Here is a 72,089-nt window from a genome sequence, read left to right on the forward strand (position 1 = left end):
GCAAAATATACTCATTATCTAATAAAATACTCTCAAGAACAAGCCCTAGTTTCATCAAGCTCAAGTCCAAGTTCCAATATATCCTCGACAATTTCCACAAAATCAAAAATCAAGGTAGGTGTTTATCCTTGGGTTTCCTTCCACCCTTGGATTTCAAGAACCCTTTTTAAAACAACAAGTTGTCATACTCATTAGTTATATGTGCAAATTGGGTTGTATTCATGTTTGTGTTCTTGTATGGGTTTCAATTCAAGATTTAAATCTAAGTTTCATGAACATAAGATAGCATGTATGATGATTGATGTAATTCCCTTGTTAAAACCATTGAAATTGGAAGTTTAAGTTGTAGTCATGACGCTTATGTGTTGTTCATTACCATATGCATTAATTATGCACCCAAGTGTTTGATAGAATATTCATGTGAATTGAAAAGTGTAAACATAATATTTTATCAAGTGTTCTCATTCATGTACAAGTTTGTGACCTCCAACTGTTTGACAAAATGTCTCAGTGAATGAATTGTGAATAATTGACTATTGTTATGCTTTCAAGATTTGTTATGTTTTATTATTGATGTTGTTGAGTTCTGGGGTCATTTATTACCCAAAATATAGCTATTTACTTAGTTGCAATAGTTATAGAATCATCCCAGTAAAGCTCAAGAATCGTAGTACTCAGTCAGTTAATAGAACTCAGTAAATTTAGTCCAGTTCAATCAATCAACACGATCAGTGTCAGTTCAGTCAATCCTAGTATCGTCTAGTGATCAGCTCAGTGTCAATTTAGTTGGGAGTAGGATTCAGCACCCAGCGAACCCAGTAGTGGGGGCACTCCTGCCAACAGAGGGTTTGACCCCTAGTAACAATCTCTGCATTATAGAACTATGTAGCCACCATAAGGTAAGTCATCTTTCTTCCAGATTAGGATTGATGCAATCATATATATATATTTTATGATTCTTTCTGCCAGTTTAGTGTTGACACAGCATTGTTAGTATCCTTTGGAAAGGTGCTAACACCTTTCCAATTGGGGTCACAGTTTGGACACTAACTCAGTCTATAACCTGGGTATGTCAGTTAGATGAACACTCCCACAGTTACAATTACAGTTTCAGTCTTAGTATTTAGTAAAGAACTCAGACAGTTCTACAGAACCATGGCTATCAGTTATCAGTTACTTTGCCATCAGAATTCAATACTTCAGTTCCAGCCTAAACTTTCAGTTATCATTATTCAGTTATCAGAATCCAGTACTTCAATTTCAATCTAATTCAGATAGACATACATGCGTAGTATTGCATATTCTACATCTTCAGTAGTTACAGCTTTGCATGTACTCTCATCCAGTTACTTCATGATGTTCATTCAGTCAGATATCTTCTCATGTATATGAACCCATGTATATGAGCCTACCTCACTTAACAAACTAGTATATTCAAAGTACTAACATATACTCTTTCTTTGAGTTATGATATCTCATATCATATGTTCAGGCACACGTGTTCCTAATCATACTTAGTAGCTTAGGATATCAACATCAGATTCAGTAATGAGTCCTCATCCATCGAGGATATCATTTTATTTCAACATTTTAGTATTTCAGTTAGTTCGGTAGTCATTTCAGTCGAAGTTAGTTGGGGGTTTGTCCCATCAACTCCATACTCAGACAGTTAGAGATTTTCAGACTAGCACAGTTAGTTTTAAGTTTTCAAATGTTATTATCAGTTACACTCAGTTATTATTTTAGTATTTTGAGAACCTTATTGCATTACAGTTTTAGTTCATCATATGTTTTTCAGTATTATTATCCAATGCTCACAGCAGGTTCTAACCATGGGTTAGCTTGTAATCCTTCATGGTCATAAGCATCGTGCGACATACAGGGTATAGACTTGGGGCGTAACACAACACCACCACCTACCTAAGATGCCTCCTCCTGCGCCATAGCAATGACACCGACCATCTACCGGAAATGAGTCAGCTTATCCTCAATACCAATTTTCTTTGTCATTACTTTCTGCATCTCATCCATGTGATAGTCAATATCGATAGTATTGGCTGACAGATGGAACTCCGACCGTTGTAGAACTCTAGAAATGGTCTAAGTAGAGATGTTCACCCAAACACCTCTGATCATAACATCTATCAATGAGTCATTACCTTTCCACAATCTCTCCTATTGATATAACCACTTTAGATCCATCTGATATAGAACATAAAACTCCCATACCAATGTTTCCATGTATTAGCTTAAAGTGCCAGTGATCTACTCAAAGTGGTACTGGTTGAATCTCACCCCAAATTACAAGATTTCATACATGCTGGTAGTACTCAACTTGGGATCTAAATAAATCCCTCTCTTTAGTTTTCCAGTGAAAGGGTTGAGGGAACTTTCTTGCTTATATAAGTCCTATATCTTGAGGTACCCCTACCAGTTGACAACGGGCACCGAGGTAGTCTCTGTCTGAAGTTGTGCAGTAGGTGGAGGAGGAGGTGGTATTCCACTGGGGTATCACTCAACTCTCTCTCTTCCTCCTTCTCCTCATTTTCATCCTCGGACCCCTCATTTTTAGATTCTCCATTTCATACCCATTATTTCCTTATTTATTTTAATTTTTGGGGATAGACACATCTTTTGACTCACCATCTTCTATAGTAGGACTATGAGTGGGGTGGTTATTTGCTAGGATTTTTCATCCTTGGCTTGTCCCATGGTAGTGTGTCATCCCCTGAAGTAGTTATAGAACCCCAAGGTAACTTCTTCCTTGGATCAGGTGCCTCCTCTAATGAGTATCCCTCCACTGATCCACTCGACTCTTCATTGTTAATAGGCTCATTTCTCAGATGATGAGTGGAGGGGTGAGGGTTTTTGTTGGAGGTTTCTTCTTAGTGGAGTCATTTTTGAGCTACTGGTACTTGTAAGAAGCTCATACATTAGTAAATCTTAGGAAAGGAAAAGAAAAACAATAAAAAATAGCACAAGTTTTGCAGGGATTGGGTACCCTACGACTCAAGGCATGACTCGTTACCACTAGTAAAGAGTTGTTATGAGACTCATTGGGAGGGAAGGTAAATCAAGATGTTCCACTGGTTAGGTGATGAGTCCTCATGATGAGTCATTCTACCATATAAAAACTCATCACCAACATTCGTTGCCTAACCAAAAACTATTTCTTGGAGCATTACTCTTCCCAGTCATCACAAGTCCTCACTATGAGTCGTTTAGTGTGACAACAACCCATAAGGTGAGTCGTTGTGTAACCAGTAGCCAACTTCTTTTTAGTACTTATTTTTCCAGTGGCTATGAGTCACATAATGACTCATAAATGACCCTACGAGTCGTTATAAGTCCTGTCACCTCTGGTTCATTGGTTCTTAGACTGTTGATTTTCAATTCCCATATTCCAACTCATCCCTACTTGTTTTACTAAGTGCAACAACTCTCAATTTATCTTCATACACACTATTTATCACAAAATACAATTTATTCCCATTGTTGTTTATACCCATTATGATTCTCAATAACAAGAGGGTTTTGACTTAGTGAACATGACTATTAACAAGGAACCCGTGCAATTTCTACCATATCTAGGCACCAACCTAATAAATAAAAAGTTAAAGCATACTAGTTACTTGAATTCTTGTTGTGGATTCCTTGAAAATTTATGGATTGCCGCCCTAGTTCTTGAGAATTCAACTTTGGGAAAATTTGCGATTTGATTGTGATAATAGGGGATAAATTTGGAATGTATTTAAGGTGTAGTTGGTCAGTTTTGGGAATGGAGAGAGTCTCAAACATTTCAAAAGGAAAGCAGATCAATAATTGGAATTAATTACCTATTTAAATCATCTATTTTTGGTCGGGTTGACCCGTTGGGCCTGCGATGTTGAGCCTAACAATGAGTCAATGTAACAGATCATTGTCATCGAAAATGAATCATGCACTCCCTCCATAGTAATTGGAACCTGACCTGAGTCTTCAGTCAGAACAATTCAGTGTGATGAGTTAATATCATGGACAATTACTCATTTTGAGAGTCTTTATAACTCTAGAGACTACTTACTAGAGGATGGCCTGGGCACTAGCTCCCTACAACTTTGGTAATGATTCGTTTGGAGTACATTGTCCAAACAGGTAAAACAATCATCAAAGGAATCCGCAACGACCAAAAAGCCATCCACGAATACCTCTATAGTGTCTTCTACCATGTTAGAAAATATAGACATCATACATCTCTAAAACATGGTGCGAGCATTGCATAATTCGAATGGCATCCTTTTGAATGCATGGGCAAGTAAAAGTCATCTTTTCCAGGCCCTCAAGAGCAATAAAAATCTAATTGTAACCTGAGTAACCATCAAGAAAATAATACCAACCCCTACCTGCTAGTTTATCAAGCATCTGACCCATAAATGGCATAGGGAAATGGTCTTTTTGGGTGGTATTCAACTTTTTATAATCCATGCATACTCACTATCCAGTAACCGGTCTCATAGGCACCAATTCATTCTTCTCGTTAGTGATCCCACCCTTCTCTGTACATATTAAATTGAGCTGACCTACTTGCTTTCTGCAATAGGGTAAAACACTCCAGCATTTAACCACTTGATGATTTCTTTCTTCACAACCTCCTGCATAGGAGGATTCAACCTATGTTGGTGGTCGATACTAGGTATACACTCATGTTCAAGTTGTATCTTCTGAGTGAAAATACTCGGTGGAATCCCCATAATGTCTGCAATAGTCCAACCTATGACCCTCTTAAACCTCTACAATACTAAAAGTAATGCCTCAACTTGTGACTCTACCAAATCATCCGTAAAAATGACCGGCAGGGTATTGTCGGCCCCCAAAAAATACATAGCGCAAGTGAGATGGGAGGACCTTCAATTCCATGACTGGTGACTCCTCAATGGATAGTCAAGCTGGAGGAGTGGTTCTATTCTTAAGATCAAGATCAAGGTTTTTCAAACCATAATTGTAAGAGCCTCTATTATACAATGCACCTACCATCTTATCATACTCATTAATGTCTTCGCTATCAAAATTCATGATGACTGCTGCTAGTGCCTCAACCCTGGGTCTCTTTTCAATGGGAACTATCACTTCATCATCATTAATAGTCTAAATCACGGACACCACTCTCATATCCTTCAGTTGTCGCATATATTGACAAACATTAAAAGTAAATTGATCATCATTGAGTCTGAACTTCATCTACCCTATCTCTATATCAACCAAAGTCCTTCCCGTAGCTAGGAAAGACCTTTCCAAAATAATAAGCACTCTGAATTCCACCTTGTAGTCTAAGATTACAAAGTCAGCTAAAAATATGAAGCATGCAACCTTCACCAATACATCACATAAAATACCAACTAGTTTCTTGACAGTCCGGTCAGCCATCAACAGCCTCATGGATGTAGGTTTAGGTACCCCCAACCCCAACTACTTGTATACCACCAATTGATGATATCTCCCAAATTATATAATGTGCGAGAGAAGTTATAGGACCCAATAGTACATGGAATAGTAAATTCTCCAGGGTTCTTTTTTACTGGCACTAACGATCGAATAGACACAGCACTACAATGGTGCATATTATCTACAAGATCAAATCTCACTGCTAGCTTCTTAGTGATTGAGTCCTTATAAACTTTGCATATCCAGGAATCCGCTTCAAAGCTTCTACAAAATGAATGTTAACGGATAGTTTTTTCAGCATCGACAAGAACTTCTGATGCTTTTCTTCCTTATTATCAAGGGAAAAATAAAGGTAATTCATGGAATGGTCTTCAATACAAGCTCCACTACCTTTTCCTTACCTTTATCCTTCTCTATACATTTACCACCATCTATTAATTTCTCTATCTCTGCATCAGGTGTTTTATCAATATCAACACTATCATTCTATGTCTTATTAACTGCAGGCATACGGGGTTCAATAATTGTATTTCCACTTCTAATAGTGATAGAAAGACAGTGACTGCCATTCTTATGATTCAGAACTATATTGCTTGTAAGGGTGCCTGGTTTCTATTGATTTAAAGTTATCAATATTTGGAAAAAATTTTGCTCCAACTATTTGATTGCGGTGGTATGCGATTCCATTTTTTGGGTCAAAACTGAGATGTCATGGAGCACAACCGCATCGCATAACCATGATCTCAATCAAACCAGCGCGATCGAGGCTCAATGAGATTATTCCCAGGGTCAGATTCACAAAATTACATAAATGAATTCCAAACCATATATAGGCAAAAACCCTTTCTAGATTGCTTACCTTACAAAATATCTTTGAATTCTAGACTTGAAACCCTAATTGGGCAAGTATGTAATTAACTTTGGAGGCTAAATTTCTCAGGAATTTTGTGAAGAATGAATACTTTAGATAATCTTTATGGTATATCTCTCTTTACTTTCTTCATGAGTAGCTAAGCAATTTAGTCTTGGATTATGTTAAACTAGAGTGTAATTTATGTGTAGGTATTGTTGTATTTGTATGATAATTAGTTGTTGAGTAAGTATTTCACCATTGTTTGATCTTATGAGACAAAATTTGATAGGTAAAAGCCCCAAATCTCCAAATGGGTTTGATAGGTGAAAACTCCAAAATCTAGGAACCCTTTATCATCCTCAAAAAAGGGATGAAGGTGAATATGAGGTAACCCATAACATTCTTGAAAGAGGTCTATATAGGGATAAGGAAATGGTGGACAATTAAGTCTATGGTTTGCCCCCTTTTCCATTCTTAGGAGTACAAATCATGTCAAGAGCATCATCATAGAAATAGTAATACTTGATTGAGGTTTTGGGTGATTACGAATTTCATACTTGTTAGGTGCTCGAAAGAGCTAACGGATGAAATCATTGTGGTTTTATTGAAAGATTGGCTAAAATGACCTTAGACCTAGCCTATCCTTTAGTTAACAACTAAATTTCATGCTAAACCATAATTAACCCACATGTTCTTACCTTGAGGTAGACATAATCCTAATATTTGCCCCAACATTGTTGCTTAAAACGAAAGTGTTATCTCTTGATAATTTGCTAAAGATCATACAAAAAGTTTCCAAGAAAATCCCCCATTTTATTTTGGATGTCATTTTTGTTAGCATTCTAGGTAATCTCATAGTAGTTTGAGTACCCATAGTGTTTGAAGTCTATAATTTGCTCCTTAAGATTCGACCCCAATTCAAATTGGGTTACTTGACAATGACCGCCTCACCCCTCAATTATGGGACTAAGTTGAGCGTTATAAAAATGGCACTGTTGCCAGGGAGTGAAATATAGATTTTGCTTGTGTGGTGTTATTCTTACTTTGGATTATCCAGAGTGTCGTACTTTATTTTCTTTGTTTTTTTTGGATCTTTTGCAGGTAATCTTACCATAAACAAAACTATGAGTGAAGGCACCAATCCTGTGGAGTCATTTAATATACCCACTCATGTAGAAAGATACTTAAATAGTAGGAGTCATGCGAGTGAAAATCGTATCCCACCTCACCATGGGAATGGGACATTTCATTTGTCTAGTGTCATGCTTCATGTGTTTCAAGTAAAGGGTCTAAACAGAGGCCAACCCCATGAGGATCCATATGTTCACTTAAAGAATTTTTTGGAAGTTTGTACTCTCTTCAACATTTCTCATATTACTCAACATTCCTTTCGGCTTCGGCTATTTCCATTATCACTAATGGGTGAAGCATTGTTATGGTTCTGCACACTCCCTACGGCTTCACTCACTTCATGGAATGAGCTCACAAAGGAGTTTTTATATCAATTCTCTTCTCCATCCAAGGTGTGTCATCCGAGAAATGAAATCATGATCTTTAGACAAATGAACGGGGAGCCACTTCATGAAGTATGGGAGAGATTTCATAGGAAGTTAGCCAAATTCCCAAACCACGAGATTCCGAGGAAGGTGCTTCTCTAAATATTCTATCGAGCACTAGATCCTTTGAACCAAATGGTGGTAAATAATGCGGCTAAAGGTTATCTCTTAAACTTGTACTTCCATGTGGCTACAAAATTGTTAAGAGAGGTAACTAAACACAATTGGGAATGTCATACTCGAGACATCAACATTTCAAATAGCCCTTCATCTAGGCCCATGGTTAGTAGAGAACAAAGAAAGTGGGATGAGGATCAAGAGAAAACCATGGCAAAGATCTTGACCCAACTTGAGCTCCTAAAAAAGTATGTCATGGGTGAACCCATGAAAAAGGCAAACCCCATGACACAAAGATCCCATTACGAAGATGAAGAAGCTAGGAGAATGGAGGAAGAAATTTGGTACCTAGCTAACCACTCGGGGGGTTCTCATCCGGCCTATTATAGGAAAGGTGGGAATCAAGGTTGGATAAATCACAGTGGTGGTCGCTTTTGGAGAGATCGGGTACATGAGTATTGCCATTTTGTTACTCACCAAGATTGGGATTCCAACAAAGAGTCAATCTCCATTAACACCGACAGAGGTAGAATGAAGGATCTCCTTGCAAGAATTTTGAACAAAGTTAAAGGAGCGGACAAAATGGTTCGTAAATTAAAAGAGGCCTTTATTTAACTCTCTAAAATGGTGTTCTCCCATTAGACATCTATCAAATAATTGGAGAATCAAATGGGACTAATCTTCGCACATCTAGATGCTAAACCTAAGGGAGACTCTACTAGTGTCATAATCGCCTCCAAAATGATGATAAAATGTTGGCGATATATGCAGAGGGTAAAAAAACAAAGAAAGAGAACTTGACAAAGGATTTGGGAAGAAAAATGCACAATGCCCAATCAAAAGAGAGGTTGTGCCAAAGACTAATCGACAAAGACAAGAAAGAGGTAAAAGCATTGTTGGAAGGTTAATTGATGAAGAGGAGTTTGATAAGTGGGGTCCTATGGACCCTTCTTGAAAAATTAATACATTCCAACATCATGCCATGACGATAAATAAGGCGCTGGTGGGAGACAACCCATAAATGCCATGAGGATGGCTCATATCCTTTTTATCATATTTATATAGTATTGATTTTAGTTTTTTCATATGAATAACTCATACATATGTCATACTATGGACTGTTTTGCATAAGCTTAGAAAGGAAAAAGTGAACAATTAGAGGTGAAAACCAATCAAAGGATTAATAAGCACCAAGTGAGCAAAAAAGCTGGATAGGAAAAAAATAGGGGAGCAGACATGCCCTCAGTTATCATGACCGTGGTCCCTATGCGCAATCATGGTTACCAGCTTATCTAAGATTGAGGTCAGTTGGCCGTGATTGTGGACACATAAGCTAGTTGACTCATCAACTACCTCCTTAATTTCCTCACACTCTCGCAAAAGTTCTTGCATGTAGTAATGGTCTAATCTTAAGAAAAATGGTGATGGTGAAAAGTCTGAAAAGGATAGTGGTCTTTGATGGAGTTTCAGGAAGCACTCTTATCTCTTTGTTAGTTTTGTTTATTCATGCAGTAGGGACATTGCTACCTTTTTAGTTGGGGTTCTTACCTTATTCATTTCATTTGGGCTTGTATTATTGATATTGTTGCATATTTTCCTATTCTTCTAGATAATTCTTATCATGATTTTTATTTGGGTTGTAATATTCGGGCACTCAGATGGTGCTCACATTTGAATGGATTAACTATTTTGTTTGTAGTTATCTATTTTAGTCTAAATTTCATTAGTCAAGATTTGCCTTCCTGGTTGGCTTTCTAACCATATATAATACCCTGTACTTTTCCTAGCTTGAAAAGTTTCCCAAGGATGTTAGAAACTTTGTTTGAAAAATGAATCCACTTTTGTTGTAGCGACCCGAAATAACCCCTCCAGACGCTACACAATGCCTAAGGTCGTAAGTGACCCCAAGATAACCCTTCACTTGGAATCACACATAAACTAGTTGAGGTGGATGATTTTGTCATCTTCCGCACAATGAGACAAGTGGAAGTATAGAATGATTTTAGTCAACATGTGAATCATTTTTTGAGTGTTAGTAATTGTTACATAGTTGCTCCCCAAAGTCTATTGCATCCTTTACTATTCCATTTTATAATGAGGGGAGTCGTTGAAAGCCTATTTGCCCATGTGTGAAAAACTTTTGGTGGTCGCAATCAAGTTTGAGTCTTCATGATCATTGAGTGATAGAAAGAGGCATACATATGAAATTATCTCATAGTAAGGTAGCGTTGCTTAAGGACAAGCAAGGTCTTAAGTTGGGGGTGTTGATGAGTGGTGAGTTTACCACTCATTCACACTCATTAGTTGTGCACATTACCTTATTTTGAATGAATAAATAAGGAAAAATGTATGGTTATATGCACTAATATCCACTCTTTGCAGGCATAAAGTTAAGAAGACTAAAAGATCGTACAAAAAGTTCCCAAACAAATCCCCCCACCCCCACCCATTTTATTTTGCATATCATTTTTGTTAGCATTCAGGGTAATCTTGTAGTAATTTGAGCACCCAAAGTATTTGAAGTCTATAATTTTCTCCTTGAGATTCGACCCTAATTCAAATTGGGTTACTTGACAACGACCGCCTCACTCCTCAATTATAGGAGTGAGCTGATCATTATCAGTTATTCCAAACCCTTTCAAGTTGACCTTCTTGTACGTGTTCTGTCATCCTACGATCCGACTATAGAATTCTTTTTGGTTCAGGATTAATGGGGAGTAAGGGATTTCCTTGACTACTCGTGCTAGGAATACACTGGTGTATGCTGAAAAATAGAAAAATAAAACTCCAAAACTTCAAAATCATTAATCATCAATTTTGCAACTGCATTCCCCTATAACGGTGCCAAAATTTGATGTCACCGAAAACTACACCTCCACAAAGTATAATGTGGTTGAAGTCAAATATCGTAACCCAACTAGGTTAGATCGAACCCATAGGGAATAGGCCAAAAATATTTCTCAAACTTGCTAAAATAGTCGGGTAGTGCAGGAAAGTAAATGGGGGGATTTGTAGTAATCAGTAAAAAGTAACTAGCTTTGAATATCTTTGGTTGTAAACAATCTGAAATGAACACTAGGACTGTGTTATTCCTGGCTTCTAACTATGTAGGTTTCTCATTCTCAATCCAACTACCTCATCACTATAAATGCAGAATAAGATAAGATAGGTATCACCAACTGTCTTGTGGATTCATAGGTAAATTTCACCTTCACTTTTTGAGTCCAGGGTGCCTCCTTACTAACCCTTGCCTTTGATCTCAATTAACTTCACCTTGTGGGTCTTAATTTATTAGACAAGGGTTGATAGCCTCAAATCACTGTTGAAATCTTTTTTCCCAATCTTGACTTCCCTTGTAAGGATGATCGCGAATATAGGTAAGTCCGTAGCTTTTAAAGTAACTAAGGAAGCAAATAATACAAAGAAGATCAATATACATGGCAACAATGATCTAAAAAAATCTCATATTTCCCCTACTATGTTAATCCGCCAGGGTTCCCACAACCCTAAATAAGGAAATTAGTAGTTCATGGTTGTGCAATACTCCATGGGATTCGATAAAGAAAGCATAGAATTAATTGCACAATAATGAAGGAATAAAATCCAAAGTCTCGAGTTAATTACGTAACCAAAAACCAAGAACAAGAGTATAAAGTAGGTAAAGATATGCCAAAGTACATAAATTATTACATAAGGACCCCAAGGGTATTTATAGGTCTCAAAATAACAAGGGAAACCTAACCAAAAAAAATAGGAAAACTAAGTCGGCAATGGCCACGCCTCTAGTAACGGGTTATCTGGACTAATAATGGCTCGTTAGTCACTTTTATTGCTCTCTTCTCTCTTCAGTGATCACAACTCATTATTTCTAAAAATGAGTCATTGGCTGCAAGTCTTTGTCACTCTAGTAAATTTTCACTTTCAGTAGTTTTGGATCTGTTGTTAGAATGAATCCTTACCATGACTCGTTGTCAGTCGTAACGACTCGTGGTCTTTACCAGTTTCCACTGGAACCTCAACTTGTCAACTTTTAGGACTTTTCCTCTTATACTCAGAAAAATTTACATTATGACCCACTGTCACTCATAACGAGTCATAGCCAGTCTTCCACTTTACTCTTGAAATCAGCCTGACTCACAGCTAACACAACAACTTGGGCCACGAATCATTAGGTGACTAAATGACTTGTGGTTCAGTCAACACTTAGATTTTTTCTAGAGCTTTTTCATCCGTTTTGATCCATGCTACTTACCATCTAATTAACCTACAACACACACAAAACACACATCTTATCAAATAAAATAACCCAAGTAAGTGCATATTTTTAACCTTTTAAGCATTGAAAGTGTCATATAACCATGGCACATCAATCAACAACCTGAGGGAAGGAATACCCAGCTGAAATCAAATACTCTGAGGCCAAGTAGAGAGGAAAGACTAACCCTTTAATAAATCTATGCACCATCTCATGCTCTAAGGATATAGCATATGGGTATGTCTGGCTTACTCCAAAAACTCAATCTCATCTTTGATATCGACAAGGAACCCTACTAAACACCAAAAAAACTAACTCTGGACTGAGAACTGCTCGATGAACTGGACCTCACTCAAGCTGAGAGGTATTCGTAAAAAAAATTAAAAACCCCAATGCTGAATCTTAAAAGGCAGAAGCATCACAAACTCTATCAAAGCCTGGGATGGCCCCAAATCCTTCGAATAACATTGAAGATCTTTGATATTAATCTCTAACTCCCTAGTCTATTATTGCACTAAAACTCTGGAAAAGTGTGTGATAGCCTCGTCCGCATCTATTGATAACTTGTATCATCCATCTAGAACACAATAGAGTCAAAGAATGTACTAGAGGCTCATAAAAATATGGACACATGACAAAGAGTCAAGAATAAAATTTCCTAAGAATGCCACATAGCCTCCCAAAGATAGGATACATATGTCTGTACATCAATCTGCAAGAATCTATCAGACACTTAGCTCTTGTACTAACACATTGATAAAACTAGGCTCTGATACCAATTAGTCACGGCCTAATTTTTTAGGTCATGACGGTACCTACCACAGTAGGTAAGTCGACTCATAGTCTGTAACTACTAGTAACGGACTATCTAAGGAAATCAAAGGAAATTTGCAGAATAAATATGATATGAGGGCTTACATGTATATAGAAGTCCCAAAACTTGGTGAAGTTAGTATGAGAGTTTCTTATATAATAAGAGTTAAGGTTCAGTACTAAATAAATATACAAATACAATCCATCTTTAAATACAATACAATACAACAATCAGTCTAAACCATAAGAAGGAGAATAGTAGATCCCCAAACGCTAAGAGCTCACCCCAAATATCTAATTCATAGCTGCTCTGCACAATGCATACTATAGCGAGAACTCATACTATGATCTGTAGGCTGAAAAGTGTAGTGTGAGTACAAAACATATGGTACTTAAAAGGCAATTGACGACTGAGCTCCAAAGATAATGCCAATATAGATAACATGCAAAGACGGAATATAAACTACAGGCAACTATCTAGTAAGAAAACACAATAAAACAAGAGAGGCAATAAGGATGAAATATCCTATTCTGGTCGTACTTAGGCACTAAAGCACTATACCGTATATCACTGTCCAATACACAAATAAAGAGTAGAAAAAGGATATATAATAGTATCCAAAGCCAAGAATACATATATTACATGAACATGCAAGGAAGAGAGAGATATACGGTAATATCGTATCCATATCTACATCTATATCCTACTTGATTAGGATGCCTGAGATACTAGGTTGTTTAGAGTAGTTATATATATATATATAACTATGACACGACACGACCCGAGGCCTTATCGTAATAGGCATCCCAAGTCTGACCTGGACTGAGGGCCGCCCCTATTACCCAACCTAGTCACTTGCCCTGAGTTGGCTGAATTTCGAGCATATAACAAGATAGTGAATTTATTTAGTTCTAACTCTAAGATAGGTCCATAACCGAGATCGACCCAACCGAGTCCAACCGCTCGAACCCAATCCAAATCATACCAAACCATACATCGAAACCAAACCAAATAGTAACCAAACCAAGTTCCATAACACAACATAAAAGGATGAAACAGTGAGAAATTTAGTCCAATAGTATTAGCCTCAATACCAATGCCAATACTAAAGTTGACACCAATACCAATCTCGCCCATGCCAACCCATAGTAGTTCCATAAAAACATCTAACCAAAGAATACCAAAAATCCAGTTGGGACATGCCCCCAACCATAGCCAAAACCAATATCCATAAATAAACTGAAGTGTATAATAACATCCATGAAATGGAGCCTTCTAAAAAGATGGAAGCTACCACTTCAATCCAAAAGCTAACCTCGAATGTCTGAATGCTAAGCAGAAGGAGTATAATGGTCGGATACTGCATCGCATGGGGATACTGTGCCCGAAGATGGATTAGCAGGTGAACGCTAGCATGAACTCATGATAAGGATAAAATAATGCCATTTTATAAAACCAAGTAAACCATCCATATGCAAGCAAACCATACATATATATATATAACCATATCGAGAAGGGAAACCAGTTTAGCATTCATTTGAAACCATTAACCTGGGTATGTGATGTTTAATAGTCCTAAAACCACCCACAATCTATGTGGGTCCAAAACATCCTGAACGGGCCCAAATACATGTAGTCGCACTGACTAGAGATACCATAAGAATCGGGGATTCCCACATACCCTTCACTCTCCATGATACATATGTATAGTGTATTTAGAGAATTATTGTGTACCATATAAGGTCTCCATAACCTACCCCTCATGTCAGCAAACATAAGTTTCCAGTGTTCCTCCATTGAACTCCCACCTTTACGGTTAGCTTTCACACCCTAATTTTATTAACTAATTAAAACCATTTCCAACCAAGCCATTTTACCATTGTTATTAACCAAGACTATTAGATAGTGGTATCACCCTACGGACTATAACTAGCAAGTATTTTCCTTTGCCGAACCTTTTAGAGATCAAGGGATTCCCATGTACCCATAGATCATATTATCCAATTAGCCTGGGGAATTCCCATGTACCCCTCAAGTATTCATTGCCATATTAACTTGGGGAATTCCCTTTTACTCCACAAGTATGTTTATTAAGCCAAACCATTTAAACTATTAGGGTTCCATTACTAAGTTTAAACCATGCATAAGTTCCATAAAAAGCTCAACAATGTAGTGAAAACATTCTAATATGCATTTTATCAAACACATTGGCGGCATAATATTACCAAAACAAAAATCCATTACCAAATAACCATTCCCATGCAACCAATTATCCAATACCACCATTAAAGTATATAAAAGCATAATTAAAACATGGGAAAACCATAACCAAACATTTATAACCAAAACCCCCAATTTATATTTAAAATCCAATCATGAAAACATTGTATAAAACCATGCCTTTAGTTGAAACTAATAATAAGGGAAGAGAACATGCCTTAATTGACAAAGTTGGTGGAGTGAAATCACCATCAAAAGCCCCAAATTAATCTTTAAGATAAAACCCTAGCTTTCTTTGCCCAAGAAATTTAAAGAGGATTAGAGAGTGTTTTCTAAGTGTTAATAAATAGAATAATAGGGCAAAAAAACTTCAAACTGAGTTAAAACTCGTGGTGCCTTATTAGGTTAAGTGGGGAAATATTCAGATTGCCCTCACTTAAACTTCCAGAAATCCCATTAGGTGGGTATGACTATCCATAACAGTTGTACCCTCTACGACTGATACCTACCACTCATACCCAAGGCTATCTCTATTAGACCCAACACTATCCAAGGTTTGACTCAGCCCAAACCCTATCATATTCAAGTACATGACTAGTACCCATGATTCGTACCCCTGGCAAAATAGAATCCCAAGGGGGTTGAACATTGCCCACCATACGAGTCCATGGTATGACTTGTACCCTGGCTTACGGCTCATAGTGAGCCACTTGAACTAAGATCCAACTTAAGTTACCGAGTCTAACACTAAGTAAAGTAACCAAACAACCCATACCCACCATACGACTCGTACCCCCAAGTCGTACCCATTCCAGAAACCAAATCCAACCCACCAACCAACACTGGTCAGTATACGACTAACCCATACCACTAGTCGTTACCTCTAGTCATATCCTATCCAAAGACCAAAAATTCAAGAAATTATCCAACGACCAAAAACCCAGGGTGTTTCATGTATGTGTATATAAATGTATGTATATATGTACGTATATATATATATATATATGTATATATATAACTACTCTAGGTAATGACTATGGTAAACAACCTAGTATCTCAGGCATCCTAATCAAGTAGAAAATTGGCATTGGATATCAAGGTCCTAACTATAAGATAATTATCTGTAATATAATTTATCTTAAAAGAGAGTATTAGAATCATACTTTCAACCTCAGTTTCACTCCATAATCAGTCTGCCATGAAATAACTATAATAACAATAATAAATTAACTAGCTAATCTGGAAAAACAATACCTAATTGAAACCCTATAAATCCGAAAGGTTCAATCAACACTCAACAAATAGAAAACAACAATCATAGCCTATACCTATGAACCCACCCCCCATAAGGCTGATAGATATATAAGTACCAAAGAACATACTGGTGATAGGCAATGCGCATGCATGAATGAATGCAAAGTAAATCCATAATACCATAACCGATTCAAGTTCCATAATGTACTCAGTATATACACCTCATCCAACTCAATGGCTTGAAAAGGAAGGACCTACGACGACCTCTCTTCTCCGATATGAGGCTCATGAATGAAAAAGGACCTAAGGGATTTGGGAATATATGTATACACTGACCTAGTCCAATTCAGAGAGATGTATATATAATAAATACACATACTTAAACCATAGATAAAAGAGTGTAAGTCTGTAAATCCATTAACTAGGACCAAATTTGTAACTAAATCATCATAATAGAGCAAAAAGGGTCAGAATCTCTCACAATCAAAGTAAATTATAGTAATAAAAGAGTAGGTAAACTATGGACCAGAATCAATCTCGCTCTAATTTCCAAAACATCAATTTTAGTGCTAAAATGTCATAAATCATCCATTAAGGTGGTACGATTCCCTTTATAAAAGAGTCCATTTAAAAGTGAAAATTGAGGATAAATTCCTTTTTTAGAAAATAATAGTAAAATCATGATTTTATCGGAATCATACCACTAAGTGAGTATGCCATCATCAATATCAAAATAATACAATCATAAATGGACAACATCTATAGACTAAAGCCACGTCCTTTATAAGTATAAAATACTTTCATAGATTCCAACTAGTATTGTAACCACGACCTTGGGCCAAATAGTATATAACCATCATAATATCAATACTATAAATTGGAAAACTATGATCTAATCCTCTAAGTCAAGTGATAAACCTTTTACTAAAGGGGTCCATAGCATCACTATGATAAATATGCTAGTAATGTAGGGTGATGGGATCCTATAGTTGTAACGAGTGTTTCATATTAAGGGTCGATTCACCCTTCTATCCCCGAACTCTTAAATTAGGCTAAGTCATGGTGTTCTACCCATATTCATATTCTAATATCCTTATGTAACATGAAATATACACCATACACTATCTCATGAAGAAGAATAGATCGAAGTCTGTCTTGATGCTGAATCGTCAATCCTTCAGTTATCCAACAAAACATCTGTCTTTGATCTATGATCCAAAAATGCTGCTACACTATAAAAATAGTAATCAATGTTATTAGGAGTAAAAAAAATAAAGGGTCGGGTCAGAATTTCAATCAAGAATACCCCCGCGAGGCCTGAAAATGGAATCCAAAATTGAATCCATCACAAGGCTCCTCGAAGGACAAGGAATGTGTGATAAAAAGTTGAGCACAAATAGTGCATAAATTGTGGCCCAAATCAGCCCCTAAGGTCTAAGGGTGTAAAGGCCTAACTTCTAAGAATTTGAAATAAAATGGGATGAAAATTGACGAGATAGCTAATGGGAAATATTCAAAGAGTGTTAGTCTATCTTACCTTAGCTTCAATGAATGATTTACTCTTTCCTTCTCTTCAAGCTCTCAAATAATGGAAAATGATAGAGAAAATGAATGGGTATTTTGGGTGAAGAAGGGGATTTAATAATTCCAAAGTGTCACTTAAGCGACTCAATGATCACTTAAGCAAATATCACTTAAGCAATCAAGTGATCGCTTAAGTGATCCACCATAAATATCTAACCTTCGCTTATGCAGTGAGTACCACTTAAGTGACCCCCGCTTAAGTGGCAATGCCATTGCTTAAGCAGCAAGGCGGGTACAAGGGCAATTACTAAAGAGATCCCCTATTCGATTATGCGACCACCACTTAAGAAACGAAAGGTCCATTTAAGAAGTTGCACCAGATGGTGTTATGAACCGGATTTGCTAAGTCCAAAATGGACTCCGACTAGATGCTCGAAATTCATTAAGAACCCCATGCGCACAAAAGAACTATACTACTATATCAAATTCGACATTTAAGACAAATAAAATTGTCACGCCTTAAATCCTATTAGAGCGGACAGGCACCCATAGCCGTGAAGGCCTAAGAGAACCAATCCATAATCTTGTACTTCTCATGCATGTAATATGACAACCAAAGGTTATAACAAATATGATATAATGCATCGATGAGAATAACTACGTATGCAAGCGCAAAATTATATATACAAGGCATGATCGTTGGGGCCACACATATAAAAGACAAGACACTACCATGTTTAACATTACATTAGTCTATAAAGCCACTAAAAGATACATAGACATAGCTAGGGTCGGGACAAACCCCTGCCCTACTCTTGACTATTGCACAATACCAAAATATATGGAATTGACTCGGAAAGCCCCGAATCAACCTGGAGCTCACCAATGGTCACTGAATAGCCTGTGCTCCTACTAGCAAGGTGTATTAGCTGAAGCACCTATTCCTGCAGCATGAAATATAGGTCCCCCGTAAGGGACGTCAGTACAAAAATATGTACTGAATATGTAAGGTTGAAGGTAACAACACATAATACAAAAGCTCAACAAAAATCAGATGCAAGTGTATAAGTAGTACTAGTAGACCACCTTTATAAATACTTATGGGACTATGTACATTACATTGTATTCCTTACTTTTACCTTTCTTACATCAAAATATTCGTAAGCCATATAATATAAATGACCAGCTGATCATTGGTAAATAGATAATTGGAATCGGCCTATGCTAGGCTTACACCTCTGAGCTGCCACCCACATATGAAAATTGGGATCGGCTCATGCTAGTCTTTTGCCCCTGAGCTGCCACCCACATATATAGGTATCGAGATCATCCCATGCTAAGCTTATGCCCCTGAGCTGCCACTCGTTTTACAGATTGTGTTACTTAGTTTATTTAACCTTTGAGATTGTTACTTTGGTGGTCATAACATTATGGTACCTTGAAATAATAATCTACCAATAAGAGACATATAAATTGGAACTTAATGCAACAATAATGAGGTAGGGAGATGTTGGCACACAAATGAAGTGTTTAGGAGATGAAAATAACACATGGGTCTTATTTGAGTAAACGGAGAACTCCTAAAATTTTCTAGTGAAAATAGACATGCAAGTTTAATAATAAGCATGAATTGAGGTGTTTTGACATGTCATAGAGTGGGAACAACGCCATTGGCTACATGGGATATAATACGTTGCTATTATGTATCACTTGTTATAGGATAACCTGGGAAGCTTACTTGATGGAACAAATATCTGATTTTATGCCAAAGAGTGCAAAATAGAGTATGCCTTACATACCTGGTTATATAACTCCAAAACTAACCCAACTTGACTTCTCGACTTTTAGATTACTTATCTACAATAGAATATATGTTAAACTAGTATTAGCAACCAACCAACACATTTGGGCTACTTAACTTCACCAAAATAGTTAACGGGCATTAAGCCCTTAATCTATTAATCAAGGGTATTATTTTTACCCTTTTCTCCTCTAATTACACCCATATACCATACATATTTTTATAAGATTCACCAAAACTACCTCAACTTCATTACATCCTCTAAATAATACACAAAATAGATCGGGCAGTAAACATATGCATAATTAGTTCGGTGGAGTATCGCCATACCTTTTTCCTATATTTCAATTCAAACTAGTCACACCTTTCTCCAATATCAACTTGGCAGCCCAGAACATATACATACAAAACAGTCCAAAAAATAGCCCCAAATCCTTTTTATTGTAGCAATTAATTATTGAACTCATCATCTCTTGAGTTCTCAATAACAACACATCCATAATTCTCTCTTAATTTCATATATAAGAAGAAAAAAATGGATCAGTCACCTTACCTCAATTCTACAAATTATTCTTTTAATTTGAACTCCTCAAGAACTTCAACTTTCACTTTCCTTCACACTTTAAATCAAAGAAGAAAAGAGATCTCTTAATAATAAAGAAAAAAGTGAGCAAGTAGCTTGTTCTGTACTCTGCCATGAATTAATAATTAAGCACTTATAGCATGTTTTCCTAATCTTCTGTGAGATAATTAAGCTAAACCATAAGTCTTTTCGCTTACCTTGGCTTGCAAAGTTTGGAGTTTCTCTAAGAACCCTAAAAGGAAATATAGGGCTGCTCTTAGTTGTTTTAAAGAAAGTAGAGAGAATTTTGAGAAGTATAACCTTTATTTGTGACTTAAGAATAAGGGAAAATGACCAGAAACTTGTTCTATAAAGGCTCTATTTTGTCCACCCACTTAGCTGCATTTTGGACCTCAAATTTGGTCAAATTTTTCCAAGTAGGTGATGCACCTACTTACTTAATTCTTAGTTGGGCTCAATTAAATTGAGCCTTGGCATATTTGAGCATTGGGCCGTTTCTTTTATTTAATTTGGGCCCAAATAAGTATACTACTAAAGGCCCAAATTTTATCCATGGACTTGGTCTATTAACTTGGCTCATATAACCAAAGTAAGTGACTCACCTGCTAGCTTAATTAAGTCAAGCAAGCACCTCAATAAATTACTCCATTTTCAGTTCTTAATCCATTTAATCTAATTTAAAATTTGTATACACTTGGTCACTTTAAACTTTAGATTCAAAGACTAGCTTATGATCCCAAGTTTAAATAGTTGTGTCGACGTTAACTTGGTCGTATCACATTAAAACTTACTAATGAAGATTCTTCTGCATTATGCATAATAAGCCCTTCATCTGAAGTTTCAAGAAGTTGAACCCCCAAATTGGCTAGTTGGTACAGATCTTTAGTTATCAGTTGGTACAGATTTTTAGTCATCATTTTTCTTTCTATAGACGGTGTCATAGTCTTACGACTTAACGCATCTACTGCCATATTTGCTTTCCTCGGATGATACAAAATATCAACGTCATAATCTTTTAATAGTTCAAGCCACCTTCACTACCTCGAGTTTAGATCTTTTTGGCTAAAGATATATTGCAAACTCTTGTGGTCATTATATATGTCAACATGAATCCCATACAAGTAGTGACGCCATATCTTTAAGGCAAATACAACCGCTACTAGCTCCAGATCATGCATTGGATAATTTTTCTCACGTGGCCGCAATTGTCTTGAGGCATATGTTATCACTTTACAATGCTGCATCCACACACATCCTAAATCAATTCTTGAAGCATCACAATACATTGTATACCCTTCTGTGCTTTCTGGCAGTACCAATGCAGGTGTAGAAGTCAACTTATTCTTTAGATCTTGGAAACTACTTTCACATGCATCATTCAATTGAAACTTGGACGCTTTGTGTGTTATCTTTGTTAAAGGTACAAAAATTGAAGAAAACCTTCAACAAACCTCTTATAATAACCTACCAACCCAAGGAAACTACGAACCTCCATAGGCATTATAGGTCTTGGCCAGCTCTTCACAACTTCTATCTTTTGAGTATCAACCTTTATTCCTTCATCAGATACAATATGACCCAAGAATGCCATAGATTTTAACCAAAAATCATATTTAGAGAACTTTGCATATAGCTTATGATCACGAAGAATCTGTAACACATGTCGTAAGTGACTGGCATGTTCCTCATTTAAATAAACCAGAATATCATCTATCAAAACTATCACAAATACATCCAAGAATGGCTTGAACACCCTATTCATCAAATCTATAAAAGTTGCAGGTGCACATTAGTTAGCCCAAAGGACATGACTAAAAACTTGTAATAACCGTACCGTGTTTGAAAAGCTGTCTTAGGTATGTTCTTCTCTTTGACCCTCATTTGGTGGTAACCAGACCTCAAATCAATCTTTGAAAAACACTTGGCACCTTGCAACTAATCAAATAAGTCACCAATTCTCAAAAGGGGATATTTGTTCTTAATAGTCACCTTATTCAGTTGTCGATAGTCAATACACATTCTAAATGAGCCATCTTTATTACGCACAAATAACACTGGTGTGCCCCAAGGGGACATAATAGGCCTTATGAATCCTTTTTCTAGAAAGTCTTTCAATTGATCTTTCAACTCTCATAATTCTGTCGGGGCCATTCTATACAGAGAAATTGAGATTGGTTGAGTACCTGGAATCATATCAATACCAAACTCCACTTCTCATTCTGGTGGCAAACCTGGAAGATCTTCAGAAAATACCTCAGAAAATTCATTTACCACTGGAATAGTTTAAAGAGTTAGTAGCTCCGCATCTGTATCCTTCACTCTAGCTAGATAATAGATGTAACCATTGGAAATCATCCTTTTCGCCTTAAAATAAGAAATAAATTTACCTCTTGGCGCACTAATGTTACCCCTCCATTCAAGGGTTGCCTCTCTTGGAAAATGAAAATACACCCTTTTAGTTCGGCAATCAGTAGTAGCATAATAAGAAGCCAACCAATCCACACCCATTATAGCATCAAAATCTACCATTTCTAACTCAACCAGGTCAGCCATTGTATCACAACCACAAATAGTTATTATACAATTTTGATACTCTCTTGGCTATAATAGATTCACCAACTAGCGTAGACACTTCAAATGGCTTAACTAGAAATTCTGGTGTTCTTTTGAACTTTCCAGCAACCAATGGAGTGACATATGATAATGTAGAACCCGGATCAATTAATGCATATACATTATGTGAAAATATGGATAATGTACCTATAACTACATCTAGAGAAGCCTCTAAATTTTGTTGATCCGCTAAAGCATATGTACGATTCTGAACTCCACTAGAGCTAGCTGCTTCTTTAGCAACTCTACCATGACCTATAGGCTGTACACCCCTACTAAAAATGGCACCAATGATGATGATACAGTGTCTAATCCAGTAGGTCATGTTATACCACTCATGCCTCTTTGGGAGTATTCTCTCATCATATGCCCCGGCGTACCACACCGAAAGCAAATATTTTTCCCAAACCGCATGCACCCAAATAAAGCTTTCCACATTTTTACATGGTTGCTGAGGAGTTCTTAATTGGCTCATACTCCCTTGCTCTTGATACCCCGCTACTCGTGAACTCTGACTCCCACTTCTCTGCCCAAAATAATTGCCTTTAGACCCTTGAAACTATGGTATAGCATTAGCTGTAGGATAAGAAGATAATCGCCTAGGTGGTTTATTAGAAAACCAAGGCTTAAACTCACCTTAGGATGCCACGAACTGCCCTGTAGATCTGGCCCTCTTGGAATACCCTCTTTCTAATTCTTGTACTCTTCTTCTTTGTCTCTGATCCTCTATTTTTTATGCAAAAACTTGTATCCTTGCTATGTCCATGTCTTTGTTCAAAGCAGCAATAGTACAATCTCTAACCAGATATGAATCTAATCTATCCACATATTGATGTACCCTATCATCCATAGTAGTTACTACATTAAGAGCATACCTAGCCAAAGAGTTAAATCGAAGGTTGTACTCCCTCACGCTCATATTCCCTTGGCAAAGATTCAAGAACTGATCCGCATGGGCTTCTCGAATCTCAAATGGGAGGTAATGATCAAGAAATGACTCTTTGAACTCTTTTCAAGTAGCTGAAGGTGCATCAATACCCCTAGATCGTTTCCAGTCTTCATACCAAAATATAGCCTCTCCTTTGAATATATATGCTTCTAGCTCAACTATCTCCTTACCCGATACATGCATGACGTCTAAAGCCCTTTGGATTTGATCAATAAAGTCCTGTGGGTCTTCATTAAAATCTGATCTAGTGAATATGGGAGGATCCAATTTAAGAAAATCATGCATCCGTAGGCTAGCTGCCCTATCTGTACAACTAGCAACTGTGGTTGGAATGGCTTGTCCTTGAGCTTGTCTAGAAATTATACAAGCCAACAATTGCACCGCATTCCTTAGATCTTGGTCAGTAGCATTAATAGGTGGTTCTAAGGATATTGCTCTTCCCCTTCTTAGCTCTTCTAGAGCTAATAGAGGAGTAGAAGAGGTTTGTGATCCAAACTCAACTTGAGCCTCACTTTGATTAGCTTATCTAGGTAGTGACTTGCTGGTCCCTTCTCTGGCAGCCACGTCTACTCGCTTACCCGTATTCTTACTCCTTCTTATAACCGGCATCTTTACTATAATGAGAAAAAACAAATTTAATGGTTAAATAGGACTCCACCTACGACTTAGGCTCTATTGCACGATCTAAGATGTGAAGGAAAGGAGACAACCCCTAAATGTCCCATAGCCTCTTGTATATAGGTGTGGTGCACCACACACCCATAAGCAAGACTCTACGTAGACACAACTTTGTAGATTCCCTAGGATGACCTGCTCTGATACCACTTTTGTCATGCCTCAAATCCTATTGGGGCGAACAAGCACCCGGAGCCGTGAAGGCCCGAGAGAACCAATCCATAACCTTGTACTTCTCATGCGTGTAACTATGACAACTAAACGTTCTAACAAATATGATATAATGCATCGATGAGAATAACTACGTATGCAAGCGCAAAATTACATATACAAGACATGGTCGTTGGGGCCATACATATAAAAGACAAGACACTACCATGTTTAACTTTACATTAGTCTATAAAGCCTCTAAAAGATACATAGACTTAGCTAGGGTCGGGATAAACCCCTGCCTTACTCTTGACTATTGCACAATACCAAAATATGTGGAATAGACTCGGAAAGTCCCGAATCAACCTGGAGTTCACCAATGGTCACTAATAGCCTGTGCTCCTACTAGCGAGGTGTATTAGCTGAAGCATCTGTGCTTGCAGCATGAAATACAAGTCCCCCGTGAGGGACGTCAGTACAAAAATATGTACTGAATATGTAAGGTTGAAGGTAACAACACGTGATACAAGAGCTCAATAAAAATCAAATACAAGTGTATAAGTAGTACTATTAGACCACCTTTATAAATACTTGTGGAACTACGTACATTACATTCCTTCCTTCACTTTTACCTTTTTTTCTTCAAAATCTCCGTAAGCCATATAATGTAAATGACCAGCTGATCAGTGGTAAATAGATAATCGGGATCGGCCCATGCTAGGATTTTGCCTCTAAGCTTCCACACACATATATAGTATCTAGATCAGCCCATGCTAGGCTTATGCCCCTGAGCTACCACTAATTTTACAGATCTCGTTACTTAGTTTATTTAACCTTTGAGATTGTTACTTTGGTGGTCATAACATTATGGTACCTTGAAACAATAATCTACCAATAAGAGACATGTAAATGGTCACTTAATGCAATAACAATGAGGTAGGGAGCTTTGGCACACAAATGAAGTATTTAGGAGCTGAAAATAACACATGGGTCTTATTTGAGTAAACGGAGAACTCCTAAAATTTTTCAGTGAAAATAGACGTGCGGGTTTAATAATAAGCATGCATTGAGGTGTTTTAACACGTTAGAGAGTGGGAACAAGTCATTGGCTACATGGGATGTAATACGTTGCTATTATGTATCACTTGTTATAGGATAACCTTAGAAGCTTACTTGATGGAACAAATGTCCGATTTCATGCCAAAGAGTGCAAAATAGAGTATACCCTACATACCAGGTTATATAACTCCAAGACTAACCCAACTTGACTTCCCGCCTTTTAGATTACTTATCTACAATAGAATATATGGTAAACTAGTATTAGCAACTAGCCAACACATTTGGGATACTTAACTTCATCAAAACAGTAACCGGGCAGTAAGCCCTTAATCTGTCAATCAAGGGTGTTATTTTAACCCTTTTCTCCTTCAATTACACCCACATATCATATATGTTCTTATAAGATTCACCGAAACCACCCCAGCTTCATTACACCCTCCAAACAATACACAAAATAAATTGGGTAGTAAACATATGCAATAATTAGTTCGGTGGAGTACCGCTACACCTTTTTCTATATTTTAATTCGAACTAGTCACACCTTTCTCCAATATCAACTTGGCAGCCCATAACATATACATACAAAACAGCCCCAAATTTCTTTTATTGTGGCAATTAATTATTGAACTCATCATCTCTTGAGTCCTCAATAACAACATATCCATAATTCTCTCTCAATTTCATATATAAGGAGAATAAAATGGAGCAGTCACCTTACCTCAATTCTGCAACTTATTCTTTTAATTTGAACTCCTCAAGAACTTCAACTTTCACTTTCCTTCACACTTTAAACCAAAGAAGAAAAGAGATCTCTTAATAATAAAGAAAAAAGTGAGCAAGTAGCTTGTTCTATATTGTGCCATGAATTAATAATTAAGCACTTATAGCATGTTTTCTTAATCTTTTGTGAGATAATTAAGCTAAACCATAAGTGTTTTCACTTACCTTGGCTTGCAAAGGTTGGGGTTTCTCCAAGAACCCTAAAAGGAAATATTGGACTGCTCTTAGTTGCTTTAAAGAAAGTAGAGAGAATTTTGTGAAGTATAACCTTTATTTGTGACTTAAGAATGAGGGAAAATGACCAGCAACTTGTTCTATAAAGGCCTTATTTTTTACCATCCACTTAGTTGCATTTTGGACCTCAAATTTGTTCAAATTGGTCCAAATAGGTGATGCACCTACTTACTTAATTCTTAGTTGGGCTCAATTAAATTGGGCCTTGGCAGATTTGAGCATTGGGCCTTTTCTCCATTTTACTTTTTTTTTATTTAATTTGGGCCCAAATAAGTATACTAATAAAGGCCCAAATCTGATCCATAGACTTGGTCCATTAACTTGGCTCATATAACCCAAGTAGGTGACTCACCTACTAGCTTAATTAAGTCAAGCAAGCTGCTCAACAAATTACTCCATTTTCAGTTCTTAATCCATTAAATCTAATTTAAAACTTGTATACACTTGGTCACTTCAAACTTTAGATTCAAATACTAGCTTACGATACCAAGTTTAAATAGTTGTGTCGACGTTAACTTGGTCGCATCACATTAAAACTTACGGGCAGGATCTATAATTCCATCTACACCATTAATAGTCGCATAACAAATTTCACCTGTTACCTATACCACAAGACTATACCAAGTTCCATATAATTAGAATAAGAACAAGCAAAATACGAGATGTTACAGAAATCAGCGAAAGTTTCATTTGATACCGTTTCAACTAAATATGAAATCCACACCTGTAATTCGATTTTTCATATAATCTACCTAAGAGTCTGAAAGTCTCGAGACATGAATTAAGGATCCCCTAACCTAAAAATCAATGTTCCAAAGATGAAAGTGGTGCTAAAATTATCATTTGAGGTCATTTACTAGGAGACTTGGTACTAGACCAATTTCTTTACAACGAAAGCTCCAAACAAAAAAATGAGTCTAAAACTCAAACGAACTATCCAATAACTGAACCAAAAATTTCTACAAGTCTTAAATGAGCTGTAGCAGCTGGAAAGAACTGAAATGTTGGAAATGCATGTAAATCGGGGAAATGATCTAGAGGATCTTTACACCAGCCCACCACCCATTTAACCCCATCTTCTTCTTCACTTCAACATAACACCAACAACACGCGACAACATAAACATTCATCAGCTCAACAACATCGACCTATATAAACACAAAATTCCCAAAGGTCCTTTGCCGCCCAGAGTTCCCTCTCTTTATACATCTACATATGATAAGCACAATTTCTGCACTTCGATCGTTCTAACATCTGCGACATTGCAGTATCCATGATATTTCCTTTTCTAAAAATTGTCACAATTTTGCAAATTCGTTTAGAGATTGTGCGAAATCCAACGTGGAACATTATCCTCAAAACTGATTTTGAATTATAAAATTCAAAAACCCCAATTATCCCCAATATTGATTTTTACCCTAATCATACGAATTCGGATGATTCGATACAGCAAAAGCTCATCCAACAAGATTCCAGAACTCCTAAATCCCACATTTAAATTTCATTCTCAAAGACCTAAAATCATTCCTATATAAACCCTTTTACTCCATCGTTTGACGAGAAGGTTAAAGACAGTCAACAGTAGAGAACTCCAACTGAGAAAGGGATTTCGCTAAGACTGAAGATTCTAGTGTCAAGAAATGTGATAAGACTCACTTGATCTCAAATTTATAGGCTAAGGATTGAGCTTGTTTTTGGTGGTGGTACGAAAAAAATTAGAAGAAGCTGGAAGGCCTGATATTGTTGCTCTGAAATAGGTGATACCCCTATTCCTCTTGTGTTCTATCTCAATTTATCTTCTTGCATCATGATGCTTCTTGTTGTAGCTTTCTTTTTAGTACTATCTATGTTCTGATTGTGATTTTTCATTCATCCGCAGTAGTAGCGCCAAATTTCACACATGAGCATGGGAATGGACTTAATACTGTTGGCTCTTTTCGTTTAAATTATTTCAGCCTGTGTACTATTTCAAGGGGTTTAATTCTAAAGTTTCTTCCTTTGCTATTTGTGATTCGTTCATGTCTTTGCGTTAGTTAGGTTAGTTTGAGCATTAACATGAGTTTCAATCATGTTTGTCTAAGCTTTACTACTATTTCTTTTTTCCTCTTATTAGAAATATGTAAGAATTACCTTTCTGTTGAACGCGTTTGTTTATATAACTTTGTTCGTTCTTGTCATTTTTAGCAAATGGTATCGCAAAACTCGTCCTACCACTTGGGCAATTGCTCACTATTGTTTTGATTTACGAGTTAAGACAACTTAAAGTTGTTCGATTTGAATGGTTAGAGTTTGTCTCTCTTTGAGCTTGTATTGCTAATGCGTCGATTCAATAGGTCGAAAATTTGTTTTTAAGGCTATCTGTTAAAGAGCAGTGACCCCTTTTTTTTATTCTTTTTCACATATTGAAGGCCATCTCCTTGTATGATCTTTGCTTATGACTCTTTATTTTGTTTCAATCATTTTCCTTTGTCAACAAATAAATCTTTAATTTTTAGGCGATTGAATTCATCCCTATCTCTCAGTCTTTCCCCTTTTCTTTTTCCCTTAGAAGCCTCCACTGAATCATGAAACACTATGACCAAGTGTAAGTGAATCCATGAAAGAGCCTAGAATTCTCATCTTTAAGCTTTTTTGAAAATCTGAAAATCACTACGCTATGAGTGTGAGTTCAATAAGGCCTTTAAGTTATTTGTTCGTCCTCTCTTTTTAGTTATTCTTCTTCGATGGACTTTGTGTGGTATTAACTACGAAATTTGCTTAATGATTTCTGATTTTAACTGTATTCGTTGGTTCGAGTTATAAATGGTTACATTGTATTATTCTTATAATAGATTAAAGGTCCTTGAGGGACCGATTTGATTTGTACATATTGTAACTTTTCAAGAGATGATGAAATAAGTAAGTTTTAAATTATTATATGGCAATTCTTCTTGGATATGTTTTTGATTGAAAGAAGTTGGATTTAGCTTTTTGATCAATCATTGATTATTTTTATGGAATGAAAGTTACTTATTTTGCTCTTTATGTATTAATTAGGTTCTAATCTTTATATCTTTTTCTTTGCATGTGAAACTTTTCCGCATTCAAATGGACTTTCTTCACCTCGCATTTCTCCAATGGGTCAACAAGGCTCGTTTTTCTTTTAGTTTGAGTCTCCCGACCAAATGGACTGGATAGCGTGAAATGAGCCAAGACCCATGAAATTTAAGTTCATGACTAGTCTTGATAGGTCAAGCAGAGGCCCAAGTTTCATCTTTCCTCTCTTTAATTACTAGTAATACATATTTGTTTATTTGTATTAACTCTAATATTTTTCTTAACTTAGTTTGAATTTTCCTTTTGAATTGGCAATGTTTTGCAAATAAATTCTTTTATAGATTTAACATGATTGATTTTATTATTCGATTCAAAGCTATTAACCGATGTTTGTTTTCCCAAAATAATGGTATAAGTTCAAATTGGAATAAAAAAGAAAAATTACCTTCATTGACAAATCTCAAACTTCTCTGAATTAAGGCATCTTTTTTCTCAAAATCCCTTTTTCATAAGTTAGTCAATTAAGTTAATTTCAAATAAGATCGAACAATCGCAAGTTATCGGATAATCTTGGTGCTATAACAACTTTTCAAGAGTATTAATTGTAACCACTTACCCAATTTTTTAACTCTTGAAAGATATTTTCTATTTTTAACTTTTAAGTATATTATTAAAGATTTTCTTAATTTTCCTTGATCAAATTAAGTGGCAAATCGGTTTCTTTCAATATTAAATTTGAACTTTTTTATAAGTGTTCGAATTAGTAAAATCGCAAAAGTTCGTCTTCTCTGCAAATCAGACACAATCACATTGTATCTTGAGATACTCTATAACACTTGTCTTTAACTTAGTCCAAAGACTTTCAAGCAATCATTGACACTATCAAATTGTGTCTTGATTTATGAGATATTCTATAAATCTTTAGAGGCAAGACTTACACAAAGACTTTCAAACAACAATTTACGTATCATGGCAAAAGTTAATGCTACCACATTGTATCTTGATTTATGAGATGTTTAAAAAAAAATAAAAATAAAATAAAGGTTGAGACGAATAAATTAAAACAAAAAAATAAAAAATAAAATCAGGAAACAGTAAAAATAAGTGGAAAAAAAAAAGATTAAAAAAAAAAAGAAATTAAGTGACAAATGAACATGAAAAGAATAAAAATATGCGGTAAAGAACTGTACTTAAACTATACATAAAAAGAAAGACTAGTCTTTAAAGATTTTTGTTAAGCACAAATATAATTTCCCCTTCTAGCGGATGCACGACGGGTGCAAGATGTGACAAAAATTGCAGCGGAGAGCGGAACACTTTTCTCTATAGAAAGTCACTGTTGATCATGAAGGCAATAATAAGAAAATGGATCGAGCAAATGTCATAGAATAAACTTTAATTCTACTTCCTGTCCAATAAAAGCACATCTTTAGGCTACTGATCTCTAAAATCTTGTAATCAAATACGATTACAACAATGGCAGCGTAAAACGTATATTTATTTTTCGAAGGTTACGTGCCTCAATCATATGATAAAACATTGAATTGGAAACTCTGCTTAATGTTTGACATCGAACCGATGATAAGTCCTGCTTGCAGTACAGAAGTATCTAATATCCAACACCCATACAGAGAGACAAATCCACTGACACCAACATTCCAAAATCAGGTTGAGACAATGCCTGCACCATTGAAGGGATAAAGAAACATAAATTTGATGCTTGCAGATAAGAGTTCGAAATTTCACTTGTTGAAGCTTTCTTTTAAATGTTTTTCCTCTGATATAACTGCCACCTTTCATGCTTGGTCAAGTAAAGAAATACAATCAGACAAGACTAGTTTCTAGGCTAAAAGAAATACGTGCGCTATGCAGAGGTCGTTTGGTAGGATACATTAGAAAAATGCATGTATTAGCTATATGTATTACTAATATTTTATTTGGTACATTATTTCAACTGATGTATAGCATTAATCATACACTATACTTGGTATTATGGAATGAGTAACTAATACATAAGAAATTATGGTATTAGCAATTTGCAAGACTTTAATGCATGCATTAGCATGGGTAAAGACACAATAGCCCCTCAAAATCTTTTGCACATCATTTTCATTATATTTGTAGAAGATATTTTTGTAAATATATTTTATTTTAGAAATATGCAATGTAAATTATTTTTAGCACACCAATCAAGCACTGAATAAGAAATAGTTTCAGCATAACTGGTGCAAGCATAATAACACAAGTAAAACTAATATAAACATTACTAATACATGCACAATTTTTGTACACCCCTACCTAAGTAAGTAAAAATGTACTAGTATTTCTCTCCATACTCGGCCATTTAGTAGTACTAGTAAATATTTATTAACCTCTCGTGACTTGACTCCTAACTTTTAGACAAATTAGGAATTAGAATTAGCATATACTCCCTCCGCCCAATTTTATGGTTAATAGTTTGACCGAGCACGGAATTTTAGAAATGAGGAGAGACTTGATTATATTTATAATATTACAATTTAAAAAATGTATACTATTACTATCTTAATTAAGTGAGATCTTAATTAAGTGAGTGGGGCCAATAAGATCAAAAGTAAAATTGTGTCTTTAAATAATTACCAAATAAGGAAAAGTGACATTCTCTTTTAAATGAACAAAAAAGGAAATAACGACACACAAAATGGAACGAAGAGAGTAATAACTATTCAATAAAGGCTTCCTTTTCTTCTATTTTTATTTTATTTTTTTCCTTTTCTTAATTATTTCAATACGTGTAACATCAAAGAATGAAAATGAACAAAAAACTTTGCATTGGCATCTAACACACTGCATTAAATTAGGGTGTTCATGGTATGGTACATTTTTCTTTTCAAAAAGTCATTATTTTCATTCTAAACTATAGTCGAAAAATTGAAGACATGTGAAATTATTAGAGTGATCTAATATACGCTATACTATTTAAAAGAAAATTTATTTACTTGTTAAAACGTCACAGCTAAATTTTATCTTGAATATATACACAACACGTGTCAATAGCATTTTATTTTTATTTTTTCCTAGATTAATCACCAGCACACCTTTTCCACCCCCACCCCTCTATCCATCAAAACGAATATATATATCATCTCCTTCAATACTTCTTTTTTAGTTTAAATCTGGGCAAGGCCCATTTATTGATAAAACAAACAAATTCGATAGAGTCAAAGCAATCTGAATTCAACAAGCAAAATCACTTCAATCCTTTCACTGTTTCACAACCTTCCACTATTTTTGTGAAATTCAAGACACCCACAACCCAATTCAATAAAATTTGAACAAATCATAACTCAATTCGTAAAATGCAAACGCGAAATTCAATTCTTGAAATTCAAGAAACTCACAATCCAATTCAATAAAATTCAAGTAATTCACAATTCAATTCATAAATGCAAGAAACCAACAACCCAACTTTGTAAAATTCGATAAATCCGAAACCCAATTTGCAACAACACAATTCAGTAAAATGAAAGAAACACAGAACCCAACTTGTGAAATTCAAGATACCCGCAATCCAATTTTGTAAAATTTGAACAACCCACTATCCAATTTTGAGAAAGTCGAGAAACTCAGAACTCAAATTCTCAAAATTCGAGAACAACTCGATTTCAAGTTTCAAACATTTTAATTTCCAACTACCTACAACAAAATACTGAAGAAAATGAAGGGGAAAAAATGTTAAAATGGTAAGTTCATTCGTGAACTCATCGGTGAATTGATGGAGGTTGAGAGAAGAAATGGAGCTAAGGAATTAGAGGTGGTGTTAAGGAAGAGATGAGAAAATATGGAAAAAGACAAAGATGAAAGAAAGAAAAGAAGAAAAGGAAAAACAAATTAAAAAGTACAACAACATACCCGGTGAATTCCAACCTTGTGCGATCTGAGGAGGGTAAAATGTACGCAGTCCATACCACTACCTCCAAAGAAGTAGGGAGGCCGTTTCCGATAAACCAAATTAAAAAGTAAAGAAAGAAAATAAAAACTATATAAATATAAACAAAAAACTAATTAAATATAATTAGTTGATAAAATCCAATTGAATGATGACATGTGTATGTTTTGATAAGCTTTTAATTTCATTTTTTGCTTTCCTGAACTTTAATGTTTTATTTAGTGTACATCTAAATTATTGATTGTCTTAAATACCCCCGAAACTTGTTACTATAATATGTCGAGTACCCATTTGTTGTTCAAAGACCACAATCGTGTAAACACGGGCATACACGATGAAAAAACTGCTTATGTGTTTGTCCACGTGAATAAATAATATCTACTTTCCTCATATTTACCCTATATCAAAAAATAACCCACTTCCATCCTTAATTTTCCGATTTCTCTCTAAAAAAAATTGTGTTTTTGAGTTTTTCTCTGCTCCGAAATAGATAAAGGTTAAATTTTCACCGATCAAGCAAGCTATTATCTAAAAAAATTGTTTTTATTTGTTTTCTTTGTGTTAAAATATGGCGTTTCTTTTTTGTTAGTGTTTCATAGAAATTTTCGATTATTATTTCGATTAGGATTTGAGGAGACTTACATGCAAGGTAAAAATAGAAAGAGAAGAAATAGGGGACCCTTGAAATTATTGTAAAAATAAAGAAAAATGATATTTTTTTTTCATTTTTTATCATTGCAAAATGATGATGTGGCAATTTTTTTACCCCATCACGCACCTCCTTGAGTTTTAACTCACTTTTCGTGCCAGGTGGACCACGAAGAAGGTGTCGACATATTAAAATAACCAGTTCTGAGGTATTTAAGACAACCGATAATTTAGGTGTACGCTAAATAAAACGCTACAAAGTTACAGGTTCAGGGCTAATTAAAACTTCTCCCTTTTCAAGTATGAACTTCTGTTGCACTTCAACTTCCAATTTTATTATGATCACGACGCAGCGGGAAAAGCTTATAAAAGATGCGTTATGCATTAAAACCCTAGCTACCTACCATTCTTGGCTACCTTCATATGAAGGGAATGCATCAAAAACCAGATGGCTAAAACAAACTCCAAGCCAAGTAATCATCTGCATTTTGCACTTTTCTTTCTTGAGGTGTTGATTCAGTTTTGAACTAGATTTTGAACTATATGGCCTATGGGTGTTAGTGCAGAGGGTGAGCATGACTATGGAGCAGTGAAAAACTATACAAAATGTTTGATCATTGAGACAGAACTAGGTCAAATTAGACACATGTAACGATAAGGCAACCATATTGAATTAGTGCGGAACCAAATCATATTACGCAACTTTATGGACTATCAACCGCTAATCCAAGACACTGAAGCACAAGAATATGATTGCATTGTATTATATATGAAGGGAAGAAACCCAAATCAAGTGAATTCACAAAAGAGAAAATCATACAAATAATTACAAATTTCTAAACAATGAAGAGCACCGTTACCGAATAAATTCTAGTGCAAAATCCCAACACTACTTGCATTGTATGCTTTAGTGGAGAAAAGAGTATCTAAAGGGGACTACATTTCAAACAAGCCACCGATAACAATTCTGTTTCCGTTTATGTTCAATTTCATCGAAACTTTAACCTTTATTCCTTCTATTTTTGGTACTCAAAATAGGGAAGTGTACTTATTATTGTAATAACCCAGACTTTTAATGAGGGATAAATGGGTAACTTAGCATATGTTATCAATATTAATTAATAGAATTAAAGTGAGCAAGTCAAAAGTCAAAACTCATTCACCTGTTCAACTGGTTCCATTATTTTTGAGGAGAAAGGAACGATCATAGACAAGAATTGAGAAAATCTGGCAGCGCAAAGAATCAGCGGAGCAAACATTACTCTAATTAGGTATAAAACTCTTCCTTAAGTTTTAGGCATAGAAATTTACTTTATGTTGTTATCGCTGTCTCTTGCTACTGTCAAAGGAAGAAAAATATATATAGTGTTTGTAACAATGCAAACAGCAACTAGTTTCTTGAATTTAAAAATAGAGATCATGTTGTTTGCACTTGTTGTTGCTGGTTCCATCAACAAGTCGTGCTTAGATTTTATCAAACTTCTTATTCTAACTATTTAGTCATATTTCTACTATTTCACTTTCACTGGGATGAATAGATAATGATGATGGTGTAATGATGAGTTAGAAGACATAGTAATTAGGTAATCATTGCTGAAGCATAATTGCAAAGTTTACTTCTTGAAGCCACCAATTCATTGGTAGTTCCTAAAAAATTCTTGGTGTTGGACTTTGGATTGTCTATACACGTATTATAATTTTGAAATCACCACTAAGTTTGGATAGTGATATTAAGATTACAGTTTTCTCCCTTTCTAATTCATAGCTTAAGGTATGAGATATTAAGGTTTAACTCGAAACTTAAAAGTTAGAGATATTGAGACTTGACCCTGACTTGTGTAATTAATATCGTCAATTAATACTTTTGTATAGATTGAGGCCATTGGAGGCTGTTTGGTTGGTGTTCTACGCGTTGCAAGGTTGAGAAATTTATCATTCGCGAGGTAAGAGAGACTTTAAGCTTTGGATGCTTGCTTTTCAAATTTGTTTTTAAAATACATTTTTATCTGCCCGATCCATGTATTGGAACGAGAGTGTGCTTGGCAGAATCAACGCTCTTCAAGACCAGCCGCATATACTTTATGTTTAAAGAATACTAATTCTCCCTTTATAAATTATTTTGTGATGTGATATGATAGTGTACTGTGATATTAAGGCATTGTGTACGCTTCTTAATTCCATTAGGGCATTGTGTATGCTTCTTAATTCCATTGGAGAATGGTGTATACTTCCCTTAAGCATTGTGTATGCTTGTTGATTTGATATGGGACCTTGTGTATACTTCCCTGAGTATTGTGTATACTCCTAATATATTTGGTGCATTGTGTATGTTGCCCGAAACTCCTGGTCTTGGCTAATTACTTTAATTACAAATTATGATAAGTGCTTTGTATGAATTGTATTGAGGTATATGATTCTTGATGAAGGATTGTTGGGCCTCATTGGTCACCTTATTATGATATAATTCCTGTGTGAAATAACTTTACATTCATGATGTTGTTGTATTTTCTAATACTTGTCCCAGAAGTACTTAAAGTAGCGAGTCGGAAATCTTACTGTCTGTCTATGGATACTACGGCGCAAAATGAAACTAGTGGGTGACGATTCTTTCGTAAGGATTCTATTGCTAAGGTGTGCCTTCGCATTGTTCGTGGAGGCTTTCGTTTCAGCTTTGGCTATCTAGCTTATGCTTCTTTTCATTGGGTTTGCATGCCCGAAGTTTGAACTCATGTAGCTCTATTTTAGATGCTCCATGTCTTAGTGTAGGATTTGGGACAAAGAATTAGTTCTCGAGTGATTATTGAATTTATAGTTTGATTATGAAATTTTGTTGAACTAATATTCGTTATTTATTGATGCGTTAAAGTTGCACAAATATTACCTTAGAGTTTATTATCTGGTAGTATAAGGAAGATTGGTTCTCCCGACAAGTAGTGTTAGCGGGTGCCAGTCACGTCTAGAGATTATTTTGGGTAAATGGGTAACTTAGCCTATGTTATTAATATTAATTAATAGAATTAAAGTGAGCAAGCCAAAAGTCAAAACCCATTCACCTATTAAGATTTCACGGCTTAGTAGCATAAGGGGTTAAAATATTAGGACAATGGTTCCATTATTTTTAGGAGAAAGGAATGATCATAGACAAGAATTTGAGAAAGTCCAGCAGCATAGAGAATCAGCGGAGCAAACATTACTCTAATTACGTATGAAATTTTTCCTTAAGTTTTAGGCATAGAAATTTACTTTATGTTGTTATAGTTGTCGTTTGCTACTGCCAAAGGAAGAAATATATATAGTGTTGTTATACTTCTTGAAGCCAACAACTTATTGGTAGTTCCTAAAAAGTTCTTGGTGTTTTTTGGATTGTCTATACATAGTGGAGTATTATAATTTTGAAACGAGTATCAACGTATTGGTAATCACCAATAAGCTTGGGTAGTGATATTAAGATTATAGTTTTCTCCTTTTTTTTAATTCATAGCTTAAGGTATGAGATATCAAGGTTTAGCTCGAAACTTAAAAGTTAGAGATATTGAAACTTGACCATGACTTGCGTAACTAATATCGTCAATTAATACTTTTATATAGATTGAGGTCATTGGAAGTTGTTTGGTTGGTGTTCTACGCGTTGCAAGGTTGAGAAATTTATCATTCGTGAGGTAAGTGAGACTTTAAGCTTTGGGTGCTTGCTTTTCAAATTTGTTTTTAAAATATATTTTTATATGTCCGGTCCATGTGTTGGGACAAGCGTGTGCTTGGCAGAATTGACGGTCTTCAAAACCAGCCACATATACTTTATGTTTAAGAATACTAATTCTCCCTTTATAAATAATTTCATGATGTGATATTATTGTGTACTGTGAGATTAGAGCATTGTGTATGCTTCTTAATTCCATTGGGGCATTGTGTATGCTTCTTAATTCTATTGGGGCATTGTGTATGCTTGTTGATTTGATATGGGACATTGTATATGCTTCCCTGAGTATTGTGTATACTCCTGATATATTTGGCGTATTTTGTATGTTGCCCGAAACTCCTGGCGTTGGCTAATTACTTTAATTACAAATTATGATAAGTGTTATGTATGAATTGTATTGAGGTATATGGTTCTTGGTGAAGGATTGTTGGGCCTCATTGGTCACCTTATTATGATATAATTTGTTAAGATTAGTGTCTCAAGAGCTGCAGATTAGCTGTACTAGCTGCTGAAATTCAGCTTACAGTTTTAAAGTTGAATTAAGTTTAGGTAAATAAGGCTGCAATCATGCACAATATGATTTTATAACAGCTAATAATCTTTAGGCAATAATGTTAGAGATACGATAGCTTATTTTACTCCTTTAATTAAGCTTTTTCAGTAATGATTTTGTATATAAATGTGGCAATGATCATTTCAATAAGCCATGAAATAAATAAAATTTTTATGCTCTTTCTCTTCTTGGTTCAAGTTTTGTTTTTTTCTTTATACAGATTAAGTTCTGTTCTTTCTTTCCAACAAATTGGTATCAAGAGCATTGTCATCTTGAGGGACCTGTGAGAAGAGAGTGAATAAAAAACATAAGTTCTTTCTATATAAATAGTTTATAGAAAATGAATTCTGAAACAAGCTTTCTAATTTCACCCGTCTTCAATGGTGAGAATTATCAAGCTTGGGCAATTAGAATGACGGTTCATCTTGAAGCACTGGATCTATGGGAAGCAGTAGAAGAGGACTATGAAGTAACTCCTCTTGGAGATAATCCAACAGTGAATCAGATGAGACATCACAAGGAGAGAAAGACAAGGAAAGCCAAAGCCAATGCATGCCTTTTCTCTGCGGTATCTCCTTCAATTCTTACCAGAATTATGCAAATGAAGTCCACTGTAGAAATTTGGGAGTATCTTGAAAAGGAATACCAAGGAAACGAAAGAGTTCAAAATATGCAAGTGATGAATCTGAGTCGGGAATTTGAAATGAAGAGAATGAAAGAATCAGAAACCATAAAAGATTATGCAGATCGGCTACTTGACTTAGCCAACAAGGTGAGATTGTTTGGTAAGGATTTTACTGATGAAAGAATTGTTCAAAAAATTCTTGTCATACTTCCTGAGAAATATGAAGCCACAATCTCTTCTTTAGAGAATTCTAAGGATCTGTCAAGCATTACCTTGGCAGAATTTGTTAATGCTTTGCAGGCATTGGAGCAAAGGAGAATAATGAGGAAAGAAGGTTTTGTTGAAGGTGTTTTTCAAGCTAAATCACAGAACGAGTCATACGAGGAAAAGAAAAAGAACCAGAAACAAAGGCATTATAATAATTACAATAATCATGGAGGAAGTAATCCACCCTGCCCTCATTGCAAAAAGACAAATCACTCTCAACAGAACTGTTGGTGGAGACCAGATGTCAAGTGCAACAAATGTGGTCAACTCGGCCATGTGGAGAGGGTATGCAAGTCACAAACGCAACAAGAAGAAGCCAAGGCTGATATAAATCAATATGAAGAAGAGCAGTTGTTTGTAGCAACTTGTTTTACTAGCAAAAACACTTCTAAAAATTGGTTGATTGATAGTGAATGCACAAATCATATGACGAGTGATCATGAGCTCTTTAAAGAGCTAGATAGATCTGTTATTTCCAAAGTCAAAATTGGAAATGGAGAATATCTTAACGCAAAAGGCAAAGGAACAAGTGCAACTCAAAGCCCTACAGGTTTGAAACTTATAACTGATATTTTCTTTGCTCCTGATCTTGATCAAAACCTCTCAAAGTGTTGGGCAGCTACTTGAAAATGGGTTCAAAGTGTTGTTTAAAGAAAAAACATGTGTCATTAAGGATTCTGATAATAAGGAGATGTTCAATATCAAGATAGGAGGAGTTTTTCCTTGAATCTATTGGACGAGGAGCAAGCAACAATTGTCAGGTTGGAAAATAATTCCGAGTCATGCCACAAAAGACTCGTACATTATCATGATGCCATACTCTTCATGAAAGAAAATCAACTAACAGAAGGTCTCCCGAGCCTTGAGAAAAATCTACCTGCTTGTGAAGCTTGTCGGTATGGGAAGCAAACAAGGCTTCCTTTTCAGAATTTATCATGAAGGCCAAAGAATAAGCTGCAAATTATTCACACGGACGTCAAACGACCTCAGAAAACACCAATTTTAAACGGAACTGCTTTAGCAGTGAATCAAGCTCTTTGGATTCGAAAGCTGCTGGCAGATTTGTACATGGAACAAAAGAAGAGTACTGAAATCCTTGTGGATAATGAAGCTGCAATTTCAATTGCAAATAATCCTGTTTCTCATGGAAAGACAAAACATTTCAAGATCGAGCTTTATTTCTTGAGGGAGGTGCAAAAGAATGGAGACACAATCATGGCGCACTGCAGAACTGTTTTTCAGAATGCTGACATTTTAATTAAGTCTCTACCTAGAGAAAGATTCAAGTTTCTCATAGATAGACTTGGTGTTACAGCTCTTGAGTCAAGGAGGAGTGTTAAGATTAGTGCCTCAAGAGCTGCAGATTAGCTGTACTAGCTGTTGAAATTCAACTTACAGCTTTAAAGTTGGATTAAGTTTAGGTAAATAAGGTTGCAATCATGCACAATCTGATTTTATAACAGCTACTAATCTTTAGACAATAATGTTAGATATGATAGCTTATTTTACTCCTTTAATTAAGCTTTTCAGTTATGATTTTGTATATAAATGTGGCAATGATCATTTCAATAAGCCATGAAATAAATAAAAGTTTTTCTGCTCTTTCTCTTCTTGGTTCAAGTTTTGTTTTTTTCTTTATACAAATTAAGTTTTGTTCTTTCTTTCCAACATAATTCCTGTGTGTAATAAATAACTTTATGTTCTTGGTGGTGTTGTATTTTCTAATACTGAAGTAGCGAGAGTCGGAAATCTTACTGGGTTATATTTTATATATAAGCTCATTCCTTACTTATATATAGCTCATTCCTTACTTATATGTCTGCAGATACTACGGCGCAAGGTGAAACTAGTGGGTGACGGTTCCTTCGGAAGGATTCTATTGCTAAGGTGCGCCTTCGCATTATTCGTGGAGGCTTTCGTTTTAGCTTTGGCTATCTAGCTTATGCTTCTTTTCATTGGGTTTGCATGCCCGAAGTTTGAACTCATGTAGCTCTATTTTAGATGCTACATGTCTTAGTGTGGGATTTGGGACAAAGAATTAGTTCTCGAGTGATTATTGAATTTATAGTTTGATTAAGAAATTTTGTTGAACTAATATTCGTTATTTATTGATGCGTTGAAGTTGCACATATCTTACCTTAGAGTTTATTATCTGGTAAAGTCTAAGGAAGATTGGTTCTCCCGACAAGTGGTGTTAGCAGGTGCCAGTCATGTCTAGAGATTATTTTGGGACGTGACAATTATCCTCTTCATAAACAAATACAGCACTATGTAATTGAAAAAAAAAAACAGTGTGTGACCACTGAAGCACAAGAATAACGGATTACTAGAAGGTAATTTGAGATGAGTAGAGAAAAAACACAGACATGTTTCAATGAAGTGGTAAAGGAAGTTGCCTGAGCAGTCCTCAAGCTTTAGTGTTATTTGGATACACATGAACCTTGTGTTATTCACAAGGATCAAATTCCAGTAACGTTTTCATTAATGATAATATTGGTCAGTTGTATTACTAATCATCACTTTGTTTAATATTTGTTATCCACTTGCTTGATAACATAGTGGTGTGAAATGGTTATAGATGATCAAACTGCAATAATTGGAAAATGTCACTTCTTTTTCCTCTTTAGGAGAGGGTTGATCAAACTATCCTTCTTTTTGCCATCTCATATGATATACAAAAGGTAATATAAGGTACGAGGTCCAATTCCATGGACAAGGTTAAAAATTGTGAGGTCAATAACTTCAACGAGAAGCACTCAGCCTAGGCTTGGATCCTCTACTCTTAAACTCCCCTCAAAACCCCTTCTTTAAAGGAATTGATAAATACTGATGATAACAAAAATGACAACGAAGAGAGTACCAACATGTGCACAAGTATTGCCCTGCCTGCATTAGCATTATTTGCTACGAGTTGGTATTAACTTAATTTGCTTTGGTGCTGATTTTTGGTAGGTTTAAATATGTATTGTGAATAGGAACATACCTAATGAACATACATTTTGAATAGATAGCACATGCTTCCTTACATGTTTGTACCTTGTAAAGGCAAAATAAGTAAGAAAAAATATATAGCTGATTAAACTTTTTTCGTTCATCTTTGTAGGTTGGACAATACAACCATCTTTACCTCAAAATATAAGTTATGAGGATCCACATTAACAATTCACATGGAACGTATACTTTATTCTATCATGTGTAAATACTTAAAATTTTGCTTTAATAATGTTGAGATTATTTTACACGATGTCTAATACATGACTTGTCATACACGCGGCACCACATGTATTGAGAAACTAGTTTATAAAAGAAACAGCTAATGGCCTTTAACAGGGGCCGGCAGCCATTCATACACAGTGCATGAAATTCATGTGCTATCAGTAGAAGTGTTAACTTTTCATTTTAACATTAGTTTGGTTCTTTTGACCCAAAAGGCATGATGTGCTATCAGTAGAAGCATTCACTTTTCTTTTAACATTAGTTTGCTTCTTTTGACCCAAAAGGCATCATTTTAGTTCTAAACTCTAGTAAACATTACGGCTCCTCTTGTTAACCCCCACAAAAAAGACCACCTTCATGTCCATTTGGCCATTGACACATAAGATGACCATGCATCTAATTGTTCCCATCATATATGCAAGTAAAGCAAATACTGGTTGTTCCATAGCTTGACCAATTTTTAAATTTAAGGAAAAAAAACAGATCGAGCAGGTAATTAGTCAGCACAGTCATCATATCGTAGTATTTTTTTTTGGTATCATAGTATAGTACACTAACCATCTTTTACTTCCTCTCCTGCTTCATCACCCAGTCGCCAAACAATGTCTTTCAATCCGGTGGACAGGTTCTTGTAAAACTGTATAGAAATGAAAAGAACATTAGCTTTATCAATTTATCAGCATAAAAGCATATGCATGGGCAGACTGCAGCAAGCCTGACATAGAATATGTTCAAGTCCAATAATACAACATAACCATTTTAAAGATTAATAGACAAAATGCCAAATATCATGTCAGGTCTACTATGCCTATCCAAGTAGCAGTAGTGAAAGTACTTCAATGGATTTAAGAAAAATCCACAAATAAGCAGGGCCACCTATCTACTTCGCTTCAACTAGATGTTCTACTTAGCTTAGTTAGCAAACCTCACAAGAGAGTTCCCTTGTATATTAATGAATCAATAAACACGGCAAAAACTTCCAATTTGGTTTACCTTATGAAATTCCAAGGTATCTCCTCCAGCCTTGCGAAGCTCAACCATGTATAGTGAAGGTGCCACCTCATAAATCTACAGCAAACCTCAGTGTAGGAAGTTGTATTAGAAGTCTGAATGACAATGAAAAACTAGCAACTCTGAAGGTCCTTCGAACAAGCATACCTCAGTTGCAACGTGTAAGTGACCTTTGCGCCCGCTCTTCTCACCATGAAGCTTAATCTAGTATAAAGGAAGAAAAGGAAATTTTAGCGTGAATGAAATTTTAACAATAGCAAAGAACCAACTAGAATATCAGGATATCCTAAAGAATTTCAACGTGCTCATTTATGTAACAACCATACCTGATTGAAGTAAGTTAGTTGTTACTAGATTAGAAGAAGAGAAGGAAAATGTACAACAAATGAAATTTTAATAATTTCAACTGCTCATACATTAATAACTAAACTTGATTGAAGAAAGCTGATAAGAAGGAAAGGTATGAAACATTACAAAACTGAGATGAGTTTTTGTGTTGCTTGAAAACCTTTTGACAACTCCGAGCAACATTTGTTGTAATCACAACACTTCTGTAAGACTAATGATAGAAGAAAATTAAGGCTAAAGCACGAGAATGACTTGTCCCATTCACCTTGTAGTTATTTTTCCTCACATTGAATCCCAAAGGTACAGCAGCTTCTTCAATTTTTGAAACAATTTCATTCGCAGGACATCTCGATGTAAATCTTGTCTCCCTTTTGACGAGCCCCTGTAAAAAGTAACCTTGATTAGTCCACATGCTTAAAAATGTTTGGACTAGATCCATCTAAAAAACAAGCATTGAAAATTGTATAAGCCAGTGTGGAGGTTTAAGGTTTGATCTGGATGGATTCAGGAGAGGTAGAGATAGACCGAAAAAGTATTGAAGAGAGGTGATTAGACAAGAACTGACACAATTAAAGTTTTTAGGAGAGATAGAGATAGACCAAAGAACTATTGGGGAGAGGTGGTTAGACAGGACATGGCACAATTACAGCTTATCGAGGACATGACCCAAGATGGAAAGGTGTGGAGTAGAAGGTGTAAGTAGGTAGGAGTTCGTCCTTGCTAATAGGAAGGAGTGCTTTGCCTTGTTGTCCGTCCTAGTAGTCGTAGTGCTACGCTTCTAGTTTCTTGTTCTTGGAGTTTTGTTGATGTTTGTTGTTTTGGGTAGATCGATCGTAATATTATTTGGTGGTAATCGTGTTCTGTTATTATCTATTGTTTTTATCACTACCTATTATTGCTTGTACTTCTACTACGACTGTTATTGTCTTGAGCCGTTGGAAACAACCTGGAGGTGAGGCAGAGGTACAGACTCTGTACACTACCCTCCCTAGACCCCACTTTGTGGGAATTGAGCATGTTGTTGTTGTTGTTATTTCCCCACTTTTGGGTTTGAAAGACTTGCTTTTTTTGTACACCTGGAAACTTTAAATGTAGTTTGCATTTCAGTACAAATGTGCATTACATAAAGCAAGAAAGACATAACTAAGCAACATTTCGTTTTAAGTAGAACTCATTTGGTTGAACTGAGAATTCACAATGGCGAACAATGTTCATATTCACCATATCCGTGAAATACTAATTACCGTAAACATTGTTCCCATATGTTAAAACTTTTAAAGTGAAACTTTGAAAAACTTATATGGTTTCCAATCTAAAATGTGACCAAACGTTAATTTACTTGAACATCAGTCAATACAATGTTAAACTGTGCCACTTGAGAAGTTGTGTGTAAGATCATAAGCTTCACCAACACATACCATTTGTTTTTCAAACAGAGAACTGAGATTGAGACCCTGAGAAGTTGAAATAAGCTCAAAAGCATTCATAGTCAGCGGTGCAGAAGGCCGTTCTTCCCGTCTTTCAACAACAAGATTCGAGGAGTCCTGTGTTCGTGAAATAGCACATGAGCACCATTTATAGGACAATCGAATGTTCATTCAATATGAATCAACACACAAATTCAAAATTCGGCGGACCCATTTCGCAGAAACAAGTACACTTACAGCAGATTCACTAAAAATAGCATTCACATCATCAAGACTAACATCTGCCTGTTCAAAAACAGGTGGACGATACCCTTTCTTGAACCATTCATTCTCAATGACCTCAGAAATTGTGATGCGCTGTCGTCAAATGATAAAATCCATGAATTTCCCATAAATTTTGGTAATGAATGAAAAGCTAAGAGTAAGTGCAGATAAAGAGCCAGTAAGCAAATTAATCTGTAAACAAAATTTCACAAGATAACTTCTGATTTATTTCCTCCTTTGTGTTGGAGAGGGAGATATACATACCATCTGTGGATTGGGATCCAAGATTCTTTTGATTAGTTTCTTTGCATTAGAGGAAAACCAGGGTGGACATGTAAATTCAGCTTTATGTATCTGCAATCAAATCAATATCTCATCATGAGTCACTCTTAGAATTTTGTCAATAATATTCACTTATCTCAACATTCTCTTTCATGGAAAATGTATGATACAGATTCACACACCTTCTTATATAATGCCATCAGATTTGACTCTTCAAAAGGCAAATAACCAGCCATAAGTACAAAAAGGATTACACCACATGACCAAAGGTCAGCCTTAGCTCCATCATAACCTTTATTGTTGATCACCTACAGTAGCAGCAAGAAGCAAAAATTGGAATCAAAGCTGTTGCTCGAGGATATGAACTAAAATGAATTATGGGACAAACTAATGAGCACCTCTGGAGCCACATAATTTGGTGTTCCACATGTTGTATGTAGTAGTCCATCTTCCTAAAATGACACATCAGCAACCTTATGTACAATTAGATTCAGTTGTGCAGTTTGTGTCGGCAAACTTATATATAGCAGTTGTTGATCAATCAAATAGAGTAAAGAGTGACATTTCAAGAGATAAGAAGTTGTCATACCCGAACTTGCTGAGGCAACGCACTCAATCCAAAATCTGAAACTTTAAGAACACCATTGGCATCCAATAACAAGTTTTCAGGCTATAAATCAATAAATGCAAGGATTATAAACCATTCTCATTATCATCCTAATGTTCACTCGCTCTGTAGAATCTCCTCGAGAACTAAATTAGTTTACCTTGAGGTCTCTGTGGAATACACCTCTGCTATGACAGTAGTCCACTGCATTGATAAGCTGCTGAAAATACTTTCTTGCTTCATCTTCTTTGAGCCTACCTTTACTAGCCTGGCCTCAACAAAACAGCAAAAGCTTACTCATCTCCTGTTGCAAATGGAAAGAATAAAAATAGCAGTTAAGAGACTCGTGGAAGAGAATCTTACAATTTTGTCAAACAGTTCGCCACCAGTAACAAATTCCAAGACAATATATATCTTCGACTTGCTGGCCATGACCTACATGACAGAAGCTTGAGTAGTTTAGCAGGTAAACAGTGAAGCAGTACTTGGAAACCCGCTCCAATTATTTTGATAAAGAAATTCTGCTTATGCGTCCAAAATATTAGTGATCAGCAATAGGAAAATTTAGGACTTAAATGCAATCCCTCCTTTTTCTTTCTTTTTTAATTGCATTTTTTTTCTTGTTCATTTTCACTAAGGGAAGCCTTGGAGTAACTGGTAAAGTTGTTGTCATGTTGGCATGTGACCAGGAGGTCACAGGTTCAAACCTTGGAAACAGCCTCTAGGAGAAATGCAAGGTAAGGCTGCGTATGATACACCCTTGTGGTGGGGCCCTTCCCCGGACACCGCGCATAGCGGTAGCTTTAGTGCACCGGGCTGCCCTTTTTTTATTTTCATTAAGGGAAGGGTCTGTGGTAACAAAAAGCTAGAGATAAAAGACTGATACTAACCTCATACATTCGGATTACATTGGGGTGCCTTATAAGTTTCATGGTTGAAATTTCCCGTTTAATCTGCAAAGGGGACACAACATTACAATTCAGACTTCCCAATATTCAGAAACAACAAAGATTTTACATGGTAATTCTGACTAAAGCTCCTGAAAACAATGATCTTTTCCATAGCATCACTCATGTATTATTAAGCTGTCATTTTCACAATTGAAACGCCGTAAAAATATGAAAAGCACAGCATCGTCATTAATAATGACTCTTAATTATTAGAAATCATTAAGGAGGGGTAAATCAAGTTGAATTTCAGGCAACCATTACACATACTAGGTCAAACAGGAGGAAAATGGTTCAATCTTTCTTGAACAATATATTCATGATAAGACTCTAGAAAGAAAAGGATATCAGATTCAAAAAACTGAAAAGATTAAATATTACTAAAATCAAATAGAAAATAAGGGATTAATAGAAAAATCTAGAATTTAAAACATATGAACACATAAAATACCTGACCGATCATCTTGTGCTTCATCACCTTCTCTTTATCAAGAATCTTTATGGCTACATTATCACCGGTCTCAACATTCCTTGCAAATTTCACTTTTGCAAAAGTACCCTCACCCAGTGTCCTCCCAAGCTCATACCTTCCCACTCTAGTCCTCCCACTTCCATTATGTGATCTTGAACCCATCTCCAAACTTCTCCTTATTCAATCAAATCTCCTTACAGATCTTTAAACCCCTACTCTAAATGAATATCCATATTTTGTACTTTTTTTCCCTCTTACCTACAGAAAATCTTTTTTTTTCCTTTTAATAAGCCTAAAGCTAAATCCTCTTCTTTTTAGAAGGTTGCCAAACCTGGGACTTGGCTACACTCATCTTAAAATTTTCACACACACACAAAAAATAAAGGTAAAGAGAATCCCGAAATTAGAATAGACTATTGAAATGGATCAGTGTACGAGAAGTTGGACAGAAAAGGCTATGTTTGAGAATCCATTACCCTTTAGGAAAGTGAAACGGAAAACACAAAAATCCATTAAAGAAAATTATTTGGATAATAGTAAATCGGATTGCTCAAATGGGAAGCTAGATTCTCTTACATGACTCTTTTTGGTGATGTGAAAGGGCAAAAAAAAAAAAAGATCTTTTCTCTTTACTTTTCATAAGGAAAAAATGATTATAATTATTATGAATGAGAGAAAGAAAGGACAAGAAAGGCGGCGAAACTGATGGGATGTCTTCAATGGTGGTTTATTTTCCTTCAAAGTAAAATTGGCTGAGCAAGAAGAAAAAAGGTACCACTTCTATTAGTTAGTATAAAATATTTATTATGAGAGAAAATGTAAAGATATATTATTGGAGAGCTGCGTGCTTTCGGGGAAGGGTGAAGCTGCGAATGAGAAGAAATGAACTGAGGAAGTTACTGCCCGGGACTGCATGTTTAGAAAATAAGTATTGATTGAATTTTCATTCAGTAATTAAGAAGGAATAATATGTGTCACATTCTCATTGTACAGGGAAAACAGCTAGAACTAAACATAAAAATCCGTGCTATATATGTCATTTTGTATATATAGATAAATTTGATAGAGTCAATTAAATTTTTTTTGTAATACACATAATTTAGAGAGTCAATTAAATTTCTTATTCGATTTTAGATATTTTAAATTATTGATTATACAACAACAACATATCCAGTATATTTCCACCAAGTGGGTCTGGGGAGGGTAAGTGTACGCAGTCCATACCACTACCTCAAAAGTGAGATAGAGAGGTTGTTTCCGATAGATCCCGGCTCAAAATAGAACAATCTAAGATAAGGAAAAGTAATAGTAAGACTAGTAAAAGAAGAAGATATAATAGGGATTAGCAAACTCAATAATACCATAAACAAAATACTCCAAGTACCACATCAAAAGATACCATACCCTAAACTCAGACTAACCTACTACCCTAATCCGCCTCCCCCACAACTCCTATCCAGGGTCATGTCCTCGATAAGCTGGAGCTGCTCCATATCATGTCTAATCACCTCCCTCCAATATTTCTTCAGTCTACCTCTACCACGCTTGAAAACTATCCCTAGCCAACCTCTCACACCTCCGCACTAGGGCATCCGTACTCCTCCTCATCACATGATTGAACCATCTCAACCTCGCTTCTCTTATCTTGGCTTCCACCGAAGACACACCCACCTTATCTCAAATAACCTCATTTCTAATCCTGTCTTTCCTAGTACACCTATACATCTACCTAAGCATTCTCATTTTCGCCACCTTCATCTTCTGGATGTGGGTCTTCCTAACAAGCCAACACTCCGCCTCATACAACAACGTCGGTCTAACCACCACTCTGTAGAACTTGTCTTTAAGTTTGGGAGGTACCTTTTTATCAAATAAGATTCCAGAGGCGATCCTCCATTTAATCCACCCTACCCCAATCCGATGAGTGACATCTTCGTCAATCTCTCCATTCTCCTGAATCATAGACCCTAGATACTTGAAACTATCTCTCTTACTTATAGAATGAGTATCAAACTTAACCACAACATCGGACTTATAAGACACCTTGCTGAACTTACACTCCACATATTTCGTCTTGGACCTACTCAACCTAAACCCTTTAGACTTAAGAGTTTGCCTCCAAACCTCCAATTTAGCCTTAACTTCACTATGTGCCTCATCAATCAGGACTACATCATCCGTAAAAAACAAATAATAAGACACCTCACCTTGAATGTGCCGCATCAAAACATCTATCACCAAGGCAAAAAGAAACATACTAAGCGTCGAACCTTGATATAACCCCATCAAAACGGGAAAGTGCTCTGAGTCCCCTCCCCCAGACCTAACCCGAGTCTTGGATCCATCGTACATATCCTTAATCGCCCTAATATACACCATAGGTACACCTTTAGACTTTAAACACCTCCAAAGAACCTCCCTTGGAACTCTATCACAGGCCTTCTCTAAGTCGATAAATACCAGGTACAAATCTTTCTTCCTATCCCTATACTTCTCTACCTGTCTCCTGACGAGATGGATGGCTTCAGTAGTCGAGCTCCCTGGCATAAATCCAAATTGATTTTCATAAATAGTAACAATCCTCCGCAACCTCAACTCTACCACCCTTTAATAACTAGCTTAATTGACATCATCCTATCATTGACCCTGTTAACCTCTACCAGTTGCTTCCTAAACTCAGTATCTACTAGAATACCTACACCATTTATATTCCTTATGCTTCCTGAGTACCACAACTTATAACCATCTACTACCCTCACCTTAGTACCTACCCATTTGGTTTTTTGGAGACACACTATGTTAATTCGCCTTTTCCTAAGAATTTTCACTAACTCTAACCCTATGTTTCACGACCCTATTCTCAACCTACTGTCATCCTTAGCCCCTCTACCCTTCCTACTCTCTTCCTATGCTCTTGTTTCTGCCTCTACCTCGCCCTAGTCCCCGTCCCCGACCCAAGCCCTGCCCGAAGACATGACCCTATGCCAACACTATCTACCAAAGTCACCAGAGACAGCACCAACCAATAACACAAAGAGCACAATGCTTAGATAACAAAGCAAACTAAACAAGTACGATCAAGCCCACACTACCGAACTACTGAGAACAATAAAAATGGCTAAAATACAAGTAGAATAAACAAGTAAAACACTACTATAAAATACAGAAATAAACAAGTAAATAGTCACCCACAAATAAGAAAGTCAGTCAAGATGCGAAAAAAATAGAATCGAAATAGGAATAGTAAACAAGACAGCCCGTTGCAGGGACTAAAATCAAGAAAGCTATACACACGACTAGTAGAGATGGAGAGAGTGCACCTGATCAAAACTGGATAAGCTTACTTGTTTGAGTCGCCGAATTCTGGCAATTTGTGGCAGAAATTGGTCGCCAAAATCGTATTGTTGCCACCTAAGAAGGTATGCCGAATCTGAACTTACAGTACCTGCAAAGGGTTACAAAAAAAAGAAGAAAAAAAGAAATCGCCGAAAATGGGTCGTCGGAACTGCAGTGGTTCAAGGAGTCGCAGGCAGAGAAGGAGTGCCAGCAGAGCAGTCCACCGGTAAGGCCAATTGTAAACAAGAGGGTCGCCAGTCGTTTGGGTCTGATGCTGGAATTATGCTTCTCTAATATTTACCAATTATTGATTATAATGATATAATTTTTTTTAATATAGAATTTGGATAATATATGTTACTTTCATCTTTTGAATCTATGTATAACAACAACAACAACATATCCATTGTATTCTATCAAGTGGGGTTTGGGGAGAGTAAATTGTACGCAATCCACTCCACTACCTCAAAAAAGTAGAGAGGCTATTTTCGATAGACCCTCGACTCAGGACAGATACCAATATAACAAACAAAACACATAAAAACATGCAACCACAAGGTAATACTATAGTGACAGATAGTAAAGGATAATAACAGAAATAAGACATATACAAGGTAATACTAAAAAAATCTATTCAAAAAACATAGATATCACCAATGCATAACAAATGTACTCCTACCCACTAACCCTCTACCATAATCTGCATCCTCCACACCTTACTATCAAGGGCCATGACCTCTGTAAGCTGTAACTACTTCATGTCATGTCTAATTACCTCCCTCTAATACTTCTTAGGCCTACCTCTACCCCATCTAAAACTATCCATAGCCAGCCTCTCACACCTTCATATAGGAGCATCCACGCCCCTCCTCATCACATGTCTGAACCATTGCAACCTCACTTCTCGTATCTTATCTTCTACTGAAGCCACTTCTATATTCTCCTGGATAATCTCATTTCTAACTCTATCCCTCTTAGTAATCCCACACATTCATTACAATATTCTCATATCTGTCACCTTAAACTTCTGTGTGTGGGAGTTCTTAACTGACCAGCATTCCACCCCATACAACATAGCCGGTCGAACTATTACTCTATAGAACTTACCTTTGAGTTTTGAAGCACCTTCTTATCACACAAAACTCCCAAAGTGCACCTCCATTTCAACCACCCTACACTAATACGATGCGTGACATCCTCATCAATCTCCCCATTTCCTTGAATCATAGACCCAAGGTACTTAAAACGCTCCTTCTTCTATACGACCTAGGAATCAATCTTCACTACTACACGTGCCTCGTGCGATAAATCACTAAACTTACATTTTAAGTACTCCATGTTAGTCCAGCTCAACCTAAATTCTTTAGACTCAAGGGTCTGTCTCCAAAGCTCCAACTTATCATTAACTACACCCCAAGTTTCATCAATCAGTATAACATCATTAGCAAATAACCTACACCAAGGCACCTCTCCTTGGATATGTCGTGTCAAAACATCCATCACCAAGGATAATAAAAATAGGCTAAGAGTTGATCCATGATGCAATCCTATTAAAATTAAAAAGTTCTCCGAATCCTCTCTTGTCGTCCTAAAAAAGTCTTCACATTATCGTACATGTCTTGGATCGACCTAGTGTAAGCCACTCTAGTCTCCAAGCACCTCCACAAAACCTCCCTAAAAACTTTGTCATACGTCTTCTCAAGATCGATAAACACCATGTATTAGTCCTTCTTTCTCTTTCTAAACTGATCCACTGATCTCCTCATGAGGTGAATGGCCTCAGTAGTCAAGTGACCTGGCATGAAATCGAACCGATTCTCAAAAATAGTCACGATCCTCCTCAGTCTTAACTCTACCATCCTTTCCTAAACCTTCATAGTATGAATTAACAACTTGATACCCCTATAGTAGTTGCAACTCTGAATGTCTCCCTTATTCTTATATAAAGGAACCATCGTACTCTATCTCCATGCTTCAAACATCTTTGCCGCCCTAAAAATGGTGTTAAACAATCTCGTCAGCCACTCTAAACTTGCCCCGCCAGTGCTCTTCCAAAAGTCCATCGTAATCTCATCTGGCCCAGTCGTCCTACCCCTACGCATCCTGCGAATAACCCCCTTGATATCCTCCACCTTGATACGGCTACAATAACCATAATCGCTACAGTTCTTTGAGTTCTCTAAGTCCTCCAGCACAAAACCTTTATCCCCCTCATCATTAAAAAATTTATGCAAATAAGATTGCCACCTCTTCCTAATGTGAGCATCCTCCACCAACACTCTGTCATCCTCCTTCTTGATGTACTTCACTTGATCAAGGTCACAAGCCTTCCCCTCCCTAGCCTTGTCAAGCCTATACAACTTTCTATCCCTACCTTTCTTCTCTAAAGCCACATACAAACTCTCAAAAATCGTTGTCTTAGCCACTGTAATCGCTACCTTAGCCTCTTTCCTAGCTAACTTATACACCTCCTTATTTGTCCATTTCTCCTTGTCCTCCTTGCTCTCCACCAACTCAGCGTACGCCACCTTCTTAATCTTCACCTTTCATTTGACTTCTTCATTCTACCACCAATCCCCCTGGTGCTTATCCGATCTTCTTTTGAATTTATGTGACATTGATAAAATTTAAAGAGTCAACCAAATTTTGTATATAACTTTATGATTTTTAAATATTTTAAGTTGTTAATTATTGTGATTTATAATACTTCTACATAACTTTGAGATGATATATGTTATTCTCTTTGTCCCAATTTATATAACAAAGATGGAATTAAGAGAGTCAATTGAATTTTGTATATATAGGTTTTTACATATTTTCAGTTGTTAATTATTATGATTTATAGTACTTGCTAGTAATTAATTTTTAAATAATATATGTCACTCCCTATGTCTTATATAACTGTGATAGTAGTTGAATAATAAATTAATTTTTTATATATCATTAAATATTTTAATTTGTTAATTATTGTGATTTATAATACTTTTTACGTTATTTTCAAATAATATATATTACTTCTCCACAATATATGTAGAACTAATAGAATTTTGAGAGTCAACTAAATTTTTATATGTTTTTCAAAAAATTTAAGCCATTAATTATTACAATTTAAAGTAATTTTGTGTAATTTTTAAATACATATCAAATTTTAAAAATAAGACAAACAAATTGAAATGAGAGAAATAAGAAATAACAAAGAAGAGGCAGCGGAAGTTGACAGGAGACTTACACCTGCATCCTATCGCTTTTCTATTATAAGAGCTCGTGCTTGCACGCGCCCAACATATGCTGCCTTTTTTGTGATACATATAAATTTTAGAGAGTTGATCAAGTTTTGGATATGGTTTTTAAATATTTTAAATTATCAATTATAATACTATATAATAGTTTTTTATATATATAGATTTTAGATAATATATATTACTATCGTCTCTTCAATTTATGTGAAAATTTGGAGAGTGAACCAAATTTTTTATATAATTTTAAGATTTTTGTATGATTTTTTAAATATTTTAAGTTGTTAATTATTATGATTTATAATACTTCTATATAACTTTCATATAATATATGCTACACTTTTTGTTCCAAATTATATGACACTGATGGAATTAAGAGAGAAAATCAAATTTTCTATATGTAGTTTTTACATATTTTCAGTTGTTAATTATTGTGATTTATAATACTTGCTACTAATTAATTTTCAAAGAATATATGTTACTCCCTCTGTCTTATTTAATCGTGATAGTATTTGGAGAATAAATCAATTTTTTAAGATCTCACTAAATATTTTAAGTTGTTAATTATTGTGATTTATGATACTTCATCCACAATATATGTAACACTAATAGAATTTTGAGAGTTAACTAAATTTCCATACCTGAATATACTTCGTCCGCGAAAGTTAAGGATTAGGATATACCTGAAGTCTCAAACAGGTGAGGATACTGGGTCCACATCTCGCTCTCGATCTCCCAAGTAGTCTTCTCTACTGGGCGGCGCCTCTACTGAACCTTAACTACCGAAATCTCTCTAGTGTACAACCATTTGACATCACTAGCCAAAATGAGCATCGGCTTCTCCACAAAGGTCAACCGCTCATTTAACTAGGCTAGTCCCATCTAAGAACACGAGATGGATTAGGAATGTATCGTCGCAATGTGGAAACATGGAAAATTGGATGGACAACAGCAAAATCTAGAGGTAAATCTAACTCATAAGCCGCCTCACTAACCGTGCAAAGAATCTTAAAAGGTCCAATATATCTGGGCCTGAGCTTTCCCTTCCTTTCGGACCTCATCACACCTTTCATGTACGATATACAGAGGATTACTCAATCACAACCTCTAAATATCAAGGTACAAAAACTACAATCTGCATAGACCTTCTACCTACTCGAGTTGCTCTCGACCTTTCCCAAATCTTCTTGACTCTATCCAATGACTCCTGAAGCAAATCAGTACCACGGGGTAGAATCTTGTAAGTCTCAAACCATCCAATCGGAGAACGATATATCCTACCATATAAAGCCTCAAAAGGAACCATGTCAATACTCGAACTGTTATTATAAGCGAACTCTGCCAAGGCTAAGTGTTTCTCTGCTGGCCCCTAAAATCCATAACACAGGCTTAGAGCATATCTTCAAGCACCTGAATAATCCGCTCAAATTGGCCATCTGTCTGTGGATGGAAAGTTGTACTCAGATCCATCTGAGTACCCAACTCTTCCTGAAAAGCTTTCCAAAAGCTAGAAGGGAATACGAAACCCTGGTCTGAAATAATAGATATGGGCACACCATGCAAATGGATTATCTCACGTACATAGATGCGAGATAATCGCTTAGCACCGAAGGACATCTAAATCAAAATGAAATATGCTAGCTTAGTCAATCAATCTATGATGATCCAAATACCATCGAAACTACTAGAAGTATGGGGTAAGACACTAAGAAGTCCATGGTAATCTGTTCCCACTTCCACTTGAAAATGGGCAATCTTTAAATCAAATCACCTGGACATTGATGCTCAACATTCACTTGCTGACAACAAAGGGTACGAGCCACAAAGTGTTCCCCGTCTCTCTTCATACTACTCCACTAATAATGCTGCCTCAAATCTCTATACATCTTAGTTGTACTTGGATGAATAGAACATCTAGAGCTATGAGCCTCCTGCAGAATCAACTTAATCAAGTCATCAATCTTTGGAACACAAATATGGTTATCAAATTGCAAAACTCCTGCAGAATCTATGGTGTTCCTCTCGGACTCACCACTCAGCACCTGATCACGAAGAAAGCAAAGCTTACTATCCTTAAATTGATGACCTTAAATCTTCTTAAAAAGTGAAGACCTCGCCTCAACACTTGCAAGAATCCTCCTAGGGTCCGAAATATCAAGGAGAACAATCAAGTTAGCTATGGATTGAATGTCCCATGCCAATAGCCTCTCAGAAACTGAAATATAAGCCAAGCTACCGATATTCACTATCTTCCAACTCAAGGTATCTGCTAATACATTAACCTTACCCGGATGATACAAGATGGAAATATCATAATCCTTAAGAATCTCCATCTATCTACACTACCTAGCATGAAGCTCTCTCTGAGTCATAAGATGCTGAAGACTAGGTGAAAATCTTACAATGCACAACTTAAAGATAATGCCTCTAAATCTTAAGTGTGAAACTACTGCCACCAACTCCAAATCATGAGTAGGGTGAACCTTAAGTTGTCTCAAAACATAAATAATAACATGACCCTGTTGCATCAAAACACAACCTAGACCAACACCAGAAGCATCACAATACACGGTAAATCCCTCACCATTTATAGAAATAGCTAAAACAGGAGCTAAAAGTAAAAAAATCCTTGAGCTTTCGAAAGCTTAACTTACACTCCTCAGACCATCAGAAAAAAATATCTTTCTGAGTTAATCTGGTCTCAGTGCTGAAATAGTAGCAAAACCCTTGATGAATTGCCTATAATAATCAATCAACCCAATAAAGCTATAAATCTCAGTCAGAGATATAGGTCTAGCCCAATTATGAATCACCTCGATCTTGGCTGGATCTATTATACTACTATCCTTAGACACCACATGCCTAAAGAAAGTCACTGACTTAAGCCAAAACTCATACTTAGAAAACTTAGAAAAAAGCACATGATCTCTCAAAGTCTAAGCACAATCCTCAAATATTGCATGTGCTTATTTCTGCTCCTCGAGTACACAAGGATGTCGTCAATGAACATAATCATAAAGGAATCCAAGTAAGGTCTAAACACTCGGTTCATTAAATCCATAAATATGACTGGGGCATTAGTTAACCCAAAAAACATCATCAAGAACTCATAGTGACCATAACGGGTCCTAAAGGCTACCTTCGGGATAACCTCAGTCCGAATCCTTAACTGATGGTAATCAGATCTCAAATCAATCTTAGAAAACACCGCTGCACCCTGAAGCTAATAAAAAATTAATAATGTAAGGCATAGGATAACTATTTTTCACCATCACCTTATTAAGCTGCCTATAATCAATACACATATGTATGGAGCTGTATTTCTTCTTCAAAAACAATACATAAGCCCTCCAAGGAGACATATTTGGTCTAATAAAACCCTTACTAAGAAGATTTTGAAGCGAAGAATTTTGCTCTTTAAGCTCAGCAGGAGCCATAAGGTAAGGTGCCATAGAAATAGGTTCGGTGCCAGGCTCGAGATTAATAGCAAACTCAATCTCTCGAATAGGGGGATACTAGACAGGTCGGTAGGGAACATATCAAAAAACCTGCAAACTACATGAATATAGTCAAGTGACGGACTCTCCATAATGGTATCACAAATATAAGTGAGATAAGACTCGTAACCCCTTGAAATAAGCCTCCTAACATAAACATAAAAAATAATCTCCATCGGCTAGCGACTAACTGCTTCTTGCCACACGACTGGGGTATACCAGCGTAGCTAAAGTAACGGTCTTAGAAAAATAATCTATGATCGCATAATAGTAGGATAACTAGTCCATGCCTAGAATCACATCAAAATCAACCATATTCAGAATAATAAGATTAGCATGAGTATCAACATCGCTGATAGTCATAACATGTGATATGAAAACCTGATCTACTACTAAAAAATCATCCACGAGAGTAGATACATACAAGGACACTGATAATAAATACCTAGATAACTCGAGCCATGGAGCATAATAGGCAGAAACATAAGAACCAGTGGATCCTAAATCAAATAAAGTAAGGATCGACTGATAGAACACCAAAATCATACCTGTAATAACAACATATGAAGACTCAGCCTTGGGTCTAGTAGGTACTACATATACCTGACCACGTCCACCACATGGCTGGGCTCCAAATCAACCTCTTGTCCTGCCTACCTAATAACCTCCTCGAGTACCCTGAAAACTACTTCTATGACCTTGAGAACCACCTCTAGTCGAGGGATGAACTGCTCTATAGGGGGAATACTTTGATCTAAATCAATAATTGCCTCACTACTAGGACACTCATGAGAATAATGACAAAAAAGTCCATAACAATAACATGCTCCCTGAGCTGAACCAGAACCAACAGATCCGACCAACCCGGAGTAACCACCTCTACTAGAATATAGATAGCAATAGTGGAATTAGGTGAACTTGTAATCTATAAAACTAGTTTTTAATCCTTGAAAAAAGTGAATTCGATATTGTGGGTTTTTTTTGGAATATAAAATATTCTTGCTGGAGGATAGTTAGAAGAATTAATAATAAGAGGATGTAGTTTCATAAATTAAAAACCTAAATTTAAGTTTTTCTAAGTGTTAGAAAGGAAGACATAAAAAAGTGTATGACTCAAGCTATAATTATAAGTTGAATAGAGCCGAGCAGTTGAATAATCAACTAATGAAATAATGTCATACACTTAGTGATGACTGGAATGTAAGGTTTATTTGTTAGTGATTGAATTTATAAATTTTGATAAGAATAAAAGAGAGTTAGATTGATGAATGAAATAGGTATGTCAAATTTGAGTGTGGACATCAATTTTGGTGGAATGTCCACTTCTAAAATGGATACTTAATTTGTTGGTATGGACATATTTGTGATTGATGATTGGTTTTATTTGTTGAATATGGTTGTCTTTCATTATTGTTGACTGAATTTATCTATTATAAGTGATGTATTTGAATAACTTGCAAATGGATTAATATAAAGAAGATTGTTGCTAGTTCTTTAAGTTAAAGTTGTGAATGTTCATTTAATTTTTAGTTGATTATGAGTTATGTATTGATCTCTTTTTTTTTTCTTTCATTTAACTTGATTTTCTCTATGCTTATATTTGAGTTAGGCATTAGTAACTAGCCTTTGGTCATACTTATGATGTGTTGATTATCATTATGCAGGGGACATTGTGTTGATATTATTCAGTGAGGTGATAATTTGGATTTGGTGTCACGCAAACACTGATCTTTGGATTAGTTGTTATGTCGATACTATTATTTCGATTGGTTACCATGTCAGTACTGGTTCATGGATTGAGCTTATCCCCTACAGGTCATAATTAAGGTCCCTGTTAACCTAAGTATATGTGTACACCTTGCTTTACACATGTATTAAGTAGTTGCATTGCATATGTAATTGTTCATTGACTATTGTTGACTAGATTGCTTGAGTATGATTAATTTGACTTGAATAACGCATATTGGAATGATATAAAAAGGATAACTAATGTGTTGTAAGTTGATGGTGGTAATTGTTTATTGCAGCAAAGTGTGAATATAAGGTATGTCCTTAATTGTGTATAAATCTTATTCTCCTATTTGTATAGTCATGTACATGATATGTATTGCATTATCCATCCTTGAAAAGTTATTGATGTTTTATTAATTATCTTGGTTGCTACAATTTTTATGGTTAATAATAGTAGAATAGGGAACAAAAGTTGTTATGAAAGAGAATCAATAAGAGAGAGAGAGGGAGGGAGAATTATAGAGTTATTACACAAGGTGAATGCATAAGAACTATGGGTTTCATTAATTCATGGAATTATGTCAGTTAGTAAAGCCTCGAGGATAAATTGATAATGCTATAATATAGAAAAGGCGGTAATGTTGGAAGTTGAAGTAGGTTAAGCATGATAAGTTGTTAAGTGTATATTGTCATGATCTTTTCTTGATTGCTATATGTTGTTATATGTTTCTAACCCTAGTCTGCCTATAATACCTACCAGTACGTGTAGTTATACTGATACTACACTCACTATATCTCCTTTTTAGAATGTAGCCATATTGTAGGTCAGTTGAAGTTTTTATCGATGCGGTGGTGATTATTATTCAGCAACTCCTGTCATTCTACTCTTACATGGTTGTTGTATGTCAAGTCATCCTTCACTTGTTTAGTGCTCTTGTATCTGTTTAGACTAGGTTCTAGGGAGTTGTGTAATTAATTACATAGTGTACTTTGTAATAATTTTTATTTTAAATCAAAGGTTTATTATTTGATAATGTTTAAGGTTTTAATAATATTTTAGTAGTGATTAAAGGATGGATGGTAAGGGCTCTCCTATTTAGGATAGATTTAGGTAGGTACCTATATGATTCGTGATTTGAGTCATGACAAATTTTGAGTCCTTAGATAAGAAGTTTGTCTTAAGTTCCCTAGAGTTGGTTTTGGGGGTCACTTGTTGAAAATGGCATCGGATAGTGATTCCAATTTTAACCTTTTATTTATGAAGTTACTTTTTGAAGTGAATTTTGACCCCTAACCAAAGTAAGTCAATATGGGCATCATTAGTCTCGTATTTATGTATAGATATCATATTTGATTATATTAGACTCATTTTGTGGTAATTCTACGGAGTAGAGCTTTCATTTGATTCCTCAGACTATGGTTTGACTTTGTGGATCTTTTTTAAAGAAAGTTGAGATCTACCTTGACTCTTTCCTAAGGTGTTTATGTGTTATGTGCTTATTAATTGTATTTTGTTAACCACTAAGGCTTTGAAGGTCCCACCTAGATGAGATGGAGAGCTTCTTTATCGGCACTAGAGTCTATTTGGGTTAAAGTAAGTAAAATAGACATCTTGATTGTTCTCTCTACTTGATTATATGTTTATGGTAAATTATGGATGAATGAGTTATTGGTCATGAATAAATTAATAGTGAGTATTCGCATAAGAGTTTGAATCATGTTTAGGGTAAATTTATAGAATGATTGGGGTTTAGTAATCACTTAAGGTATAAATAGATTGTAGTTATAAATAAGGAAACTAAAATAAGGAATCTTATTGTATGTACTATGTATTTTGAATGAAACTGAACTTATGATTGTGTTTGTTGATGAGTATACTTCCCTTTTGAGTATTTAAATCTAACTTTGTCATAAATGAGAAAGTGGTAACTATCATGCAAAATATGCTATGGTTTGGATAAATCCTCTATGTTTATATTATTTGGATTAATAATTGTTGTTTTGACACTCGCATAGGAACATGTGTGAACTTTATTATCGACTTGATTAATTATCATTACTGTGATGCCTACATGAAGGCTTATGCGAACCTTAGTATTGATTTGAGAGATTATTATTTTGATGTATGCGTTAGGGCTAGTGTTGGTCTTGTTTGAGTATTGGTAGCTCCTAATTATTGTGATACTCGTATGGGGGCTTGTATTATGATTTACTAAAATTTAAATGATTGGGTTCATTTATACCACTATTAGGAGCTTGTAATATGATTTATTGAGATTTGAGTGGCTGGGTTAATTTATATCATTATTGAGTTGATTATTGTGCATTGTTGATTTTGCCATGATCACACATACTTGTTCATCTCTTTCTCATGGATGTAGTATTATTATGGAACTTGGACTCTTTGCAAAAGAAAATAAACTATTTTATAAAGTGCCTTAGCTAATGGAAATGTCAGAAAGGTTGATTGATGGATTCTGATTAGTATATAGGTTGTGAACTCCCATGGGTCCTCTTCTAAAGCTTAGGCTTGGAAGGTGTATACATGTTGTACTTTGTCCATTGAATTTTATGCCATATCACCATATTGCATTGAATTTCTCTTTCTCTTGGGTAATATTTTGGTTGAGAAATTATTATATGTTGTTCATTGATTGCAACTTAATTATCAAGGCTGTTGTGTCATATCTATTGGTTACATGATGTATACTATATCTATCTTATTCTTGATTGTTGGTTTGTTATGGTGAGTGGATATATTATATTGTACTGGTAAAATTCCCTCATGGTGTGACTTATCACTATAACTATTGGTAAACCTATACGTGTCTGCCTTTATTTAACTATTTAGCTATCTAGTTAATTATTTCTATCTACTAGAATTGGCTGAGACTTTTTCTGGGTGCATATTTGTTTGGGGTAATTTTGAATTCCTAGTTTGATGGATCTCTCCATTACTTTAGATTAGGGTTAATTGTCGATGATGCTTGTAGAATACACGTGTTTTGTACTCACCCGTTACTTTTTTCTTTTCTTTGTTGCACTACATGCTAGTGTTGAGCATTGATTGTGACTCCTAATGTCAACTTTTCAATAGATTGAGGTAGCGACTGATGTATCTCAGAGCTTACTTATATCTCTTCTTATTTTATCTTATACTTTTGCACATTCAAGATATTTCAAACTATTTTATTTATAGGGTATTAGAGGCTTATAATAGTGAAAACCATGGCTGAGATACTATGTAAAAATTGTACCTCTTTCTAATATCATTTGAGGAGTGTTATTATATCTCACTTTTTTCTCTTTTATGTTTTACTATGATTATTGAGTTTGGGATAGGATATTCTTACCTATATAAAAGGGTGTGATAGGTGCTATCACATTACAGTTTTGGGTCATAACAGATTACATCACCATTGCAATCAAAAATATAATATACAAAAAATGCTCCAGCTTGTAGAGAAGAGATATAGTGGTATCACCTCTATTTCATTTTAAGTGATGGTGTAAACTCCCCTAAAATATGACATTTTTGGCTTAATTTGTATTATCTTGCAAGGTCACTATTGGTTCCTAATGTAATCAAAGACTAAATTATAAATAATGTCTTCCTAATCTTGATTTCTTGAATATTGATGAAAGAAGTGCTTTTAGTTTAATCATTTATCTCTAGTCTAGATAGCTAGTGATAATGTAATTCCTTAGTTGCTTGATAACTTGTTGTTAGTCAGTTTGCTTGAGATTACTCAATTGTGGATTCAATAATATAGGCTCTTTGATTGAATTTAATTGCGAGGTGTTGGTAGCCAATCTAATATTTCCCCAATTCATTATCAAACACATATTGCTTCCATGTTTTTAATTCTTTCTCATGCATTTCCTAGAGAATTTTCTATTTAGTATCATATCATTTTGTATTAGAGCTCAAGCAAAAGATTGTTTCTATAATTGTTAATCTCTTACTTGTTAATTTGTAAATTCAAAAAAGTGTTTAAAATTAGAATATCAAACAAATAATTTGATGCATGGTATGATTATATTTCTAACGCTATATTTTAGTTTCCAATTGTTGATTGAGTATAAATATAATATTTATCATGGTGGAAGTAGAATTATAGTTGTTACCACTACGTTGGAAGTCTTAAAAATGTAATGACCCTCTAGGTCATTTTCTCTGTTTCCTCATGCTTTCTAGATTTTGTGTTTTTCCACGACGACTATCGATCATTTATGACTTGCTGGGACCATCAGTTTGGTTCTCGGGCAATTCATTTAGGTTTTAAGGCCATTTCCATATTTGGAGCTTTTGAATTTGATAAATTGGTCTTTGGCCAAAACTTCAGGTAATCAGCCTCGGATAAGAATCTGATAATTTTGCTAGCTCTAAAATATAGATTTTAGGCTAGGGTGACCCTTGGTTCGGGTATGGATGTTTTCGAGCTTATTTTGGGCTATTGGGTGGATTTTGGTGAAAATTGAAACCTTGGGTGTGGGACCTACATTTTTTCTTAGATGGAAATTTAGCTGGTTCGATTGAGTTCGGAATGCCAAATTTGGTAGGATAGCATAGTTTATTTGTATACACAAAGTTCTAGACAAATCCCAAGCACCCGATCAGAGTCTACTGGGACTTGGCATTTTCGTATAACACCTTCTGCAACAAAGATTTCGCGTTCGTGGAGAGTTGGACACATTGGTGTAGGGTTAAGTTTTTAACCATTGCATTTGTGAGCCTCTTCTTACATTTGTGAAGGAGGGTTGATAACACGAACCAAACTAAGGCCTAGTCATGTCGGGCATCTCTAGTCCAACTAGGACTAGAGACCACCCCGATACCCAAGCATAACTGCCCTGCACCCTATGTCGGATAAATTTCGAACATATAACAAGATAGAACAATAATAGTTTAGAAACATTAAATGAAGTCTATAATTAAAATCCAACAACCTCAATTAATTATCCAACTATTATCAACCCCAATGCCAATACCAATACCAAGGTTGACACCAATACCGACACTGCCCATGCCTATAGTAGTCTGACAAAGCCTCTTACGAGAATCAATAACATACGGTCGGTACATTCCCCCCAATCATAGCCAAAACCAAACCAAAGAAATAACAAAAATAAAAGAAGTCCATAGCATGAAATGGAGCCTTCCAGAGTATGGAGGCTCACCACTTCAGTCTGACTCAAAGCTGTCCCCGAATTCAAGTCACTGAGCAGGAGGAATAATAGTATGGCCGGTTCCTGCATTGTTTAGGGATATAACATCTGAAGATAATTAGTGGAGTGAACGCTAACATGTACTAAGGGATAACATAAAATAATGCCAGTAATTCAAAACCATATAAATAACCATATGCAATCACATATATACATATATACCGTGCTGGGATAGAAAACTGTGTTTAGCATGCATTTAAAACCTTTACCTGGGCTGTGTAGCTTTTTTGTTCTAAAACCACCCACGGGCTATATGGGTTCAACTCCCCCTACTGAAAGGGGCCCAATGCGTGTTAGCCACACAATCGAAGAAAAGAACCTGAGATGACTAGTATATCTCCCAAAATATAAAGTGTGACATCATGCACACGATCACCAAGACCAAACCTCACATCGACAAACATGAGTTTCCAATATTGGCCACCCCGGGACATCCACCTTCCTCACTTTGCTATCTCTCCCACCTACTTAAGCCCATATTAAAACCATTTATACATTCCAACCATTTATCAAGAAGTCTTTAAATTAGGCATTAACCATTGGTATCGTCATATCAAAACTAGAGCTTGCAAGTCTATCCATTTTTGCCATTAAACTAAGTTGACTTCAAAGTTTCCAATTAGACCAAAACCACGGACACCAAGGCCTTTCCAAACTATTTAAAACCAACCAAACCAATTAAAGTTCCATTTTCTTTTATGCAATGCAAAGATTTCAAGAATAGTCAAACTATGTGACAAAATCATTCTCATTGGCATTTTAACAAAGAGGTTGAGGGCACATATCACATATGTTTCAAAACCATAATCAAGTAATTTGGGGAAGCCATAATACCCCAAAATCCATTAACCATTAACATGTATTCCATAATGTCAAAATCATACTAAAAGTATGAAAAAAACATAATTAAATCATGAGAAACATTATTTAACCATGAACATCTTAAAACCCCCAACCATTATGTCAAAACCATAACAATGTCATAAAAACCATACATTAAAACGCATGCTCTTTGTAAAATATAATGAGGGAGAAGCAACATGACTTAGAAACCAAGAAAGACGAAGAGAATCACTCTTGAAAGCCCCCAATTAATTATCTTGATGAAACCCTAGCCCTTTTTGCTTTGAGAGAGAGTTTGAGAGAGATTATAAGTGTTTGATTAAGAATAATAGGTTAATGAAGCCCCAAAAGGCATTTTATGTCATGGTATCCAAAAGAGTTAAAGGGTAAATGTCCGAAATATCGCCAACTTAAAACTGTAAAATTGTCATAGATGGTTACGTGTCGACCCCGTGACTCACGACCACAACGTATGACTCATACCATCGGGTCATCACCAAGAAAGTGTGTTGGACACCCATATACTGTCCACCATATAAATCCCTAACCCCACTCGTGACCAGACCTTACGACTGGTATGATCTAGTCGTACCCAAGACAAAAACCACAGGAATTGACACTGGACAATGTACAACTTCATACAATGACCCATAAACTATCCTCATAGCTCTTAGTGAGCCACGTGTACTTAGATCCAAGTTAAGTTACTATGTTTCTGATTTAAGTAAAGGATCACCCTAACGACCCATCACCACACCTAATGACCCATACCACCAAATCGTAAGCATAATAGAAACCCAACCACCATCACTAGACATCTTACGAGTTGGGTCACCTGACCCATACCTATATCACATGACTCGTATGTTGAGTCATTACAAGGACAGTAAGCTCAAAGCCTAGGAAATTTCCCAGGGCCAAAACCCTTTAGTTGGTCAGACTCAGTCGAGCATTTTTTTTGTTCACAAAGGGTTAGGCTAGTGGGGTATTTCATCGGTGGATGGGTTCCCGCATATGTGATGAGGAACCCCTGACCCTATATATAGTTGTCTTCTTAAAAAATCCTTCATTTTATAATTTTTTGCTGCCAGTATGGGACTTCAGAGCTCAAGGAAATAAGGGACTTATTAAATTAGAGCTGGGACTCAATAAGGGACGTTGAGGTGACCATTTTCATTATTTTCATCATACGTTCCTGACCTACTTCTTCATTTTATTCTTGATTTTACTCTTTTTTTCTTAGATTTTAAAGCTATTTTGGGCCCCAATGGAGGCTCCATTTGTGCTCAATTTTTGAGCACGAATTCCTTATCCTTTAAGAGACCTCGTGTCGAATTCAATTTTAATTTTTTAGTGAGCCACACAAGCCTATTTTTACTTGATTTTAAGCTTAGAAGTTTTATATCGAAGTATGTGTCTTATTTTATTCGTATTAACATGTAGATTACGAATTTGACAGCACGCCGATATTTTAGGATTGATGAATAAAGATAAGCAACTTATGGGGGGAGGTTGAGACTGTAGTTTGGCTTTGAGGTAGTCTGCAGTCTAATTTTCTCTATGAGATTATGTATTGTATATTTACATGTTAGGTAGGGGTTATTGTATAGGTTTATAGCTAGTTCTATCTAAATTTGACTGTTTTAGAGGGATTTTAGAATAGAATTATAATTGAGCCTTAGCCTAGAATACCTACTATAGCCATCAGATTAGGTTAAGCTTGAATATAATTGTTTGACCTTAGGTTGACACTAGTAATCCTTAGTGTAGGAGTTGGGGTTTTACATTTCTATTGAGATGATATCTCTCGATTATACTCTCTTGGTAGCATGATGCCTTTTGTAGCTTTTGCTTTTGACTTTCTATGTATATATACTCTTATTGCCTTGTATATTATATTGTTTTCTCGAGGCGTTGGTTACCAGATTAGTTAGTAAGATTAGTTCTTTATGCCTTGAAAGAGTAGTAACTTTGTTTATAGATGCTTAGGCGCTTACACTTCTTTTATTTGGATATTGGTGATGGCATGTATACATTCTTACATGCCTTTATACTTATTTAGTGGTACAATTCCAAATAAAACCTCAATTTTACTACTATTTCCCAAAAAATAATTTATTCCCACTTTTTCACTTTTAAAATTGATTCTTCAAACAAAGTTGTACCGCCCTTATTATTGTTTTTGATCTTTTAAACCGATTATTCTACTTGGGAAACTCGGACCAAGGAAGATTTTGGTTCATTATTTATCCATTCATCCATCACTATTTACTTACTTTGATCGAGAGAGATTTTGACCTTTTCTATACTATTCTACCATTTTGACCCGAATTTGATCCGAGCACTAGAATTTATAAATCTCAATCTCCTTATCAAATGAAGTTCAAATAAGAAACTTAGTAGAATTCAAAATTGAAATGTTAAGGGAAAAGTTTTTAAAGTTTGTAAGTGTTTTTAGTTATCTTTTTAACTTGAAGAAGAAGAAGGTTCAAACAATAGGGGTTTGATCTAAAGAGAAGTGAAGAGAGTTTGTGCAATTGTTAGTACAAAAAGAATACTCCCAGAAAGACAAATTCTTGAAGGAAATAAATTACAAAAGTCAAAAATTGCACAAAAGTCAGAGTCCAATGTCGCAGTAAGAAGCTGACAACTCACATCAATTTTTTAAGTTGAAAAGTCAACTTACTATCATAATAGGGTCACAAAATCAAGTCAAAAGACTTGAAAAGTTCGTGATGTTTATGGAGGTAAAGCCGCAATCCCAACTAACCCTTATGATGTGTCACTAGGCGCATCAAGCTCTACCCTATTGCAAGCTTCATTTGCTCTAATGCATATAATGGTGTTTACTTTTAAAAATAATAATTATTTTTGTATTCAGATGGTACCATTTGAGGCCTTAAATAGGAGAAAGTTTAAGTGTCTAGTTTATTTTAATCTGATCTACTTCTTTGACCCTTCTATCATATTAACACTGTTAATTGACCTTACTTGGTTCTTGATTTGTTCTTGTGCCTAAATTTTTATTTCATGCTAATAACGTGTATGTAAGACATATTTAAATAGTCCTGTACATATGCTAGTTCTTAGAAACTAATTCATTTGACCCAAGAATAGACTAGAAATAAACCAAAACAAGTTTTGGTACTTGGACAAAATTTTAGGAGAGTTGGCATGCTCACTGCCCAAACCCTAAAAAAGTGATTTCAAAAGGTTGGGTCACTAGCCAATGTAATGCCACACTATTTTCCTTTTCTCTGCATTCTACTAAGTCTATCTCATCCTAACCTTTTAGGTAACCAATACCACAACATAAAATCCTTTTTAACAAAGGGAGAACACTTAGAAAATATTTGTATTACTCCTCTCCCTTTCCCAACTCAAACCACAAGGGTTTCAAGAAAGAATTATGCTCAAAGCTCAAGAAGGGGAAATCTCTCAGATTCTTCTCCAAAATTATAACATCCCCTAATAGCTAAGGTATGTAAGGCTAACCTTCAATGCGGGAATCTTGTTCTTCTATAAAAAATATGTTTTGATTCTAGTCACTTTCATGAATAAGTTAAGAGTTTCTGAATTGAACCCTAGAATTTTAGTTTTTCATATTTTGATGATACTCCTTGAATCCTTCCATAATTATTTGGTTCCCTTTTATTTAAGTCCCGCCAGACACTTTTTATTTTAATACTCTCAACCCACTCTTTACTTTACTGACCTAGCCCACACCCCACAAACACTCTCTTTTTTCACTTGTTCTAGAAGAAATCTAATACAAGCACGGATAATATGTACACCCCTAGCATGGATCTGATGGAAGACATGTATGATGTTCATGAAAAGGAAGCTTGGAAGGTCATGGGAGTGAAGTGTACGAAGAAAAAGGGCCATTTGTGCAAGTGGATATATCCTTAATTCAAGAATTGACAAGGAAGACAACCAAACAAGACCCTTCTCACATTAAAGGTAATATTGTAAAAAACCAATGTCTTTTTTATTTCGTTAGTATAAATAAAGTTTCTTTTATTTTGAAGGTTGACTTTGATGAGCATTGAATATTGAGCTTTGAAACTTGTAGTTTCTAGATTAAGCTTAGCATTTAGCTTGTGTAGTTTCTAGGTGAAGCCTAATATTAGTGGAGTTCATAGTGAATAATTTAGTGAGTAATTGGTAGTGGAATCCTGGAATTGTTGGTGAACTTATTTTTCTTGAATAATCAGAGGTTATTCATTTTTTGTTATTTTGATTTTTCTTTGATATACCGAGTAAGATTGATTTTAAGTTGTTGAAATTAATTAGGAGGTGAGGCTCATTTTAGCCCCTTGTTGCCTATAAATTCAAGAGCCTGAGTATTAACCCATATATCCTTTTATTTCTTATTTTTGTTCTTGTCTTTGATTCTTATTATTTGGTATCAAGAGTCTAGGTTTAGGTTTATTTTCACAAATCTAAATCTTGGGGTATTGATTTCTTCAAAATCCAAAAAATACAAAAAACTTCCAAAACAATCCAGAAAGTTTTTTGTTTGCTTTTTTGTTTTTGACACTAGAACTAGATTTCCTAGTATGTTTTGAGCCTAAATATCGAATTTCATTTGATTTATAGGTGTAGAAGTGAAGTTCTCATTTAAGGGTTTGAAGTTTTTGAAACTTAATTAATTTCAAAAAGTGGATTTATATTTTATTTCTTGAAATTGAGATTTAAAAATTATTAGAGATTGTTTGTGGTGTTAAAAGGAGCGCGTCGGTGAAAATTACATCAAATGTGGAGTTAAAATGAAGGAGCTATGAATTCCTGAAGACTGAGGTTTTTCTTTGTATTCTTAAGCTTCTTTATATTTTTCTTGAAGAAGAGGATAGAAAAAAGTAGACTTTGAGCTAAAAATTCTCAAGTCAATGTTGGTCAAAGTGTTAGTCGATCCACTAGTGGAAATTTGAAACAAAATTAAATTTTTTTCTTTTTCAAAAATTCCACATCTGCTGGCCATGTCGGCCGTCAACTGCCTACACAACCACCACATCCTAGTCAGCTACCACACAGTACACACCAGTTGCACTCCTACTCTCACCTTCAGCAAGTGAGATACATTTTCAGAAATCAGGTTTTTCACACTTAGTTTTTTTGGGGTCCTATTTTTAGAGATCCAAAATTTTTTATAAGTGTACAAACTTTATGATTCTCTTTTAAAACTTTTTATTTTTTAATTTCTCAACTATTTCATAAGTAATTAACATATTTAATCACTTGTTAACTACTTGCAAAATATCAAATCTGTAACGGCCTAATACATCGCTACTAGCAAATATCTTGGGATAGGTGTGGGGTATGAATATTATCAGGATTATATTTGTAAGCTTTCATAAGGCCACATATGTTAAGATTTTGGAATTTAAGGAAGTTGGGTTGGGCTGATGTCATTTTGCTATAGCAGAACTTATTCCACTTTAGCGGTGCCACTATAACGACGCATATGCTGTTATAGCGATATAACACAGACCATAATACCCACTTAAGTGGGTTCTATTTCTTTTATCCACTTGATTTGAAATAAATAATGTGGAAGGCTCAAAAAAACCTTAGGGTTGCCTCCCATGTATTGGAACCATGGACAAGAGGAGAAAAGGATGCGTAATGGTGAAAACCCATGGATTTTTCAAGGATCAATGTATTCATTATCTTGGCGAGGTTGGAATTAACATTCGTTCATTCTTCCTACAACTGGTTGACTCCCAGGTAATCTAAGGTTAATTGAATAGCATAGACCCAAATTCAACATGAATGTAACATAGACTGATGGGATACTTTATGTCTAGGCCTTCAGGGATGGAGTTAAAATGACTAAAATTGGTTGAAGTTTGGGTAGACTATTATACGTTTTCTATATACCTTAATATTTTATGATATAAATTGGATGGTTCTCTATTATAGACTCATATTTGAGGTAGTGGGAAGTACAGATTACTGATTATTAATTAAGACTTAAGGAAAATGATAATACCATGTAGAGTATGGGTGAGATTTCGAGTAGTCTAGG

At 35.5% G+C, this 72,089-nt stretch overlaps 1 protein-coding gene and 1 long non-coding RNA gene across 3 annotated transcripts; one reads left to right on the forward strand and one right to left on the reverse strand.

The window, feature by feature from the left end:
* The first annotated feature begins 27,787 nt into the window (after positions 1-27,787).
* LOC124894413 lies at positions 27,788-30,238 on the forward strand. The gene is made up of 2 exons (XR_007051167.1): positions 27,788-28,615; positions 28,738-30,238. It is a non-coding gene; the product is annotated as an uncharacterized LOC124894413 (long non-coding RNA).
* A 1,014-nt stretch (positions 30,239-31,252) lies between these two features.
* On the reverse strand, positions 31,253-49,118 carry LOC107858448 (CBL-interacting serine/threonine-protein kinase 23). Of its 2 annotated transcripts, XM_047405098.1 has the most exons (16): positions 48,166-49,101; positions 47,658-47,720; positions 47,131-47,202; positions 46,928-47,035; positions 46,750-46,830; positions 46,559-46,612; positions 46,343-46,468; positions 46,143-46,232; positions 45,852-45,971; positions 45,606-45,731; positions 44,453-44,569; positions 43,987-44,043; positions 43,822-43,896; positions 43,387-43,465; positions 42,596-42,648; positions 31,395-31,575 (listed from the first exon to the last, which is right to left on the reverse strand). In XM_047405098.1, exons 1-15 carry the CDS (start codon positions 48,346-48,348, stop codon positions 42,635-42,637), a joined length of 1,365 nt encoding a protein of 454 aa, XP_047261054.1. In that variant the 5' UTR covers positions 48,349-49,101; the 3' UTR covers positions 31,395-31,575; positions 42,596-42,634. The 2 variants fall into 2 exon arrangements, with proteins under 2 accessions (XP_016558593.1, XP_047261054.1); XM_016703107.2 differs by lacking the exon at positions 42,596-42,648 and having other exon boundaries at positions 31,253-31,575; positions 48,166-49,118.
* Between the last annotated feature and the right edge of the window lie 22,971 nt (positions 49,119-72,089).

This window comes from Capsicum annuum, chromosome 2 (genome assembly GCF_002878395.1).
Source record: "Capsicum annuum cultivar UCD-10X-F1 chromosome 2, UCD10Xv1.1, whole genome shotgun sequence".
Taxonomy (NCBI): domain Eukaryota; kingdom Viridiplantae; phylum Streptophyta; class Magnoliopsida; order Solanales; family Solanaceae; genus Capsicum; species Capsicum annuum.

Excerpts from the sequence above, each read along its gene's own strand:
- LOC107858448 (XM_016703107.2), bottom strand. The coding sequence starts at position 48,348 with ATGGGTTCAAGATCACATAATGGAAGTGGGAGGACTAGAGTGGGAAGG. Across the intron at positions 46,613-46,749 it reads CGTTGCCTCAGCAAGTTCGG|GAAGATGGACTACTACATAC; the intron begins GTATGACAACTT and ends GTGTCATTTTAG. Across the intron at positions 44,570-45,605 it reads CTCTGTTTGAAAAACAAATG|GGGCTCGTCAAAAGGGAGAC; the intron begins GTATGTGTTGGT and ends TACTTTTTACAG.